This window comes from Protomyctophum parallelum (genome assembly GCF_964188405.1).
Source record: "Protomyctophum parallelum genome assembly, chromosome: 6".
In the NCBI taxonomy this organism is placed as follows: domain Eukaryota; kingdom Metazoa; phylum Chordata; class Actinopteri; order Myctophiformes; family Myctophidae; genus Protomyctophum; species Protomyctophum parallelum.
The window spans coordinates 44,530,979-44,603,067 of NC_139701.1; the positions used below are offsets into that span (position 1 = coordinate 44,530,979).

The 72,089-nt window shown below is 43.2% G+C and overlaps 2 protein-coding genes across 2 annotated transcripts in view; both read left to right on the forward strand.

The window, feature by feature from the left end:
- Nucleotides 1-4,341: 4,341 nt before the first annotated feature.
- vcam1b (vascular cell adhesion molecule 1b) lies at nt 4,342-33,740 on the forward strand. Its single transcript, XM_083766779.1, has 12 exons — nt 4,342-4,456; nt 5,709-6,020; nt 7,106-7,423; nt 10,733-11,002; nt 11,668-11,979; nt 23,124-23,326; nt 24,515-24,911; nt 28,170-28,478; nt 29,277-29,431; nt 30,186-30,312; nt 31,372-31,635; nt 33,517-33,740. The coding sequence occupies exons 1-12, from the start codon at nt 4,414-4,416 to the stop codon at nt 33,714-33,716; spliced, it is 2,910 nt and encodes a 969-aa protein (XP_083622905.1). The 5' UTR covers nt 4,342-4,413; the 3' UTR covers nt 33,717-33,740.
- A 19,905-nt stretch (nt 33,741-53,645) lies between these two features.
- stil (STIL centriolar assembly protein) overlaps nt 53,646-72,089 on the forward strand; it is a gene marked incomplete at its 3' end in the record, with an annotated part of 24,454 nt that continues 6,010 nt past the window's right edge. Inside the window, exons 1-15 of the mRNA XM_083766780.1 lie at nt 53,646-53,753; nt 54,938-55,016; nt 55,388-55,507; nt 57,304-57,419; nt 57,638-57,855; nt 59,610-59,869; nt 61,489-61,572; nt 62,408-62,494; nt 63,951-64,122; nt 64,433-64,527; nt 65,354-65,486; nt 65,910-66,643; nt 67,446-67,701; nt 70,817-70,949; nt 71,420-71,654. Coding sequence (XP_083622906.1) covers nt 55,012-55,016; nt 55,388-55,507; nt 57,304-57,419; nt 57,638-57,855; nt 59,610-59,869; nt 61,489-61,572; nt 62,408-62,494; nt 63,951-64,122; nt 64,433-64,527; nt 65,354-65,486; nt 65,910-66,643; nt 67,446-67,701; nt 70,817-70,949; nt 71,420-71,654 — 2,648 coding nt within the window. The 5' untranslated portion in view covers nt 53,646-53,753; nt 54,938-55,011. The remainder of the gene's footprint in view (nt 53,754-54,937; nt 55,017-55,387; nt 55,508-57,303; nt 57,420-57,637; nt 57,856-59,609; nt 59,870-61,488; nt 61,573-62,407; nt 62,495-63,950; nt 64,123-64,432; nt 64,528-65,353; nt 65,487-65,909; nt 66,644-67,445; nt 67,702-70,816; nt 70,950-71,419; nt 71,655-72,089) is intronic.

Here is a 72,089-nt window from a genome sequence, read left to right on the forward strand (position 1 = left end):
GCTCTTGGCTACACCCGGCAGACCGTCCGGCGGTGACGAGGAACACCTGCCCGTGCACCGCCGTCCCATCGCAGAGTGAGTTCCACCAACTGCTCAAATCACAATATTTATCTGATCCAAAACGGCTTTCAAGTTAAGAGTAGTGCTCATTCACAATGCATTTAATAAATACTTCAATCAGTCAATGAAAAGGGACGGGGTTGAGGAATTCAGGTGTGCTCTGTTCTGTGTGAGTGTGTCTCTAGAGCAGTGGTTTTCAACCCATTTCATATCGAGGCCCATTACTTTGCATTTGCGCCACCGACCACCATTTGACGACATTAAGCCTCTTTTGTGTTCTTTATTCCAGATTGAGATCAGTCATGTTTCTATGTCAGTCGTTCTTCTTCGATTTTTCAAAAATAGCTATAAAGCATAACATAATGCCAACACCAAAAGGGGTTCCTGCCCAAAATGGGTTAAGGTAATGATATTATGGAGATTTAAAAATAATAATAATGTCAGTCTTCAGGGATGTGTTTTTCATTCATGTAAAAGTAATTCCTCCTTCTGAGAAATGCTTCTTTTCCTAGACTTCACTGCTGTGTTTCATTCTTGTTTTATAACAGCCCTGTTACGCTCTATCATCAGTGTGTCTACTGTCTAGCATATTGGTAGTAGCCTACTCTAGAGAGTGGCAAGATCTTCACAGCTGCACGTTAGTTCTTGTCTAATGTTTCCTTATCTCAACCCTAGTTATGCTGCAGTTTGGAAGAGCATCTACGCAACCAGGAGAATCCACGGCAGTACCTCCTTGCTGTTGGGTGTCAGAAGAGCAAGATGGACAGCTTCTACATCGTCATGGATCAGCACCTCATCCCATGCCAGGCAAACCGTTCACTCGGGACATTTGAACTTTCAAAGCACATTTTGTGTTTAATGTGACTTCAGTGATTTAAATAGGTTTTCAATGTAATGGGTGCCGGGGCCCCGGGGTGGTCTTTTTCCCAGGGACATGTCATGTGTCCCTTTCTCAATTTAGTGAGTCTAGGAAGCAGGATACAGGCTATTTGTACTGGGTCTTACTATACTGTATTTGTGATCTTCTACACATTCCTGAAGATTGAAAAAATACCACATTTATTTTTGTCATGCAAGCTATTTACAGAGACGTTTGAGCATCATTCAAACATTACGAATGAAGTTATATAATGTACAAACCTTCATCTGAAACACTAGCTCTGAACATCAAACGGTGTAGAACATTTCAGCTCAGACAGTTTCATTATACACCTTGCTTCACTTCTTGATACTCTGAATGCATGATGCTCATCATTCTTCTCTGTAAATAGCTTGCATGACAAAAAATAGCGAGGCAGTCTTTTTTCCGACACCCTTTTAGCCGACGGGGACTATTGTCTGAAATACCGTCTTTTTACCCCAACAGTTCGACACGACATTAGACAGACAGAAGTTCCGGCAATAGTCCGACAAACCGTAGGTTAGACAGGTACCCCTTAGGTTAGACGGGACAATAGTCCGACAAACCGTAGGTTAGACAGGTACCCGGTTAGACACCCCTTAGGTTAGACGGGACAATAGTCCGACACGGGAGTGGAGTGGAGTGGGGTGGGGTGGGGTGCGTGCGTGCGTGCGTGCGTGCGTGCGTGGGTGGGTGGGTGGGTGGGTGGGTGGGTGAGTGAGTGAGTGAGTGAGTGAGTGAGTGAGTGAGTGAGTGCGTGCGGAGTGAGTGCGTGCGTGCGTATACAATGTGTGTGTGTGTGCGTGCGTGCGTGCATCATCGTATTTATTAATATATATTTTTGTATGTTTATTATTATTATTATTATTAATATATATTTTAATAATAATAATATTTTTTATTATTATTATAAATATTTATGTTATTATTAGAAACAAGACCAATTAAACAATACACTTTAGAAACAAGACCAAATAAACAACTACACTTTATTAACAAGACACGACAAATAAGACAAGACATTAAACTGTGGAACCAATTGGATAACGAGCTTAAATTGTTTAGGTCAATACAAACGTATAAGAAATTATTTAAAGCAAAGCTAATCCTTTGTTTTTCAACAGATTTTAATCATTTTTTGACAAATACATTTTTCATGTAATTATATACACTGCAATTCCCCGTTTTAATAATTAGACGTTATAATAATATGAATTGAACAATGTCGTGCAAATCAGTGACAAGACAAGACAAAACATTAACACCTCTCCCCCCCCATCGATCATGTCATCACTCTTTGAATAGGCTAGTTACAATGGCACCCACTTAAGCACCCCTGACCCCACATTATGCACCCCCCCCCCCCCCCCCCCCCCCCACCACCTGGATGTTCAGGGTGACCTATTGTGACCTAAGTGTAGTTGTTTATTTGGCCTTGTTTCTAAAGTGTAGTTGTTTATTTGGCCTTGTTTCTAAAGTGTAGTTGTTTATTTGGTCTTGTTTCTAAAGTGTAGTTGTTTATTTGGCCTTGTTTCTAAAGTGTAGTTGTTTATTTGGCCTTGTTTCTAAAGTGTACACACTAAACCCAAGCGTTTAGGTTATAAACTGTTTTAAACACATATTTGTAACACTTTTTAAACGTGTCACAGTGTTTAGATTATAAACAGAACAACATGTTTAATCGCCTGTAACACTTTTTAAACACATAAACGTGTTTAGTTTTTACAATCAAAGTCAGTCATATAGGTGTTTAGAATTTGAACACTAGGTGTTCTCGTGAGGTGTTTGAGTGAACTCGTGTTTGTTCAATGTTTATGACCATTAATAAACATTTGGTATTTTATTATTACACACATGGTGTTTAGGTTTAAATGCGTCACATGTTCCAGGGATTTACAGTGTATTTACTTAAAGACCAGTATTAAAATGTTATTGTCTTTTTGTGTCCAATGTAGTTATGTTAACAGTTCATAAAGTTAACATAACTATAACTAAATGCATTTCAAAGGTTACTTTTCAGGATTCGAATAAAAAAATAGCAAAAAAAGCAGGTTTTCGATTCAAATATAGCAAAAAAATAGCTGATCTACAAGCTCATTGTAATGCGTTTTGAGCTTGTAGATCGGCTATTTTGGAGTGGTGCAACCACTCCAAGGAACAGCAATGTCCGTGTCTATGTATCCGCCTATGTGAGGTTAACCCACCCATGCGCCTATGTGACTGTGAGCACCAGTATGACTATTAGTACCAGTAGGGGCGCTGTTGTGCCAGAAACGGAGAGAGATAGTGCTGCACTGTTGCCTGCTAATGAGAGAGATAGGGGGGGGGGGGGGGAGGGGAGTTGCACCACTCAGTTCACACAGGTGTGATTTTTTGCTACAACAGTAATATGCACTGTGGCCCTCTGGAGTGAGTGTGGAAATATAGCCTATTGGCCGTCGCCTAAGTTGCCCACCCCTGGTATACATGATGTGATCATATAATAATAATAATACATTTTATTTATAAGGCGCCTTTCAGGGCACTCAAGGTCGGGGAGTTAGGGAGGGGCGGAGGCGGTTGATGTTTCTGAGGTGGAAGTAGGCGGATCGGATGGTGGTGTTGATGTGGGTGTGGAATGATAGGGTACTGTCAAGGACGACACCCAGACTCTTTACCTGAGGGGAGGGGGAAACCGAGGAGTTGTCAATGGTGAGAGTGAAACTGGGTTGCTTGGTGAGTGTGGATTTGGAACCAATGAGGACTACCTCGGTCTTATCACTGTTGAGTTTGAGGAAATTGGAGGTGAACCAGGACTTGATTTCTTGCAAACGGGTACAGAGGGAGGAGGGTGGGAAGGTGGAAGAGGGTTTGGAGGAGACATAGAGCTGGGTGTCGTCCGCATAACAGTGGAAAAGGATGTTGTATTTGCGGAAAATCTGTCCAAGGTGGAGGAGATAAATGATAAATAGTAATAATATATAGTGACGATATATCCTTGAACTTCTTGTTCATGCCCCATAATAACTGGATATATACAGGTTTTGTAGCAATTTGTAGAAACATTAGGCCTTAAGTGTGCAATGTTTTTATTATTAAAATATCCACTCTTCCATTGAGGAGCTGCACACCTATATGTTGTTCCTCTTCTTGACCAGCAGAGGTCGCCGTTACCCTCTTAATTATAATACAAAGGCAGAGAGAGAGATAGAGGTTCAGATTGTTTTTGTTTGACCCTCTGGAGATGTTTCTGGGATTGTGTTCGCCGCCCCCGTCCCCCTCAGCCCCTCCTACTCCAGTCTTATTTAAAAACCCTCCACAGTTCACTGTGAAATAGAGACATAGAGAGAGAGAGACAGACACACAGAGAGAGAGAGAGAGTCAGAGACAGACAGACAGACAGAGAGAGAGAGACAGACTGAAGAAACTGTGCTCCATTGTGATCCGTTTTGTCAGCGTTTCTCAGAGACAACATGGAGCTGTTTGTTCTGCTGTGGATGTTTCACCTTCATACAGGTAATGTACATACTACTGTATAGCTGCTTTATACTGTTTATAATGTTTATGTTTAATTATAACCTCAATCTGTTTATTCACCTTCATAGTTCACACAGTAATGTTATGTTTTATTATAACCTCATTCAATCTGTTTATTCACCTTCATACAGGTAATGTAGCTCTGCTTTATGCTGTTTATATATTAATGTCTTCATACTGTATATATGTTTTATTATAACCTTATTAATCTGTTTATATATTTTATTATAAGATAGTTTATATGTTTAATTATAAACTCATTAATCCGTGTATGTTTAATTATAACCTCATTAATCTGTGTTTGTGTTTTAAGATTATATATCAGTTTATGTTTAATTATAATGTGTTGATATGTTTGATATGTTATAATAAACTCTTTTGACTAATCTAAATGTTTATTCACATTCATACAGGTAATGTTGCAACGTCACCATTGCAAATGTATAAGTCGACGATTAATTGTCTCACAAATAATTGTGCGTGTACAATACGTTTTTTTGCATTGAACATTGGAACGCATTTCTCTTTGCCTTTGTGGGCTTCGTAATCACAGATCGCACATCAGGGCAGATAATATTATGACAACAAATAACTTAATTACACAAAGAAATCACTGACACGTCTAATCCTTAAAGTTACCATTCTGTACGGTAACCCCTTTTGGTGTTTCAAGCAGATCTACAAGCTCGTAGCGCGGTGCTTGTAGATCTGCTATTTTTTTTATCATGAAAATGTGGCGCAAATCTTTTAATATAAATTCTTTCACAGCGAAGGTTTAAATCTTTGCTTCTGGGAGGTCACTGGAACTACATATTTTCAGATGGGGGTCGGTGGCCAAATACATATATTTTGGGGCTCCTTGCCGTGAAAATGTTTGAGAACGACTGATATAAAAACATGTTTTTTTTAGAACATTTGTAGGATCGTCCTCATGTCTAAATGGGTTAAGAAAGTGTACACAATAGCAGAAAATAGCTGTTGTAAGCATGCAGATCGGCTATTGCTGCTATTGTCTACATGTTTCTACATGGGAACAACTGAGGGAGGATTATGCAATAATTGTGAATATCTCAAATAACTGCGATAGATGATCATGGGATAATTGTGACACGCATAAATGGAGCTGCTTTACACCGTTATTCTGTTTTATCTTATTTTATTATAACCTTATTATTCATGTGCATCATTATACTTGTGTGTGTGTGTGTGTGTGTGTGTGTACGCTTCACAGGAGCATGTGCATGGAGCGTGCACGTGGACCAGAAGCAGGTGGTGCTCAGGTCAGGTGACCGTCACCAGGTGCGTTGCTGGGCAACGGGATGCGGTAAACATGACGATGGCGGTAACCAATTGAGCGACAGGGCGGCGGTCACGTGGTCCATCGTGGAGGACCGGCCCATGCCCGCCGACCTCAGGGTCACCGGAGGTCAAGAGGTCACGGCCCTGTTTGACCCCGTCACGATCCAACACGAAGCCACGTACATATGTAGAGGGCGCTGTGGAGCGCAGAGTAGACAGCTGGCCACCAAGATACATGTTTACTGTAAGATATTATTATTATTATTACTACTTGCGCAAGCAGAGCGTGCAAGTAGGCCTACTGTAATCGTGTGTGTGTGTGTGTGTGTGTGTGTGTGTGTGTGAAAGAGATGGTGTGTGTATGATGACAAGAGCGCCCCTCACTTTACATGGGTGTGCACATGTATTATTATTCAGTTTTTTGTTAAACTTTGGCAATATGGTAGATGGTTCTGCCAAACGGTGAGGACGCGAAGCCCACGACCATTGGCCAAAGGGTGGTGCAATAGCACTCAATTGAAAATGCTTTTAACAGGCATAGCTCATGAACCATTTGACCGTCGGCAATAAATCCTCGATACGTATCTCCTCATGCCGAATTACTTTCTTTCTCTGACCTTTAGTTCTCCCACGATTTGAATTGTATGAAAAACTGTTAAATTGTATCCTGGGATTGTTCAAAATGCAAGAAACATTCTACACGTGAACTTTGGACCAATATCTAAAACATTGTGTTTTATTTTAAGTTAAAAAAGTGAGGGGCGCTAATATATTAAAGTCAAAGTAAAACAAACGCTGCCAACACAAACATTAAATGCCATTAACAATAAAGAGACAATATGACGTCGTAAATGGCACATTATGACTGGCACATTTTCCCTTCATTGTCAATGCATTTACAAAGCAAACATTGAACTAAAGACAAACATTAAACAGGAGGGGCTGGCACCCCTCAAAAATAAGCTTTTGAACCTATGAATATTGCAATTTTATGAAAAATCTTTTTCTGCCCCTAATACATACATGCAGAGTCACATGTTTATGAAACTTTACAGTATGGTAGAAGCATGGTCATGCCAAATAGCACTGAAACCGATCTTACTCCAATTGGCCAAAGGGGGGCGCTATAGCAATCGTTTGAAAACAGCCATAAAAATCATGCCTCGTTTGGACAAAACTTGTTCACGCTCGACAAAGCCACCGAATGCACAGCAGTCGATTGGAACCCACAACCTCTTCCACCAGGAAGTGATGCAATCATGAGTGAACAGGAAGTGATGCAATCATGTGTGAACAGGAAGTGAAGTTTTGTGTGTGTTTTTTTTTCAGCGTTCCCCGATGACCCGGTGGTTCGGGGTCACGAGCTCTTGGAGGCGGGACAGGAAGCCACGCTGCGCTGCGCTGTCAATCACCTGTACCCCGGCGAGCTGGCCACGTTCCATTGGCTGAGGGGAGGAGGACACGCGCCGCTGCTCAGCCAATCGGGAGAGGCGGTGGGCGGGGACAACGCCGTGGGCTCCTCCTACACCTTCACGCCCGGCAGGGAGGACACAGGAAGTGACATCACGTGCCGCGTGACCCTTGACCTCGAGGGCGTTCCCGCCGCGGAGCGGACAAGGGAAACGACGGTTAACATGACAATCAAATGTACGTATGTTACCATGACGATCAAATGTACGTACGTGTTCTCAATGTGGGGTCCGGGTTACCCAACGGGCATTTGAATGTAAGCTTTCTAGGTCTGTAACTTTGGGAGTGATTGATTGATTACTTTATTAGACAGAAATGTAAACTGCTCAGATGTACAGTTTCTGTGAGCTTCAATAGAGGATATGCGACTATGCGCATGCATAAAGAGAGTGGCAAATTGAGTGGCAAAGTGAGTTTAACGTTGTTTAATGCAATTAATCAGATAGGACTTTTCTGTGTGGATGTATGGGCTGTCAATCAGATACGACCTTTCTGTTTGGATGTATGGGCTGTCAATTAGATAGGACCTTTCTGTGTGGATGTATGGGCTGTCAATCAGATAGGACCTTTCTGTGTGGATGTATGGGCTGTCAATCAGATAGGACCTTTCTGTTTGGATGTATGGGCTGTCAATCAGATAGGACCTTTCTGTTTGGATGTATGGACTGTTAAGACCAGAAAGTAGTTTTTTGCCACTCCTGCATAACTTCCCGGTATGATGATTATGTCACATGCATACCATCTATATATCTGCTAATAGCCAACGCTAACATCTAATATGGCACGGATGCTGTCCCAGTTTTCATGGCTTAAACATAGATTTGTTATCACCTAATCAGATGGCACAGAATTATCTCTTCCAATGTTGCCAGAATCCGATCATTTCTCTCTCAGGCTGACACAGAAAGGCTTGGTTTTATCACTAGAATACTTGATGACTGTAAAGCTCTCCTGTCAGCTCAAACAAGCAGAAGTGTTTGTTACAAATGATCCAGAACGCATAGTTCTTTTTTAAATAATATTTGTACATTTAAAAACTGTGTACATTGGTGACTATAATCTAGCATCTAAGTAGTCAACTACCAACAAGGTCAACTAGTGGATTTACTAGTCAACTAGTTGAATAGTCGACTAGTTGCTGAAAGCCCACGCATGCACGCACGCACGCACGCACGCACACAACACACACAACACACACACACACGCACGCGCGCGCACGCGCGCACACACACACACACACACACACACACACACACACACACACACACACACACACACACACACAGTGTCCCTGCAATTAGTTAGGGAAGATATGCGAAATGTGTGGCAAATCTGCAAAGAAAAAAAGCTTACCACTAGCTTTCTTCACAAATGTGTTCATAAAGGTGTCTACAATCACATATAGATTTGTTCCAACCCAACTCCCTTGGGAAACCTTGTGACAGCTGCTGAAAGGTGGGGTACCATTATTAACCAATATAAGGCAAAATTCCCAAAATGTCATTATGCTTTCAGTAGCATGTGACATGTCAAACTAGGGGGTTTTCATGACGCTGAATCCATTCCAAGCATTAGTTTTGGACGGAAATATTCCTTGAGCTAAATTTGGCCATAGCCACTTGCCCTAATGTGCCCAAATGTGCTGACCTCATCACATTTGTGATGACGGCTATGGGCATTTTTAGGCAAAGGAGCTTGCAATGGATTCATAATTATGAAAACTCCTCAGTTTGAAAGGTCACATGCTACTTATAGTATAATGAAATTTCGAAAATGTTTCCTTATATTGGTTAATAATAGTACCCTATCTTTCAGCAGCTTTCACAAGGTTTCCCAAGGGAATAGGCCTATCTCACAGCCCTTCCCGGCCCCCTTCTCTGAGCTAGTGGTGTTGACGTGACGTCACACCGTAGACATTACATGTTAAAATACCTACATTCAGAAGCCATAAACTACGCTTTTTCTGAAGGTCCATGTAGCTCTGGTCCATGATGGACCAGAGCTACATCCCTACCTGCTTTCTCTGCACCATTTAAGGCCGTTTCCAAATGTTAAAATGTAAAAGACCAATATTATTATGAAGAAAACAAGATGGTAAGACAGCTAAAACAAATAGAATAAAGTTTACCTTCAGAAAAAGTGTTGTTTATGGCTTCTGAATGTAGGTCTTTTAACATGTAATGTCATGGAGTGACGTCACGTCAACACCACTAGGTCTGGAAAGGGGGCGGGGAATGGCTGTGAGATAGGCCTATTGGGTTGGAACAAATCTATATGTGATTGTAGACACCTTTATGAACACATCTGTGAAGAAAGCTAGTGGTAAGCATTTTCTTCCAGCTTTGTGTGTTTGTGTGTACCACATTTGAGATGATTTGATTGGCTGAGCTCGGATGATGTATGACGATAAGAGCGCCGCTCACTTCACACACGTGTGATGTTCTAATGCCCCGTTCACAACAAGGAAGCTAGTAAAAAAAAAGCGAAGCTAAGATTTCAACGCAGCTTTTTTTTAAAGAAAGTGGGCGTGTACAAGGTAGCTGTCAGTCAAGCGGCCTGGACTGACAGCGCAGTGCACATGACCGAATGAGCGCGCTGGGGACTCGGGGAGGGGATGAGCCCTCCCCGAGTCCCCTATTCCCGGGGAGACTATCTATATCTGCAAGTTTTTGAACCGTGTGTGTGTTTAGTCCACGGTCAGCGTCAGCGACGGGGTTCAGTTGTTCACCTCTCCGGTCGGTGGGAACCGGGGGGGGGGGGTGACTGCATGGGCACTTCTCCCCAGCCATTGTGCCAGTCCACTGGGAGAGAACTGGCTCGCAAGTGACAGAACACAACCTGTTTTCCCCGCCTTGACTTCAACTTGTTGCTCATATAAACCTTTATTTCTTTCCATAAATATGCTATGGTCTTGCCAAATATTCATTCATATTACATAATACAGCCCTTATTTAAAAAGTAAATAATTTAATTCGGTCTTGGTGCGGTCAGCTTTTGCCGAGGGCTTCTGTTCTTGTCAAATGAGCTAAACTCCGCCTCCTCAAACCACGCTGTGCTCTGATTGGCTAGAAGCAGCTTCTAGAAGCTAAAGCCAGAACGCAGCTTTTAAAAGCTGCGTCAAATTTAAGTTTTGAGGAGAAAAAAAGCACGCTAAACAAAAAGAAGCTGTTCATTCCAAGCTTAGAGATAACATGGGACCACGAAGCAAGAAGCTGCTGCTTCTAGCTTGGTGTGAACGGGGCTTTAGATCCTTTTACTGTTTTTTGAGAGGTGATATCCCCTCCTATATTCAGCTGTTAAGTGTAAAAAATATTTTTTTTTAATTTCCTGAAAAATGAACATTTTGGAGTTATGAGGTTCCCTCCCGACAGCAGAGATATGCAACTTTTTGGTGTTACTCTATAAATAAAGTCGGGCCAATCAATGACACACTAATGGATGGATGAATGAATGAAGTTGTAATGAAGGTTCCGTTGTGTTTTTCAGATTCTCCAGAGATCGTGTCCATCTCAGACTCGGTCCGTGTCAGGGTCGGCTCTACGGTCACTCTGTCCTGTGAGGCTACGGGCGGTCCAGAACCACTGGTCCACTGGAGCTTCATAGACACCGCTGGTTGGACCGTACCGCTCGTACCGCCGGTTCGAACCCCCGACCTGACGCTGGGCGATGTGGGCGTGGCCGATGAAGGAGTCTACGTCTGCCACGCCTCCAACCTGGCAGGCAACCAATCGGCCAACGTCACCGTCACAGTGCTGGGTGATTATTATCAAAACATCGTCTCTCTCTCTGTGTGTGTGTGTGTGTGTGTGTGTGTGTGTGTGTGTGTGTGTGTGTGTGTGTGTGTGTGTGCGTGCGTGCGGTGGAATGTGGGATCATTAAAGCTGGGCTGTTGCCTGAGTCCAATGTATTTCTGCCTACTGGAATTGGTACATATATTCATCACGTCATATTCTCATATGTCTATATATGTGTATATGTCTATGTATATGTAATTTCTGAGTGATTAGTGGTATAATGTGGTTACTCGGGTGGTTTGATGCGTATGTCCCTGACACTGAAACATATCATCATTACGTCACCATCGTAAACCAATTATACCCTGCCATTGGTACATAATATTCATCACGTCATGGGACATCCGCGGAAAACATACCTGCACGGTCTGCTTCCGTATGTCCGGGGCCAGCATATGACGTCATATCATGGATTCTAAGGGACATTGGTACATATCTTCATCACGTCATGGGACATATGCTTCGTAGCATGACGGAAAACATACCTGCACGGTCAGCTTTGTGCCAGCATATGACGTCATATCATATGCTGGACCCGGACATACGCATCGTAGCACCTGACTGATAACATTACTTGCACACTCTGCTTGCGCAAGTAATAATAATAAAAAATAAATTATGTTTCAGCGCCCCCTGTGAACACATATCTGTTGGTGCATCCGGAGGAGGCGATAGAAGGTGACAGCGTCACCTTCACCTGTCAATCATCAGGAAGCTCCTCCCCTGAAGGGCGGAGTCTGGTGCTGAGCCGGCGAATGAGAGGGGAGGAGGAGGTGGAGGAGGAAGAGGAGTCCCGGCAGATCATGGAGGCGTCCGATTGGTCGTCCTCCGTGTCCGTCACCCTGTCAGCGGTCAGCATGGAGGACTCAGGAGTTTACCAGTGTGATGCTGAGAACCAGTATGGATCCCAACTGGTCACCAAGAAGCTCTATGTCAAAGGTAACGTTTCAAAACAAACACGGGTAGATTTCTCCTTCTACAGCACGGCCACCCAAGTGTGGAATGCCCTGACATCTTCCCTAAAAAAATTACATATTACGAACGTTTTTAACTCAAATCTTTGCTTCTGGGTGGACCCTGGAACAACATATTTTCAGATGGGGGTCGGCGGCCAATTACATAATAATCTTTGGCGGTCCTTGACATGATAGTTTGAGAACGACTGACATAGAAACATTTGTAGAATCCGAATCGTCCTCAGGTCGAAATGAGTTAAACAGGTTTGAAAATCCACCTTTCAGCAGGCCTAAGGGAGAGGAAATATATCTATCAATCAATCTATCAATCTATCTATCTATCTATCTATCTATCTATCTATCTATCTATCTATCTATCTATCTATCTATCTATCTATCTATCTATCTATCTATCTATCTATCTATCTATCTATCTATCTATCTATCTATCTATCTATCTATCTATCTATCTATCTATCTATCTATCTATCTATCTATCTATCTATCTATCTATCTATCTATCTATCTATCTATCTATCTATCTATCTATCTATCTATCTATCTATCTATCTATCTATCTATCTATCTATCTATCTATCTATCTATCTATCTATCTATCTATCTATCTATCTATCTATCTATCTATCTATCTATCTATCTATCTATCTATCTATCTATCTATCTATCTATCTATCTATCTATCTATCTATCTATCTATCTATCTATCTATCTATCTATCTATCTATCTATCTATCTATCTATCTATCTATCTATCTATCTATCTATCTATCTATCTATCTATCTATCTATCTATCTATCTATCTATCTATCTATCTATCTATCTATCTATCTATCTATCTATCTATCTATCTATCTATCTATCTATCTATCTATCTATCTATCTATCTATCTATCTATCTATCTATCTATCTATCTATCTATCTATCTATCTATCTATCTATCTATCTATCTATCTATCTATCTATCTATCTATCTATCTATCTATCTATCTATCTATCTATCTATCTATCTATCTATCTATCTATCTATCTATCTATCTATCTATCTATCTATCTATCTATCTATCTATCTATCTATCTATCTATCTATCTATCTATCTATCTATCTATCTATCTATCTATCTATCTATCTATCTATCTATCTATCTATCTATCTATCTATCTATCTATCTATCTATCTATCTATCTATCTATCTGCACCAGAATTCCCTTTTAGTTAGACATACCATTGGTCCGATATCTCAAACCCTCATCCTAACCCTAACCTCCCACGGGGCAGCACACCTAAACCTAACCTTAACCCTCTCCCAACCCTTAACGCACCCCTCACCAGCCTTAATCTGGTCGTTTTAACGCACGGCTCACCGGGGTGCATACTTAGTTTAGACTAGTCATTGGTTAGACATGCAATAAGGTTAGGTTTAGGTGTTGCCCCGTGGGAGGTTAGGTTTAGGGTGAGGGTTTGAGATGTTGTAGTTGTAGGACTAATGACTGGTCTAATCAATGACTAGTACTCTAAACCAAAAACTGTCTAAATAGGCCGTATTGTGAGGTCCCTTTTCGTTCAGTTCCGTTCCCACGGAAGTGGGACTACACAATTTTTTCTCTATAAAAGAGATTTATAGGTAGAAAGTCCAAATAAAAAAGTTCTACTCGTGCCACCCTGCTGTATTTTTATAATCCATGGTCGAAGACGGGACTATTTCTTACAAGGTGTAATAATATGTGCGTGTGTGGTGTGGTTTTGGTCACGTGGACCAATCGCGTAGCCGCTTTATTCCCTTGAGTATGCGCGTGACGTCATCGTATGTGGAAGAACTTTTTGTTGTCCATAGCAACCTAGCAACTCACTGTTGCGATGCTGTTTCCATTCACTCTAAACTGGGAAAATGGGAAAGAGCTGTTGTGCGATTGACTGTACAAACAGATTAAAAAAGAACTCGGAGCTATCCTTTTACAGACTGCTGAAATGTAAAGAAAAAAGAAGTAAATGGATCGCTGCACTTCGCCGATGTAGTCATGTTTCAAGGCTACTGGAATCCATGGATTTGCGGGTGCCACTTTCACTTTGTGTCAGGTATGTTGCTTTTTTTGTAAAACCATACGTTCAATGTAAAAGGGCCTTTTCACACAATGTCCCATTTTAAACGAACCTAACGGAGTTCTCTTCTTGTGGACCAAGAAGTGGATTAACATAGTCCGTTCCCCTGAAAGAGATCTGGTCAGGAGTAATTACTCATCAACATGTTACGTGAGTCCGTGGAAAGACTTGATGTTAATGTTCTTATTGATCAACACACCCTGCAGTTACTGAATGTTAAGTCTCCATGGTTTTCCTCAGAATATCGTATGACACTGATTTATATGACACATTAAGAGTCCACTGATAACCACTACAGTGGTTTAATATCAAACTTTTTTTTTTTTTTTTTCAAGAACCCACATAACTTGATTGTTATTGCACAAATGGATCCTTAAGGTCTGTAACTTACTCTGAGAGTGTACAAATGGAACCAAATGGACCCATAGTGTCAGAGTTACAGACCTGCATGTGTCCATTTGTACACTCAGGCTGTAAGGTCCATTTGGTTCCACCCTCACAGACCTGTAGGCTTAAGGCCTAAGAAGGGTCCATTTGGGGTCCATTGGTTCCATTTGTACACTCAGTTACAGACATGCAGGCTAATCCTCTCTCACTCTAATGCCAGACTGGCATTAGAGTGAGACACTGGCATTGCCAGTGTGTGCCAGTGGTCACCCTTGGCCCCGTGGTTAAAGCTGCCTACCCCTGCTCTACAATAAAACTTATTTGCCAAAATAGCCGGTCTACAAGCTCACAATGTTGTGAGCTTGTAGATCTGCTATTTTCTGCAAATGTTCCCTCCAGAATAGGGATGCTATTGTTCCAGTGGTTATTGTAAAAAAAAAAATCTCACAATGATTTGGCAGCCCCGTCCCGGATGAGTTTGTTTTGAGGCTGATGTCTGAAACAGGACATTATGTGAAAACACCCCATATATGTAAACAAATTAATATCATATTTCTAGTAAATGTTTTTGTTGTTTTTGTTTAAGGGGAAAAGAGTGATGATCCTCTACATCCTGACTACGTGCCAAGGTTATTTGGTTTCACCTTCATCACTGATCGAAGTACAGCAGAGGTACAGACTGTTGTTGAAGTCCCATTTGTGATGCATTTGTTTGCTATTTTGTATTTTCATATAATTCCTTGGGGGGGGGGGGGGGGGGGGTTGGATGTACAAATGACAGATGCTGTGACACTTTGCGGAACTTGTAAATAAATAAATGTTTCATACCATATGTTGTAATAATTCTGACCTCTAGTACTTTAATTTTTAGTCTTGTCCTTTTCTTTGCATTATTCCAAATTAGGGGGCGTGGTAACATTTGGATAGATTTTCTGCCATTTTGGTCCAAGGTGCCCTGATTTTCTTTTCTACCTTTCATTACACAGTAGGTTGAGACATTTTCTATGTATGAAACATAAGCTTTTGGCACAATTTACTGTGTAGGATTCATTGTACTGTGTGGCAAACACTTAAGTTGAAGCATATTCTTTAACAAATATGCTACATTTCATATTCTAAATTCACATATGAGTAAACTAAAGGCACCAATACTTGTTTCAGATGTTAAGTATATGCATTTGACATTTGAGAAAGACTTTGTGTTGCCAAAAACACATTTTACAAGCAAAAACAGCAGCCCAAGATATTATGAGTAGAACTTTTAACCCAAAGTCTAGAAGGGTATTATCTATGAAAAAATGCATTGAATGAGTAGTTCGCATGACATGGGAACGAAACTCATTTTCTAAGCACTTTTTCATGGGTCCCAACACGGCCTAAAACTAAGTACTGCATGCACCCCCCCTCACCAACCTTAATCCAGTCGGACCAATGCTATGTCTAACCAAGTATGCCTCCCCTCCAGTCGAACCAATGCCATGTCTAACCAAAGTATGCCTCCCCTCCCATCCGTCTCTATTATTTATATATCTATGCTCAAACTGAGTGGAAGTCGAGTGTCAAGGAGCAGGTTTCAAAAAGGGCCTGGGAGAGAGAGATATAATGGGAGACAGTGGGGGTTGAGAGACAGAAGGAGGCAGTGGGGTGGGGGGGGGGGGGAGAGAGAGAGAGAGAGAGAGACACACACACACACACACAGAAGAAGACAGTGGGTGAGAGAGAGAGTGAGAGGTGATCTGGTTGGCCTGTGTTGCACCACTTCCTGCAGATGTGTTGACTAAGACTTAGTTCTGACATGAATATGCGCTGACTGAAGAGAGAGAGATGGTGGTGCTGATATGGGCAGACGTACATGGACTAAAATGTATTCTGCGTGGGTTTTCAGATCAAAAGGGCCCGGCCGAGCAAGGCTCATTGTGCTTCTTAATTATTATATTCATTTTTTTTTATAAGGAACAAACACTAAGGGAGAAAACAAGCCCCAAAAAAAGTGCAATCAGCCATGACAGCAGTTAGAATTAGAATAGCCTCCTGTCTTAAAAAAAACACCAGTCGGGTCGGGTGGGCATCCTCCTTGCAGTAGCCTCGGAAACCCAGACGTTTTTATTTTCAGGGAGAAAAAAAAGTCCACTTCAATTTGGCATAGAGTAGCGCAAACATCGCTCACTCTCTGCTGATTTCTGATCGTCTGCACCTTTGTTAAATTGACGCACACATGTACACACACACACACTCCTCTCTCTCTCTGTCACTCTAAGTAATTAGTCTCATGTCGCGCAGCTGCGCATAGTTTCTCCCGGCGGATCCTGCCGGGAGCTGCCTATGCCATAAAAAGCATAGGTGAGTTCCAGGCTATCCTTGCAGTGACGTCCTGTAGTGTTGTTTTTTACAGCAAATTTTGATTTATTTTCTAGTTCATTTTCATCTATTTTTAGACACAATGTTTTAGTGTCTAGTTTCCAGTCTAGTTTTAGTCGACTAAATATCTACAGTTGATTTAGTCAGCTAAAATCTATTCTGGAATACATTTATGAGGGGCACGCCGCACGGTGGCACAGTTGGTAGTGCTGTTGCCTCACAGCTAGAAGGTCCTGGGTTCGATTCCCGCTGGGGACACTGTGATCGCTGGGGGCGTGCTCCCTCCTCCGCGTCATCAGTGCCCCTAGACTTGAACAGTTCGTAACACCATACCCGAGGCGGGGTTGGCAAAAGGGTCTTCTTGTGTGGACTTTGCATGTTCTCCCCGTGTCCCCTAGGGTAGGTACCCTCACATGTTCTCCCCGTGTCCCCTAGGGTAGGTACCCTCACATGTTCTCCCCGTGTCCCCTAGGGTAGGTACCCTCACATGTTCTCCCTGTGTCCCCTAGGGTAGGTACCCTCACATGTTCTCCCTGTGTCCCCTATAGGGTAGGTGCCCTCACATGTTCTCCCCGTGTCCCCTAGGGTATGTACCCTCACATGTTCTCCCTGTGTCCCCTAGGGGTAGTTACCCTCACATGTTCTCCCTGTGTCCCCTAGGGTAGGTACCCTCACATGTTCTCCCCGTGTCCCCTAGGGTAGGTACCCTCACATGTTCTCCCTGTGTCCCCTAGGGTAGGTACCCTCACATGTTCTCCCTGTGTCCCCTATAGGGTAGGTGCCCTCACATGTTCTCCCCGTGTCCCCTAGGGTATGTACCCTCACATGTTCTCCCCGTGTCCCCTAGGGTAGGTACCCTCACATGTTCTCCCTGTGTCCCCTAGGGGTAGGTACCCTCACATGTTCTCCCTGTGTCCCCTAGGGTAGGTGCCCTCACATGTTCTCCCCGTGTCCCCTAGGGTAGGTACCCTCACAAAAACATGCAGTAATCCTGTTCTCTAAACTATCTCCCCATGGCCAGCCGGGGCGCCTGATGGAGGGGAAAGGAACTGGTCGGAATAACGTGTTCCTTCCACGCGCTACGTCCTGCCGGGGAAATTCCCCCCTGTCAGGTGAAAAGAAGCAGCTTGGACTCCTTGCATAGAAGGAAGCATGAAGTTAGTCCGCTGCCCCCCCAGGTTGGCAGAGGAAGTGAAGCGCCCAGGATTACATCAGATAATTGACACTGGGTGAAGACAATGGGTTGCAAAATCGTGGGATAAAAATAATAAAGACAAAAATTAAATGTATTCTGGTGGGCCTTTATGTCGTCATAATGGCCAATTTTACATTGCTGAAAATAGCCGATCAACAAGCTTACAACATGGCACAGTGCGACGCGTTGTAAGCTTGTAAATCTGCTATTTTCAGCATGCATCCAAGCATGAAATTACTTATTTTTTACAGGATCTATTGACCACTATTCCCTCCCTGACATTTTTGTCTAGTTTTAATTCGTTGACGTAATTGTCAATCTATTTACTTGCGCAAGCAGAGCGCGCAAGTACTAGTTTCGCCCAGGACAACATTCGATGCGTATGCACCGTCCCAGCAAATGATGCATATGCACCGCCCCAGCATAATGACGTAATGACTACTTGTGCCTGATACGGCAGTCGTGCCAGATTACATATATGTATACATAGGAGGATTACTTTTAGTCCTCCCGACACTAAAACATATCGTCATTACGTCACCATCGAAAACCAATTACACTCTGGCATTGGGTCCTTTAATCCACATCTTTATTACGTCATCATTGAGAGCTAGTTATACCAGTTATACCCTGACGTCATATGCTGGGACGGTGCATACGCATCAAAATATGATGGGACGGTGCATACGCATCAAAAGTGGAGCAAAGTAACCACAGTATACCGCTAATCAACTTACAAATTACATATACATAGAGGCATTTCCTTTAATCCACTCGACACTGATTAGATCGACATATACATCACCATCGAAGGCATTGGGTCCTTTAATCCACATCTTTATTACGTCATCATTGAGAGCTAGTTATACCAGTTATACCCTGACGTCATATGCTGGGACGGTGCATAGGGGAGGATGGGGGAAGATGAACCGTCGGGTAAGTTGAACCACCCCCTGTATCTTTAAAACTACACACATGAGTTGTCATGTGACCTCAAAATCAGGACACACCCACCATTTCAACCTGACTGTGAAGATGAGAGACACATGGACAAAGTGGAAAGTACATTTATACACAAAAAAGTGTTTTTTGCTGGTCAAAGTAAAAAAATAAACTTTTCTGGAATAATCATTTTTATATTAAAGCAAAAGCACCCAGGTCTAAACTTATATATCATGCATGTTGGTGATATACCAATGTATAAAACCCATGTGAATCATTTAGCTAAACATTATCCTGGAGCATTAAGCTAGCCATGTTTTGTCAAAAAGTGGCCATGGGGCAAGTTGAACCAATTCCTTGGGGTAAATTGAGCCAATTTTCTTAATGTGAATCACCATTCATATTTTTGTATTAAGTATTAGCTACTCAAATTATACTGAATGACCTTTAATTTGGATGTTTGCAAATGTTTGCAAATTTGCTATATTGTATTAACAATATTGCAAATATTATAAGGTTCTGAATAACAAACTTTATTTAATTGTCTTTATATTGTTTAAATAATAAATAAACAGATAAATAAGACTATTTGCAAAAGGGAAAACTGTTATTAAATTATTTTCAATACGTGAATACATTATCTGTTCAAGTTTAAGCTCTTTACATTAAAATATCATGTGGTTAAATTTTGGATCAACTTACCCCTTACCTGGGGCAAATTGAGCCACTTTTTTTTTTTTTTTGAAAAGGTCATATTTTCATGGCCCTTTGTCATAGCTGCTTACTCATCATTTCAATTGATAGAGGACATCCTGAAATATGTGTAGATCATTAGATTTGACTGCCATCTCATTTTGCCTTGCTTCCAGGACAACTTAAGTAAAAAGTGGTTCATCTTCCCCCATCCTCCCCTACGCATCAAAAGTGGCACAAAGTAACCACAGTACCGCTAATCAACTTACAAATTACATATATACACAGAGGCATTTATTATTAATATCACTATAGTCCAAGATTAAGTAATTTAAAAGCAATTGACAATTTAAAATAAATAATGAAATAATTATGTTTATATACTTTTTTTTTTCATCGGATATCGATGATTTATTTTTAGATAGAAACTTGTACCATACTTCATAATACAAGTAAGACGCGCAAACGCGGGAAGCGAACGCAGCTCGTGTGTGTGTGGTTGTGTGTGTGTGTGTGTGTGTGTGTGTGTGCTACAGCTGCTCCTGTGTGTGTGTGTGTGTGTGTGTGTGTGTGTGTGTGTGTGTGTGTGTGTGTGTGTGTGCTACAGCTGCGCCCTCTGGTGGCGGGCGGGTGGTGTAACAGCGGGACACACACACACACACACACAGACATTCAGCCCTTGCTGTCATAGTAAGTGGCTCACTGCGTTCGCAACTACTTTTTTACATGCATAAAGTAGGTAGGCCTAGGTAGCAAATAGCAAAGCCTAATAATTCAACATTTCAACATGTCTGGGACCCCCAATCTATTTTACAATATTATTGTAAAATCAATATTAATTAAACTCTGAGAGTGTACAAATGGACCCTAAAGGGCCCCATTTGGTTCCATTTGTATACACTCTCAGAGTTACAGACCCATAAGGGACCATTTGGTTCAAAGATATCATTTGGAGCTGGGGTCCCCCTGGAACTCCCTCAAGGACCCGGACCCCACTTTGGGAACCAGTGCTCTATACGGCTTCGATGGAAGCAACAGCTGTAACTTTTTGAAATAGTCTCACACAGGACCCTGCAAGCTGCGCTGGTGGTTTCTATAAATTCCATCGTTAATCCAGGCAGATGACACACACACACACACACACACACACACACACACACACACACACACACACTAATGAACTGGAAATGCACTTGGTTACGTCATCCACATAAGTCTTTATGGGGGGGGGGGGGAGGCGGGGCTGCGGGGGGGGGGGGGGCCTTGAGGATTGATCAAACTCTTCGGCTCTGCACGCAACCAAAAACAGTACTTGCGCATGCACGCTCTGCTCGCGCAAGTACTGACAACTGACAACTGTTTAAGGAGAGGAGGAGGACATCACAGAACAGTACAAGACGCAACAGCGTCACAGTGAAACAAAACATTTACAGAAGGACCGAAGAAACTCAAGCGGGGTTAAAAGCCATATGGTATAAAGTTTGTTTCCATCATGTTTAAAAGTCACTGTGGTTTCACTTCTCTGCTGTTTATTTATACCCATCATGTGACAACAGACAGCGTGACATACTGTATACATGATGTACTGTATGAAGTGCAGATATGTGCTGTATGTTCATACAGCACATCAGCGTATGTGCTGTATGTAGGTCAGTGTGGAGTCATAATACTATGTGTCTACTAACTGTAAATGTGCATTATAATCTAATGTAAGGCTGGGTTCTCAATGTTTTTTGGCTGGGGACCCCCGGAAATGCTTTGGCCATGTCTCACGACACCCCCCCCCCCCCCCCCCCCCCAGCTCCCCTCCCCACCCAAAATACAAACTGACTGCAAAAATAACCTTAATAATAGAGAAAATATATCATATATGAATTGTGAATACTGAAACCAGATATAATCATTATTTATATAAGTGTAATAATGTAATTATATTTAAGAAAAGGCACAAGATGTTGCTTTTGGAGAAATATAGATGGATTTATGTGTGTATGGTCTGTGTGTGTGTGTATGCAAGCATGCATGCATGCATGTGTTATATTATATGTATAGGTAAATAATACTGTGCTTGGAGGTATAAGAATTAATCTTTGAAGGTAAATACTGAGTAATGTTGAGTTTTAGTTTTTAACGAACAATGGGTATGTTGGTGAATAAAATGACACATCCAAAGGATAGGCTTTAAGCTTCGGCGAATCGGGCCTATGCCTTTTCGACCAACCGTGAGAAATAGTGGATGTAATGTTTAGTGTGGTGATTGATGTTGCATTGTTACTTGATCAAATAAAATAAAATAAAATAAACTATGCGTATACACTTATAGAGTGCTATGTCTACATAAAATCCTATAAAAGTTACATACGTTGAGCCTATGCAATGCATACGCCTGTATGATCGTCGAGGCTAGGGCAAGTGCTACGGCAAGTGCTACAGGCTAAGATGGAGTCTGAAGAGGTGGGTTTTCAGACTGCGGTGGTTACATGGGGGAAGAATATAGTTTGCACTCCGTCCGTGCAACATTGGCTTCCAAAGTTTGAAGGATTTGGCCCGTTTTTAACAAAAAGCCTGAAATCGTGAACGCAGCGTGCAATTTACATGAAATGTTTCACGCACTTTCCTACTTGGCTGAGGATGAGGAATAAATCCCACCCTTTTCACATTGGCCTGTTATAGCGCCACCAGGATAGCCTACCTGACCTGGTGGAGACCTGTGCTCCTAGGATATCCTACCTGACCTGGTGGAGACCTGTGCTCCTAGGATATCCTACCTGACCTGGTGGAGACCTGTGCTCCTATAGGATATCCTACCTGGCCTGGTGGAGACTGTGCTCCTGGGGTGCATACTTAGTTTAGACTAGTCATTGGTCATTGGTTAGACATGGGTTAAGGTTAGGTTTAGATGTGCTGCCCCGTGGGAGGTTAGGTTTAGGGTGAAGGTTTGAGATAAGTTGTAGTTGCAGGACTAATGACTGGTCTAACCAATGACTAGTCTAAACCAAAAACTGTCTAAACTAAGTAGTGCACCCGTGCTCCTAGGATAACCTACCTGGCCTGGTGGAGACCTGTGCTCCTAGGATAACCTACCTGGCCTGGTGGAGACCCGTGCTCCTAGGATAACCTACCTGGCCTGGTGGAGACCTGTGCTCCTAGGATAACCTACCTGGCCTGGTGGAGACCTGTGCTCCTAGGATAACCTTAACCTACCTGGCCTGGTGGAGACCTGTGCTCCTAGGATAACCTACCTGGCCTGGTGGAGACCCGTGCTCCTAGGATAACCTACCTGGCCTGGTGGAGACCTGTGCTCCTAGGATAACCTACCTGGCCTGGTGGAGACCTGTGCTCCTAGGATAACCTACCTGGCCTGGTGGAGACCTGTGCTCAGAGGAGAACCTTTTTTCTAGTTATTTATCTGTTTATTTGTTTACTTCCAGTTCATCCCCTGAAGGTGGTGGTGTTGCCGGCGACGACCGCGTCAGAGATGGGATCGGACGTGTTCCTGTCCTGCCGGGCTATGGGATGTCCCCACAGTGCTACCATGTCCTGGAGCAGAGTGTCCCGCGATGGACAGACAGATAGCAGGACAGAGGGACAGGTGCTGGCGCCCGACCCCAGCCAGAGACCAGAGGACTCGTTGGTAAGGCTGTCACCAATCATGATTAATTATGCCAAAGACTTGTGAATATCTATCTCAGATAAATGTGATTACGTCTTTTACCGCCGAGATCGCCCTCCGCGCCGAGATCGCCTTTTGACGCATTTTCGAGGGGCGCTAGCCCCTCCTATCCACAGGTTTAATGTTTGTCTTTAGTTCAGTGTTTGTTTTGTAAACACCATTGACAATGAAGGGAAAATGTACGCCATAATGTTTGTTTTACATCACCATTACATCACCATATCAAGTTAGACTTTAATATATTAGCGCCCCTCACTTCACACGGGTGTGAACGCTTTACAACTGTCTCCTGTACGCACTCATTAGTGGTAGCACTAGCGGTAGCTAGTGTGGTAGCGGTGCGATGAAAAGAATCAGAATTGAAAATTCTGCTGGCCTTATGCTGTCTATAGAGCGTCGCAGTCCCGCCCCCTACCAGGGCCCAGGAAATGATTCTCCGTTCATTTTCCTCATAGACATTTCAAAAAGTATTTATTTAAAGACGTTTACGCCACGGACAAAGCCAACTCTTGTCGTGACAAATCATGGCAACAAACACAATGTTTTGGGCCGAACAAATAATTAGAAAGAAGAAAAAAACGGCAGGTTACAACACTTTTTTTGTTGTTTTTCTTCTTTGTAATTATTTGTTTGCTCCAAAGTATTGTGTTTGTTGTCATGAGTTGTCACGACTCGAGTTGGCTTTGTCTGCAGCGTAACCGTCTTTAAATAAATACCTTTTGAAATGTCTATGGGAAAAATGCATTGGGAATCATTTCCTGGGCCTGGCGTCGTCATGAAAGGGGGCGGGACTGCGGCGCTCTATTGGAACGCAAGTATTAGAATCACAGATCCCTCTTCTTGGAACAAAACAAGCTTGATTTGCGCCTTATTTCTCTAAACGATATGATCCCCGGTTACAAAAAATGTGTGTTTTGGGTGAATTAAATATCATTCGTGGGGCCCTTTATATAGCGAATTTTCTCTTGCTGACTCTCGGTTTCCGAGTGAAACGGCTTTCAGAATAAGATGGTTCTCCAAATGACTGGCTGGCGGTCAATTCAGACACCGGTTAGGGGGTGTTGGCGGTAAAAAAAAAAGAATTGAGTGAATTATAACGTAATCATCGTCAGAACATGCATTCAAGTAGTTCTGATGTGATTGTGACAGGCCTCCTCACTGGCACCAGAAGATCCAGTGTCTCTCAGTCTAGGACCAGTGGATCCAGCAGAGACCACACAGGGACCACGAGATCCAGTGTCTCTCAGTCTAGGACCAGTGGATCCAGCAGAGACCACACAGGGACCACGAGATCCAGTGTCTCTCAGTCTAGGACCAGTGGATCCAGCAGAGACCACACAGGGACCACGAGATCCAGTGTCTCTCAGTCTAGGACCAGTGGATCCAGCAGAGACCACACAGGGACCACGAGATCCAGTGTCTCTCAGTCTAGGACCAGTGGATCTCCGACTGGGACCGGTGGATCTGTCAGACGGCGGTATCTACGTCTGTCAGGCTCAGTGTGGCTCCGTCATCAGAACCAACACAACCACCGTCCAGGTGTTCTGTGAGTTATAGAACCAACACCACACCCTCAGCGGTATAACCACCTGCCCCAGAGGTCTCCGTCCTTTTAATGAATGACGTGCGATGCCCTAATCAAATCTTTGAATATATATTCTTTCAGCGCGTTTTTAACTCAAATCTTTGCTTCTGGGGGGGCGTCCCTGGAACAATATATTTTCAGATGGGGGTCCGCGGCCAAATACAGATAATTCTGGGGGTCCTTGACATGAAAAAGGTTGAGCACCACTGACATAGAAACATGGGTTTTTCAGAAAACTGTCAGGATTTAGAAGACATTTGTATAGTCCTCAGGTCTAAATGGCTTAAGTAAATGTACTTAGTTACTTCCCACCACTGTCTGCACACCAGCGTAGTCACTCATCAGTGATATCTCACACCAGGGGTGCCCAAAATGCATTGACTGATCACCAAGGCTGTGCAGGTAGACCACACGACAACATGGCCCAAACAACAATATAGGCCTATAATATTTAAATATATCTTTTTTCAAATGCATTTTTGGCATCTGCCGCACTTGAATTAAGGTGACTTGATTGATTAACATCAAATGGGGCCTTTCAGCTCAAACCCACAATGCAATACTTTGTTTTGAAGTTATACAAACAATAAAAATAGCTGTATCAATTCCATCCCCCCCTCGCCTCTCTGTTTCCTATTCCAAGGGAGTTTGTAATGCCAGAGCCACTATTCCAAAGCCCCCGTCAGTCACTAAATCTACAGTTGATTTAGTCGACTAAAATGTATTTTGACGGGCCTTGATGCCGTTGTAATGACTGATTTTACACTTGCTGAAAATTGCCGAAAATTGCCGATCTACAAGCTCACGTTGTGAGGCTATGTTCAGCATGCAACCAAGTGTAAAATGACTTATACTGGATCTCTTGTCCACTATAGTCCCTTCCTAACATTTTAGTCTAGTTTTGTATTTGTTGACGGAATTGTCAATAGCCTATATTGAGTCTTAGTTTTAGTCATCATAGTTTAGTTTTCATTTAGTTTCCATTTAGTTTTTGTCAGTTGAAAAAGGTGGAAAAAGGTAGTCAACAAACATTTTTCGTCTTAGTTTTAGTCAACAAAAACAACACTTACACACAGGGACAGCTATGGTGTCCCTCTCCTCTGTGTAGGATTGATTCCACTACTATTAAGCTAGCTAGATGGTAGAGCAACCCTCTCCCGACCCGCAGCGCACCTCGGGGCTGAGGGAACATAGGGCTGAGGGAACATAGGTATGACCCCGGTAGATTTACCCATTTATTTGCACAACAATAGAAACGGCAGATAAAAGATCACGTGCAGATGAAAGATCACGTGCTTGAAGATGGTTATCTTCAAGCAGTGAGTCTTTGAGATGCAAGGAGGAAGAGAGAGAGAGAGAGAGAGTTTCATGTAGTTCATTTCAATAAGTTCATTTCATCTGATAAATATTTTCGTCACATGTAGCCTAAGAAACTCCAGAATCCACAGCTTCCTATCTGTCAAATCAAAATATCACATAAAAATATCAATATTGAATATAATTATATGTATTATGCGTTAAAAATGTTTGCGTTAGAAATATATATTATATAACTATAAAATATTTTATTCTGGAGGTCCCTGGAAACAGATACTTTTAGATGGGGGTCCGCAGCTAAATATGTATCATTTTGGTGCATGTCTCCTGTAGCATGATACTCAAACTCCGTCCCCGCGGACCACATCCCGCCCGCGATGCAATTCTGCCTCAAAGTCACGCATCCAGCAAAGTTTTAAACTGAGCAGATAATTGGACCTTCCATTTCAGAGATACATTGCCAAAACATGTTATAAAACGGCCATTACAATTGGTGATTTTCGTTTACTACATGTTATGTCAGTGGTTTGAGAACCACTGACATAGCAACTATGTCAAAGATATTTGTAGAATTGTCCTCTTATTTGAGAACTGCAGTGTAATGTGGGCCCAGTCAGACAGGAATAAATGACTGACATTTGTAATGCAACTGAAAGAGAGATGTACTGTAGCTCTAGCCTCTACTAAATGTATCAAATTACTCTGCTTATGTAACATCACAGGCTCAGCTATTTGCGTAGCCCTTGCATGTCTCCTAAAAGAGAGTAGAGAGAGACATGTCCACAGGCTCCGCTATTTGAGTATCCCTAGCATGTCTCCTAAAAGAGAGTAGAGAGACATGTCCACAGGCTCAGCTATTTGAGTAGCCCTAGCATGTCTCCTAAAAGAGAGTAGAGAGACATGTCCACAGTCTCAGCTATTTGAGTAGCCCTAGCATGTCTCCTAAGAGAGAGTAGAGAGACATGTCCACAGGCTCAGCTATTTGAGTATCCCTAGCGTGTCTCCTAAAAGAGAGTAGAGAGACATGTCCACAGTCTCAGCTATTTGAGTAGCCCTAGCATGTCTCCTAAGAGAGAGTAGAGAGACATGTCCACAGTCTCAGCTATTTGAGTATCCCTAGCGTGTCTCCTAGCAGAGTCTCATGGAAACCAGAACATTTCACTCCTGTGTCAAAGTGTCCTCTGAGCTGTAAAACAGACTGGGTTTCTGGGTTTCTCCCACTCATTGTTTGGACACTCTGTTGATCATTGGCTAGGACTGCAAAAGGTCAAGGGTCAACAGAGAGTCAGCAAAGCTTTGAGTCTGACACAGAACAGGCAGGGGTGCGCGCGCACACACACACACACACAGACACACACACACCGTCAGCACTTACTGTGTTTGAGTGATGTTGTGTCTTCCATCACATCGCATCTTTATATTATATCTGTATATTATGACAACCTCTTTCCTCACATCTTTCAAATGACTGTAATGTTTGTCAAGGTTTTTAATCTGCTAATACAGCCTGTTTAGGACAGATAAAATAATATATTTCTTATATTTCACCCTAAACATAACATTTTGTAACCAACAGGGCTTCACTTATGAGCCGTGGAAAAAGCTTGTTTTGATCAAAAACTCAATCTGGGGAAAACAATCTGAGATAAAAGGGTTGTAAGAATTCAGTTAACATTGAAGTGGACGGAGGGGAACTTTTTTCACTGACGGACCATTTCCTTTTTATCGATTGCCTAGCCGGAGAGCTACCCAGACGGTAGTAAAAGTCATCCATTGGGGTGGGGTGGGGGGGGGGGATCACACTTGTGTGAAGTGAGGGGTGTTCTTATCATCATACATTATATATCATTTTAAATTAATGTAATTAAAAAGTCTAATTCATATTTAATGTTTCTGCTCCAGCGTTCCCATCAGATCCCGTCGTCACGGAGACGCAGGGGGCGGTCCTCCGCTGTGCCGTCAATCACGTCTACGCGGCCAATCAGCTGCTGAGGTTCCAGTGGCTGTCCGGGAGCAGGGAGCTGGGGTCAGAGGTCAAACGGCTGACCAATCAGAACGTCTCCTATGAGCCGACCAATCACAACGTCTCCTCTGAGCTGACCTACAGTCCGGACGAACGTCCGGAGGTCGTGACCTGTAGGGTCAGTCTGCTGACCGCTGGAGAAGAAGTCTGGAGAGCCCGCGAGACCAACGTCACCCTGAGTGTTCACTGTGAGTCGTTCTGCTACCAAACTGTTCCTGTCAGAGTCTAGGGTGTTTCAGAGAAGGGAGAAGAGTCTGGGACATGTGGAGCGTTCTCCAGGGTGTTTTAGGGAAGGGAGAAGAGTCTGGGACGTATGGAGCGTTGTCCAGGGTGTTTTAGAGAAGGGAGAAGAGTCTGGGACTAGTGGAGCGTTGTCCAGGGTGTTTTAGAGAAGGGAGAAGAGTCTGGGACTAGTGGAGCGTTGTCCAGGGTGTTTTAGAGAAGGGAGAAGAGTCTGGGACATGTGGAGCGTTCTCCAGGGTGTTTTAGGGAAGGGAGAAGAGTCTGGGACATGTGGAGCACTGTCCAGGGTGTTTTAAAGAAGGGAAAAGAGTCTGGGACGTGTGGAGCGTTGTCCAGGGTGTTTTAGGGAAGGGAGAAGAGTCTGGGACGTGTGGAGCATTGTCCAGGGTGTTTTAGAGGAGGGAAAAGAGTCTGGGACGTGTGGAGCGTTGTCCAGGGTGTTTTAGAGAAGGGAGAAGAGTCTGGGACGTGTGGAGCGTTGTCCAGGGTGTTTTAGGGAAGGGAAAAGAGTCTGGGACGTGTGGAGCGTTGTCCAGGGTGTTTTAGAGAACGGAGAAGAGTCTACAATGTGTTTTAGAGAAGGGAGAAGAGTCTACAATGTGTTTTAGAGAAGGGAGAAGAGTCTACAATGTGTTTTAGAGAAGGGACAAGAGTCGAGGATGTGTGGAGTGATGTCCAGGGTGTTTTAGAGAAGGGATAATAATAATAATAATAATAATAATAATACTAATGATATGTTACAGCGCCCCCTGTGGACACGTCTCTGACGGTGCACCCAGAGGAGGTGATGGAAGGTCACAGCGTCACCTTCACCTGTCACTCATCGGGAAGCTCCTCCCCTGAAGAGCGGAGTCTGGTGCTGAGGAGAGTCAGAGGGAAAGAGTCCAAGCAGATGAAGGTGATTGATTGATGGATTGATGGATTGATGGATGGATTGATTGATTGATTGATTGATCATCGTACATTATCTCATTCCGGCCAATCAGAATCTGCGTCCTCACCTTCGTCTTCAATGTTTGTGTGTTACGCAATGTTTGTGTTTAAACGAACACTCAAAATTGTCCATTCATTGTCAATGCCATTTAATATTTGTTTTGGTAGTTTGTGCCCATACACCAAAGCTGGACATAGGAGGGGCTATCGGACCTGAATTATCATTTGGTTTCACTTCATTATTCAGACTGAAAGCCGTTTCTGGGGATGGGCATTGCCAAAGCGGCAGTCTTCGGCGATTGGTTCACACCGACCAATCAAAATGGTGGGAAAGCAGATGACGTCGTTGTCAATCGTTGTGGCTAACCCGGGTGCTAACCAAACAAACACAGGCAACGAGCGGTACTAGCATGTAAACAAATAAAACTATATATTATATATGTATATGTCGTATGATGATGTTTCTAAAACCTGCCGTTTCTGTAAAGAAACTATTGATGATAGGGCGATTTCATAGCCAGATTGATACAGTCGAGTTGAAATGACGAATCAGACGCTGACATCGTCGTAGCAGAGTCACCAGAGCTGAATCACCAGAATTGTTGTTTCTTTAAGGTCGTGGATAACGATTCAGGGCTGGAGCCAGGCTAAAGTCTAAAGTCTAAATATACCTTATCAGTCGGTAATAAATTAGTTGTTGTTCCCCTCCCATCCTGCAGGTGTCCTCTTCGTCCTCTGTGTCCGTCACCCTGTCAGTGGTCAGCATGGAGGACTCAGGAGTTTACCAGTGTGAGGCTGAGAACCTCTATGGATCCACACTGGTCACCAAAACCCTCTATGTCAAAGGTTAGACCATTACCACGCTTGTTTTCTAGTTGCTTATTTGGATGGGGGTCTACAGCCAAGTTCAGTTCAGAAAACAGTTTTTTTTTACATTTTAAAACTGTTTAGAAGACATTTAAAAAACTGTTATGTTGTAGCTCCTCCTTTTATGGTCATGTGGGTGTGGTTATGTTGTAGCTCCTCTTATGGTCATGTGGGTGTGGTTGGGTTGTAGCTCCTCTTATGGTCATGTGGGTGTGGTTATGTTGTAGCTCCTCCTTTTATGGTCATGTGGGTGTGGTTTTGTTGTAGCTCGTCTTATGGTCATGTGGGTGTGGTTGTGTTGTAGCTCCTCCTTTTATGATAATGTGGGTGTGGTTATGTTGTAGCTCCTCTTATGGTCATGTGGGTGTGGTTATGTTGTAGCTCCTCTTGTGGTTATGTGGGTGTGGTTTATGCTTTAACCCAGGGGTGGGAAACTTTGACAATGGAGAGGGCCACTATATTTCCACACTCACTCCAGAGGGCCACATTGAAATCTTGAATAATTTTTTGCTATTTTTGAGTGGTGCAATGTTTGAGGAACAGCAATGTCCGTGTCTATGTGTTGTTCACCTATGTGTCCGCCTATGTGACGTTACTGAGCACCAGTATGACTATTAGTACCAGTAGGGGCGCTGTTGTGCCAGAAACAGAGAGAGAGAGTGCTGCACTGTTGCCTGCTAATGAGAGAAAGAGAGGGGGGGGGGGGGTGATTTTTTAAATTGGAATCCTGAAAAAATTACATTTTTATGTCATTTAATTAGGCTATACTCGTGTTGAAGCAATGAGCTACTAATTTAGACTGACGTAAAGTGGGTCATGTTTGCATGTTGTGGAATTGTAACAGCTGAAACCAATATTATATCATTATTCTGACATTAACCTGAGGGCCACATTAAGTGACGGTGGGGGCCACATGTGGCCCCCGAGGCCGCCAGTTGCCCATGTATGCTCTAGCCCCTCCTCTTGTTGGTCATGTGGGTGTGGTTTATGCTCTAGCCCCTCCTCTTGTTGGTCATGTGGGTGTGGTTTATGCTCTAGCCCCTCCCAGAAACACAACGGTGGAGGTGCTTCCCTCTACGGTGGTCCAGGAGGGTCAGAACGTGACGGTGTGCTGTCGCAGCGTCAGCTTCCCGCCTCCCGCCATGGTGCTGCTGAGGAAACTAACCAATGGCACGGAGCTCCGCTCTGCCGACGGGACCTTCCTATTGGTCAACGTGACGGCCAATGACACAGGGCTGTACCAGGTCAACGTGACCAATGAGCTGGGCTTTGAGACCGAGGTGTTCACCATCAGCGTCATGGGTCAGTTTATAATCATATTTAGTATTAATATTGTTATTACTAGTCCAGCCAATCACAGCGTAGAATGGCGCACCTTCCAGCCAATCACAGCGGCCAAGCACAGTGCCAATTTTGGCACCATTCATGGGCATTTTTCGGCATTCGATGCCTCAAATTTGGCGCCTCAAATTTGGTGGCAATTCCGTCTTCAAATTTTGAGGACATTACTAAAATGGCCCCTCCCTTTATTCTGTGGTCCTCAGAATGGTAGATATCCCATTTACTTACAACGGCCCTTCCCTTTATACTAGCATCCTCACTTTTACGGTCACTATACTAAAATGATTAGTTACGATTGTTATTATTATTGTCTTGTTATTATTATTGTCTCCGCAGCGCAGACCAAAGGAAAGAAGTTTTTCAGGAGTGCTTGAGTTTCGATCCAAATACCTCAAATCATGAACACAGCGATTTGATTGCAATACGTGTATAATGCTCAGTGTTGGGCAATATTACTTAGAATGTGTTACTTATTACTCCTTAGAAAAATAATCATATTTCATTACTTATTACTTGGAATTAAGAGCAATAATATTACATATTACTTATATATTACAATCTGTTTAGTCAGCTTCTTTTAGAACTGAAAAAGGCTATAAAATGAAGCGGCAATCTCTCTCGATCTTTTAAATTAAATGTTTTCAAGCCAACAGCCAACAAAAAAAGTTATATACATGTAATATGTGCTAATTCTTACAAAGTAAATAGTAATAATATTAGTAATACCTTACACTACTCGTTACTGGGAAAAGTAATATTACAGTAATGTATTACTAGTAACTAACTATACTACCCAACACTCAAAGCTGCTATAAGCAATAATATGTCAACATTTTAATGACCTTTTTTAGTTTTAGTTTTTTGGTTTGGACAGCCAGCAATGGGTAGAACGCTCCCAAAAAATGTAGTCTCTGTGACACATCTATAGGGGCCGTAATCTGCATTCAAGGATTTTCCTAGAAGCTTTGTCATTGGTTGATTGGTCTGCTGATTGGTTAGTCATTGCGACCGGGTTTTTTCGACTAATGACAAAGCTTCTAGGAACATCTTTGAATGCAGATTGTGGCCCCTAGATGTGTCACAGTGATCTTTGGGACTGAATACCAAAAAAAATAAGGTCATTAACATTTTGACATATTTGTAGAATCGGCCTCAGGTCTTAAAGTGCTCATGTGGCCTAGTCGCAACACATGTGGGTGTGGTTATGTTGTAGCTCCTCCTCTTATGGTTATGTGGGTGTGGTTACGTTGTAGCTCTTCTTATGGTCATGTGGGTGTGGTTATGTTGTTGCTCCTCCTCTTATGGTCATGTGGGTGTGGTTATGTTGTAGCTCCTCCTTTTATGGTCATGTGGGTGTGGTTATGTTGTAGCTCCTCCTTTTATGGTCATGTGGGTGTGGTTATGCTGTAGCTCCTCTTATGGTCATGTGGGTGTGGCTGTGTTGTAGCTCCTCCTTTTATGGTCATGTGGGTGTGGTTATGTTGGAGCTCCTCCTTTTATGGTCATGTGGGTGTGGTTATGTTGTAGCTCCTCTTATGGACATGTGGGTGTGGTTATGTTGTAGCTCCTCTTACTAACCTGATTGGTTAGTCATTGCGACCGGGTTTTTTCGACTAATGACAAAGATTCTAGGAACATCTTTGAATGCAGATTGTGGCCCCTATAGTGTCACAGTGACACATTTTTGGGATTGAATACCAAAAAGAAAAAAAGGGTCATTAACATTTTGACATATTATTGCTTATAGCAGCTTTAAGTGTTGGGCAGTAACTAGTTAGTTACTAGTAATATATTACTGTAATAGTCATTCAAATGTTGACATATCATTTGTCTTGTCTGCAGAGAGGACCACCTCCAGACCTCCAGGGGGCAGTCTGGCCAGCGTCCTCATCCCCAGTGTGAGTGTGTTTGTGGGGCTGCTCTGCTCCGCTGCCGTCCTGGAGCACATGAGGAGAGCCAAGAAGAAAGGCTTCTATCAGCTAGCTAAACCCGCTAGCACTGCTGCTAGCACCGATGCTAGCTGTGATGCTAGCTCTGCATAGACTGAGTGAGTGAGTGAGTGAGTGAGTGAGCGGTGTGTCTGTGGCAAAGACTTGATCTTGTCCGTGAGTCCGTGACACATTTTAGATTTTGCCTTTTCACACACCTTTATAATGTTCTTATTTTGATCATAATATGACCCAATTCACCTTTAGCAAACCCCCGCCCTCTCCCACTTGGACACTTAGCCAGGCTAATTCATTCCAATGTAAATATCATGGATTTTACACATTACATACTGGTTCATTTTTGGAACCAGACCTTCAAAATCTCTTCCAATTCCGTCAACAAGGACTGCCATATGCACTGGAAAATTATGTGCGGGACATTTCTTTTTTAAAACAATGTTTTATCATAACGGGAAACTATTGGTGGAAAGGTTTGTCTAACAAACCCATGTTATGCTTAGCTGTGATTGGACCATATAGCAGTTTGTGAAGGGGCTTATAGCTATAGGTCAGTATACTGAATGACAAGTCTGAGTGTGTGTGTTAGCCCGTTTGGAACCTCAGTCACCCTCTGCTATTAGCTTATGAAGTCAGCCAGTAGGCGACCGTGTTTTCCCACTGCAATCTTACAGAAGCAGTACTGTGCATGTGAACGGGGGTTGACTGGCCAGCCACAGGCTGACTAAATAAGTTTAATTAATCCTGATATAAGTGGTTGTTTCACCCCGTGCCAACTGTTTTTCTTTCCACTCCTAATTGTATCATCTGTAGCTGTCAGGAAATAGTAAATACCTTAAGTATTTGGATACAATAGTGCAAAAAGGGTTTTCTCCAGTCACAGTTGGACGGGCTCTACCCATTTCTATACCTATGTAGGGATATCCTGACTCGGAGCTAATAGCGGAGGGTGAGGTTCTCCAAGCGGGGGGGGGTGTGTGTGTGTGTGTGTGTGTGTGTGTGTGTGTGGGGGAGAGAGAGGGTAGGATGGTGGATGGATGAATGAGTGAGTGAATGAATGAGATATACCGTAATTTCCGGACTATATGCCGCACCTGAATATAAGCCGCACCAGCCACATTTAGGGAAAATCCCATATACAAGCCGCACCGGACTATAAGCCGCACCGGACTATAAGCCGCAGCTACGTTAGCTCAGAGCCTGAGATGGCTCTGCGTTAGCTGTAAAAATCCATAGATTAGCCGCACCGTTGTATAAGCCACAGGGTTCAAATCATGGGTAAAAAGCCGCGGCTTATAGTCCGGAAATTACGGTAATGGTAGATGTACAGGTCTGTTCTCTGACATGTTAAACCCTTTTTTGAACAGTGGTGGTGAATGTACTGTACAGTACAGTATATTACAGTATGTGCAGATTGTCCACTGCACTGCACTAATGTAGTTGTGAATGTACAGCATAATGTGTTTATATATACGTTGGACTAACGTCTCACGAGCCAGGCTGATTTGACTGTTCAGCACTGTTCGGAAGCATTTAGAAAAGGGTGTGATCAAAACACAACTGGCCCGTGTTTCCGGGGAGGGAAGCCGGGGGCGGGGAGGAGGGTGGTGTGTGTACTCCTATGGGATGGGAGGGGGGTGGAGCCTGTCAGCAAGGGAGTGTTGGGCGGGAGGAGTAGGACTAAAGGGCCTTCCAAACGGGAAGCGAGGAACACACGCGTTGTCGCCTGAATCAACGACAGGTCTTCTCAAGAGGGGCGCGACAACGCAAGCGTTAAAAAAAAGCTAAACAGAATCCAGGTCTGGTGAGTCGCGGGCATGTACACAAAACGAGCAACGCACGCAAAAAAAAATCACGGGGGCCGCAGTCTCGTAAATACATTTGCGTTGTCCCACCGCGACTGCTCCAAGCAAAAACGCATTGAAAATGAACTATAGGCGCGTTAAATCACTTCACGTTTGAAAGGCCCTTAAGGCTCTACGTCCTCCCGGTGTGGTGAGTCAGTAGGATACAACGGTATACGTCCTCTCGGTGAGGGCTCCTCATCGGCAGGGGAGTCAGTAGGATACAACAGTATACAGTACATCCTCTCGGTGAGGGCTCCTCATCGGCAGGGGGGTCGGTAGGATACAACGGTATACGTCCTCTCGGTGAGGGCTCCTCATCGGCAGGGGGGTCGGTAGGATACAACGGTATACGTCCTCTCGGTGAGGGCTCCTCATCGGCAGGGGGGTCGGTAGGATACAACGGTATACGTCCTCTCGGTGAGGGCTCCTCATCGGCAGGGGGGTCGGTAGGATACAACGGTATACGTCCTCCCGTTGAGGGCTCCTCACTGGCGGGGTAAAACCAAAAGCACTCAAGTGATTAAAGAAAAAACTGTAAAGTGTCACTTTGTCATGGTAGGATAGAAACACACTGGTCCCTTTTCCCTCGGGATAGAACCGATTTGGTAATCTTTCCCCTGCCTAATATTGAAGCAGTTCAGAGTGAAATGAACTGAAAATGAACTGGTTCAGAACCCTAAAAGTTGTTCCGGAACTGGAACCGAACAAAATGGCCGCTGGTTTCCGTGAAAGCACCAATAAGGTTCCAAGAATCTAGAACGGAACCAGTCCTAGAATCAAAGTCAGTGGCGTGCACAGATAGACACTAGGGGGTGCTAGAGCCCCTTTCCCTCTGGACAAATGTGCCCTTTTGTTTTTTTTGTACAGTGTACACTGTACAACAATAAGGGGACCATGGTGACATTGATCAATTCTTGATGAAAAGCTTCTAATATATTATTTAGGCCCCAACATCTATAAATCTCACACTATAAAGGCAACCGGCCAGTTCCACGTGCTGCACAAGCCACAAGGTGCCCTTTCTTTCACTTGAGCACCTGCCCCTCTAAATGTCTGTGCACGGAAGTTAACTTTGGTGGAAAAGGGGCCCCCTGGTTTCTCTCTGATTGGTTCCTTGTTGTTTTTATTGCAATTTTTTGATTCAACCTTTTACATTGTTTAGTATGAATGTTACATATACAGTAACTGTCAATTCATTAATCAACCTCATCTTTCTTCAATTGTGATAATGAAATGTGTAAGTGTTTGTACAGTAAATCTTATTGCATAGATTTCATCTTGTATAGATTTGTACAGTAAACCTTGTAAAGTATGTTTTATATTTTTTATTATTAAAGAGATTTATTTGTAACATTGTTTGTGTCGTTTGGATTGGATAACTAACAGATATGTTGGTTTTAATCGTCTTATAAGGATGATGTGCTAAAGATAATCACACTACACAAATTGTTAAATATTTTGCACAGCTACAAACATTGGATGCATCTTTACATCTATATGTCTTCCATTGACAATGAATGGTAGACTGGTGTCTTTGCATCTGCCTGTGTGAACACACCGAATGAGACTATGAGAGAGCATTAAGTCTAGTTGTTAGCAGTGGAAAGAAGCCATAAAGTGAACGTTTCCAGAACCACAGAGCCAGAGGATAGATAGTGTTCTGGAGGTCGAGGTGGCAGAGCCGGATCAGAGCCATCCATTCATTTATTTATTTATTTATATGAGAGTAGAGCCAGAGGTCCAGAGGCCACAACACACTGTGACAAACTTAATGCAGAGTCAGCTGAATGTAGGACGAGTGGCAGAGAGGAAGAGATTAATCTGCGCCCCTACGTTTCAGCTGCTGCTGCTGCTATAGCTCCTCTGCCGACCTCTGGATGTGACCTCACATCTCCTCGGGAGGTTCTCGTAGCCGTCTGTTAGAAACCTCTTAAGTCCAGGAATGATTTTTCTTTTTTTTCAGGAATCCAATGATAGTTATTATTTACTCACAAGCTCTTGTCTTTAAAGTATTTACCAGACACTCTTATTCACGGTGACTTTTCAATACTAATACAATTCATACAGAGCTTTTCTACTAACTCAAATATAAACTGATTATTAGAACATTACATATAGAAAGTGTGTAATGTAAATAAACACACACACATGGGGTGCATATCTTTTGGTACGATGTGCTAATCCGACACGCAATAGTCCGACACCCTGGCTACCCCAAACCCTAACCCAACTTTGACGATGGCGAGGGCCAATATATTTCCACACTCACTCCAGAGAGCCACAATGCATATTACTGTCGTAGCAAAAAATCTACAAGCTCAAAACACGTCGCATTGCGACGCGTTTTGAGCTTGTAGATCAGCTATTTTTGCTATATTTTAATTGAAAACCTTGGATCATTTTTTTGCTATTTTTGAATTGGAATAGTTATGTTAACTTTATGAACTGTTAACATAATTACATTGGACACAAAAAGACAATAACATTTTAATACTAGTCATTAAGTACTAGTCATTTAATACTAGTCGTGAAGTAATTCAAGCGGGTTTGGAATTGTAACAGCGCCTGAAATCAATATGTGGCCCCCGGGCCGCCAGTTGCCCACCCTTGCAAACCCTAAATGCACAGGGAAGCCATGGGCGTGTCTTAACCAGCCACGCATGTCGGGAGCCACGACTGCTATAAGCAATAATATGTGACATTTTTAATTACCTTTATTTTTTTGGTATTCAAAAGGTAGAAGGTAGAACGCTCCCGAGTCCCAAAAACGTTTTATTCTCTGTGACACATATAGGGGCTGCAATCTGCATTCAAAGATGCTCCTATAAGCTTTGTCATTGGTCGAAGAAAAAAAAACCTGGTCGCAATGACTAACCAATCAGGAAGTAGACAGGCAAATCGACCAATGACATAGCTTCTAGGAAAATCTTATATATTTATATATATTTCTTTTTTATATAATATCTTTTGGGAGCGTTCTACCCATTGCTGGCTGTAAAAACTGTAACTGGCCACGTATGTCGGACTATTGGCACGTCGGAGTAACGTATGCCCCCCCATAATGACAGTGAACTATGACAGAACGTAGCAGCATCAGACTCTAAACAGTAAACAAAATTATTCAGTACTATCAAAAGTTGAACTTTAAAGTGGTTTGATCACTATTAAGTTTAACACAATCGCGAGAACAGAAAGACCAAGACTTCATGATACGAGATTTGTTCCTGACAGTAATGCAGTGATACGAGGTTTATTGGTGACAGTAATGCATATATGTGAGGTTTATTGGTTCATATATATGAGGTTTATTGGTGACAAGTATTGATATGATATTTATTGGTGACATTAATGTCATGTTAATCCCACTGCTAAAACAATGTTGCTATGGAGATACGAGGTTTCTTCGTGACATTAAATACGCCGGAGGTAGGCTATTGTGATTCCACGTCTCCGTCACCTTAATCACACTATAGCTTACTGTTTTATTAGGTTTATTAGGTGACATTAATCACACTGCTAGAACACTGTTAATATTAAGGAGATACGAGGTTTAGTGTAGTGTAAAAAGCGGAGGTATTGGAATGTCATCATGGCTCTGCGCTCCGACACATTATTCACCATGCTAACACAGTGTGTGTGTGTGTGTGTGTGTGTGTGTGTGTGTGTGTGTGTGTGTGTGCTCGCGCGTGTGCACGTGCACGTGTGCGCGTGTGCGTCTGTGCGTGCGTGCGGTTCTTGGTGACATTAAAAAGCTGAGGTATTGAGATTCCACTGTGTCTCTGCGTTCCGTCACGTTAATCGCAACGCTAGCACCACTTCCTTGTTTGTTTTTAGACAAACAGGAAGTGTTGGCACGGCGATGGACGGAGCGAGGTGAAGGTTTGTGTCGAGGGGGCAGAGCGACTGCATGGTCAAAGATATGTGGTGTGAAAACAGGAGGGCTATAGTACAGAGCCCTGAGGACCTATGGGGACAGCCCGTTATAGTCCAACCTGGCCGGTTGGCAGTTAAGACTCACTCACGCTTATTAAGTATCAATATAAGCTTTGAGCTTATCAAGCCTGTTATCGAGCAGAGAGGCCCATGACACCAAGACGAGAGGCGATCAAGAAATAAATGTTATCATCCATGCTGCCACAAACTGTCGGTCTAAAAGTGTATTGATACCTGCCAAACAGCGCTGTCCGGGTAAACAAAATTACGCTTTAAAGTGACGGTACACATATTAACCAGTTAACAGTTTCTTTAACATTATTTTATAGGTAGAAAGGTGAATTGCCTTCCGTCTGTTAGAAATGTACTGTATTTGAAGGCCCTATAGTAAAATATACTGGTTCTGTTCAGAATTTATTGTCTCCTTCCACAAAATAATAGAAAATGCTCGATAGTGGGCTCGATAAGAACCCGGCTCGACAAGCCTGATCGATGAGGTGCTCGTTATCAATAAACATGAACAAGCTCCATCCCTATAGTTAGTAATGGTTATGGTTCGCGTTAAAGGACCACTTCACAACTTTTCAACTTATCTTCACATAACTAGTCCTCACTAATAATCATGATGAAATGCCACAATTTTTTTCCTGTGTCCACCAGTGACATCATCGTTAGGCAGATAACCTATTTCCTTAGAAATTGAGAACGATGGCTTCCATTAACGCATTGCGACTTTTCAGGACTAGAAAGCCTGCAGTTTCTATTAGCTTGGATTCCCCATCGATGATGTCACTGGTGGACGGGTTTCTGAACCGCCCTCCTCTGAGACACAGACCAAGTAGAAAACAAATTGTGCCATTGTATCATGATTATTAGTGAGGACCTATTATATGAAAATAGGTAGAAAAGTGGTGAAGTGGTCCTTTAAGGTTTGCGACAGGGTTAGTAACGGTCGGAACGGTGACACGTTACTGAGGAGCTCCAGGCGGCAGGTGAACAGGGTTCAAGGGTTTCAACTCTTTATTCTTCAGTGTATTTATAGATCATGCGGCGCTGTTGACATGTAGTGAAGACATATGGACGCTTATAGCGTTGTGGCCGTGGGTGTCACTCACTGTTGGCAAATCGCTCTGTATGATGAGGGCACTGATCCTCTGACTATACCATCGCCGTCCGTGCATTCCGTGCGTAACATGCACTGTGCAGTTAGTTGTAAAGTGCTTTAATTATAACGTGAATTCATATAGCACCTTTCAAAAACTCTCCTCTTTTTAACCCAATAAGGACGCTTTACAATTTAAACAGCAGTTAGGGGGTTAAGTGTATTGTTTCACAGACACTTCAACACATGGACGTGTGTGTGTGTGTGTGTGTGTGTGTGTGTGTGTGTGTGTGTGTGTGTGTGTGTGTGTGTGTGTGTGTGTGTGCGTGCGTGCGTGCGTGCGTGCGTGCGTGCGTGCGTGCGTGCGTGCGTGCGTGCGTGCGTGCGTGCGTGCGTGCGTGCGTGCGTGAGAATGTTATCAGAACTGAGCTGAGTGGGTAAAGAGACTGTCTGCACTCACAATGTCACCACCACATGACGCACGCACGCATGCACGCACACATGCGCACACACACACACACACAAACACACACACACACACACACACACACACACACACACACACACACACTGCCAGGTCAACCGGTTCACACAAAGTTTGTGTTTTTAGACCTAATGTTTAATGTATTTAATTATGTATCTGTTGTACATTTGGTTTTTTGCAGTGATGTAAAGTAACTATAAAGAATTTATTTTACTATTTCCAATTTTCTGTACTTTTACTATATCATTTAACATAATTATTTATTATAATTATTCAATGTAGACGATGAGATGAGATGAGATTAAATGTATTGTCAATGTACAGTACAAGTACAGCACAGCGAAAAGTATTTTCGCATCTCACCAATGGTGCAAACATGTCAGTAAGGAGGATACATTATTTACAGTAGTACAGTATTAACAGTAGCATGAGCTGAGCAGTAGTCATTTAAATTCTCCCAGAGGGGAGGAGGGCAAACAGACTGTGGTTGGGGTGAGAGGGGTCCTTTATGATTTTATGAGCCTTCCTCAGGCACCGACTGTCATAGATGGCCTTAATGAGAGGGAGAGATGTTCCGGTGATGCGTTGGGCAGTTTTCACCACCCTTTGCAGTGCCTTCCAGTCAGAAACTGTACAGTTTCCGTACCAGACCGTGGTGCAGTATGTGAGGATGCTCTCGATGGCGCAGCGGTAGAAATTCCCCGGGATCTGAGGAGATAGATTTACTTTCCTCAGTCTCCTCAGAAAGAAGAGACGCTTGTGGGCCTTCTTGACCAGAGACGCGGTGTTGAGGGTCCAGGAGAGGTCCTCAGAGATGTGGACCCCCAGGAATTGAGGAAAAGCACTAGAATTGCATTTTATGTAGTCATAGCACTTTATAGTACATATACATGTAGTATAGTACAGAAGTTGCATTTTAGTTGCATTTTATGACTGTAGTCATAGCACTTTATAATATAGTACAGAAGAGAATACAGAGTATGGAAATGAGATGCTAAGACTCATGGGTATCTCCTACACCCAACATGTCACAAACGAGGAAGTACGGCAAAGGATCATCCAAGCCATCGGCCCATATGATGACCTTCTGACCACTGTCATAAAGCGCAAAGGTGGTATGGACACATCACCAGATCCTCAGGCCTTGCAAAGACCATCCTGCAAGGCACCGTACGAGGTGGCAGGAGAAGAGGGAGACAAAAGAAAAGATGGGAAGATAACATCTGAGAATGGACAAATTTGAAACTCAGCGAGGCAATGAGAGCTGCCGAGGACAGAGAGGGATGGAGAGAGCTGGTCAACAGATCGTCTGTGGTGTCCCAAGGGGTTACGGGATAGGTGAGGAGGTATAGTATAATATACTAGTATAGTATGTATAGTTTATATATAGTTTCATTACATAGATATTCCACTGTTACGTTCTTAGCTTACGCATGTTTTATGATAACTACTTTTATATAACTACTTCTAAAAACGCCGGGCCAACGCTCCACACGTCCCAAACTCTTCTCCCTTCTGGCTCCAAAACTGTGGAATGCACTTCCCATTGCAGTCAGAACTGCAGCATCACTCCCAATCTTCCGCCGTAGCCTGAAAACCCACCTTTTCAGACTCCATCATGGCCCATAGCACTTACCCTAACCCCTTAGATAGCATTTCTGTTGGCTTAGATAGCATTTGACACAGACTTATAGCATGTTATGTAGACAGCACTATAATTGTATTGTATATAGTTATAGCACGCCATAGTACATATGTATAGCATAGTAGTAAATATGTATAGTTTATATGTATAGTGTATGTATAGTTTCATTATATAGATATTCCACTGTTACTTTCTTAGCTTACGCATGTTTCATGATATTGATAAATGCTTTTATGTGATGTATTCCCATGCTTTTGTTCTTGCTTAAATGTAAGTCGCTCTGGATTAAGAGCGTCTGCTAAATGCCTAAATTGTAAATTGTAAATTGTATATAATGTATGCCTTGCTTTATGTTATTGCTTCTTGTCACTCTGCATTAAGAGCGTCTGCTAAATGCCTAAATTGTAAATTGTAATTTAATTGTAATTAAATTTATTGAATTGAAAAATAGCAGATCTACAGATCTACACATTGTGGTGCGGCGTGTACTTTTGGTACTGGTTGCCAGTTCGAACCGGGGCTCCCCCAGAGTTAGTGTCCAAGTGTCCTTGAGCAAGACACTGAACCCCTAATTGCTCCCGATGTGCAGGTTGGTGCCTTGCATGGTTTCCCTCTATGTAAAGCGCCTTTGATAAAGGCGCTATATAAATGCACCTTTTACCATTTTTGTAATATTATCAGTTGTGCTGATTGGTGATTAGACAGAGTTTTGTGAGAGCAGCAGCATTACTGGCTTAGGAATGGAACAAAAAGGGCAGGTATATATACGCTCCTGTATTTTATTTTATGTATCAGTTATTAAGGTGGTAGGCTACTTGGAGAGCCAAATATTTTCTGAGGTGGTACTTCAGTATAAAAAGTCAGTATGAAAACCAATGTTATAAGGAGTGTAGCAGCAGCATTCTGACTTCTGTTCTCTTCTGTTTCTGAACCGAGTGAGTCAAAGACATTAACCCCTCCACTTCCTGTTGGCCTGCACTGACCTCTGACCTTTACTGTCTCTACGGAGACAAGCACCACATGTTGAAACTAAACCACACACACACACACACACACACACACACACACACACACACAACACCACATATTGAAACAACCGCGAGCGCGCACACACACACACACACACACACACACACACACACACACACACACACACACACACACACACACACACACACACACACTGAACTCTCTGCACATATGGCTTTTATCACAGAGGTCAAGTTCTATATATATATATATATATGTATGTAGGGAGGGCACTAGGGGAGGCAGTGGTGGGGGGTTTCCTGTTCGATCCCCGGGCTCTCCCAGAGTTAGTGTCAAAGTGACTGTGTGTGTGTGTGTGTGTGTGTGTGTGTGTGTGTGTGTGCAACCCACATTGTAAAGCACCTTTGGATTATGTCATCTCTGTCCAAAACTCGTATACTTTTCAGCGCACGCATGCACGCACGCACAGCACAGCACGCAGCACAATTCCCAGGAAGTATGTCCCCATGGTGCTCCTGCTCCGGGCCCTGAGCCAATCAGATCCACCGATTCCAGCTTGGCCCCGGTCGTCCACATGAATACTAATGAGCTGGTTGCCATGGCGTTCTGTTGTTCTGCGTAACCGGTGTGCGTGCGTGCGTGCGTGCGTGCGTGCGTGCGTGCGTGCAGCCTGGAGACTTTGTCCTCATCTAGGTCAACAAACACACTGCTGTTACCATGGTAACAAGAACCTGTGAAACCTGACACTGCAGTCCTGTCAATAAAGGAAGAAAATGCCCCAAAAAAATATCTTTAAAAAAAGAAAGAACCTGAAACCCCCAAACTGACTGGGTATCTAGCAGTGGTTTTCAACCCCATAGAGGGGGTTCCAGGTGATCCCCACAAGGGACGTGCATGCAGGGGCTGAAATCCCGTAAGAGCTGCATGGGCACTTTTGGACAAAAATAGCGAAGAATGCAGATCTACAAGCTCACAACACATCGCACTGCGACGCGTTGAGAGCTTGTAGATCAGCTATTTTCGGGGCGCAACCCAGCACTCTTTATAGCTAGTGGAGATGTGGTGTACGACATGGATTTCTAAACAAATTACTGTGTTCAAGTTCAGGAGACTTCGGGGGGGAAGAAATCAATTCTCCTGAATGCTGCTTTCCAGCATGGCATGGAAAGGAAAATGCTGCATTCATGGTCTGGTTAAGGGCAGTTGTATTACAGATGGGTTAAAGGGCAGGGGCTGAAGCCCCCTTTGATGTCTATGTGTGCATGTCCCTGGTCCCCTAGTCTCGCATTACCAGACTGTTGCCTCCGCGATTTCCAAGCGCTTCATCATACAGTATATGGGCCAACGGAAGAGCTGTCATGAGTAAACTATAAAGCGGAAGTGGAGCCTCCTCGCCACTCCCGTTTCGTCTTTACAGTTGCGCGCATTTATCCTAATATAAATAGAAAACATCTAAGAATATATAGCTTGTTGCTTAGCAGAAAAGGAAATAAAAAGCTCTAAAGATTTTAAAATATATTTTCGTGAACGGAAATGGCATGCTTCCGTTACTCAGCTCATGGGGGCTACAGATCCAGACTCTATTATAGCATTCGGAGATTGTGGAATACCGGTAGTTGTCTGGCTACGCGAGACTACTGGTCCCTAGCTAAATGATGGAGGGTTCCTATGTAACCAAATGGACCTTTAACTCTTGAGTGTGTGACATGAAACATGAAACAGATGAAAGTGGAACCGTACGGATCCATTTGGTTTTATTTGCACGCTCTCAGTAAAATTATTGTTAACCCATTTAGGCCTGACGTCAAAATGTAAAAAATGTCTGACAGTTTTCTGAAATACCTCATGTTTCTGTATCAGTGGTGCTCAATATTTCATGTCGAGGACCCCAAAAATGATATGTAATAATTGGCCGCCAACCCCCACCTGAAAATGTGTTGTTCCAGGGACCCCCCCCCCCCCCCCAGAAGCAAAGATTTGAGTTAAAAACGTTCGCTCTGAAAGAATATATATTCAAAGATTTGTGCCATATTTTCACGACTTTAAAAAAATAGCAGACCTACAAGCTCGTAGCGCGCCACTCGGTGGCGCGCTATGAGCTTGTAGATCTGATATTTTTCAATAGCTAAATTATAACGTAATGTTTAAAACACGAAAAGGGGTTCCCGCCCAAAATGGGTTGAACATATACTTAACCCATTCTGGGCGGGCACCCATTTTGGGGTTCTGCACAGCTGCGCTATATAAATATTTGAAGTTTTTCAGAAAATGTAGGTCAGTGTTTAGAAGGCGTTTTTAGAATCGGCCTCAGTCCTAATTTGCAAGAAGTCGATACAATTAGAGCATGGAGAAGAATTGTTATTTCGATCGCCTGTTATCTCTATGGTCTCCACATCAATATACAACATGGAATTGTGGACAACATCTTATCCAATGCACAATATTCAAAGTTTGGGGTCTGAGAGGCTCGACGTCATCAAATGGTGGTCCGTGGCTCAAATGTTGAATAATAATGGGCCTTGATATGAAAAGGGTTGAATGAAAACCACTGATTTGGAGTGATTTGTACAATATAGAGTCTATGCGCGTGACATCATCATACCCGGAAGTCTTACTTGCTACCTCCTGTAGTGTATCTTCAGGACCAATAGCAGCATATTTCCTCAATACTATTTAAATAGTATACAAAAAAGCCTCAGATTTAACCCGTTCTGGGTGGGAACATCTGTTGGTGTTTTAAGCATTTATCTATTGAAAACTAGCAGATCAACAAGCTCGAGCTTGTTGATCTGCTATTCTTTTTTTAATCGTGAAAATGTGGCATTTTAAACTCAAATCTTTGCTTCTGGGGGGAGGTCCCTGCATGGAACAACATATTTTCAGATGGGGGTCCTTGACATGAAAAACATTGAGCACCACTGACATAGAAACATAGGTTTTTCTGAAAACTGTCAGGATTTAGAAGACATTTGTAGACTCGTCCTCAGGTCGAAATGGGTTTTAAAGTGTGTTTAAATGTATAGCAGCTCTGTTTACATGTGCAGTATAGGTCTAGCTATGTTACTTGGTATAGTATAGTGGTGTAGTGGTGGTTTATTGGCTATAGCCTTCTTTTGTCGCAAAAGTTCACAAATCTTATTGCTGCTGTGTGCAATACAATAGAGGCCACATGCGCGTGACATCGTCATACCAGGAAGTTATGCGGGAACTTCTACTACTGAGTGGCAAAAACAACTACTTTCTGGCAGGGGCCGGTCCTGAACAAGCTGGCACCCCAAGCAGGATTTATCGCGCGTGTATGGGCTGTCTATCAGAGAGGACATCTGATTGACAGCCCATACATCCAAGGCATTTATTTACAGACGTCATGGTACGCCATGACACTTTCATGGCAGTGCCAGTGAATGGAGCCTGCTGGACCGGCCAGCTCATGAACAGACACTATTTATGAACAATTGAGACCTTTGTCATTGTATGTAGTCATAGCACGTCATAGTACATATGTATAGCATAGTAGTATATATGTATAGTTTATATGTATAGTTTCATTATATAGATATTCCACTGTTACTTTCTTAGCTTACGCTTGTTTCATGATAAATGTTTTTATGTGATGTATTCCCATGCTTTTTTGTTCTTGCTTAATGTAAATCGCTCTGGATTAAGAGCGTCTGCTAAATGCCTAAATGCGGAGTTCGTCTTCATCAATTGCGCAGAACGATAATATAGGCTCCCCCTGGAGAGATCTACTCTGGGACCATTAGCTGCTGTTTGAAGGTTTGCGCTAGCAGCAGCACCATTCATAATATCAGCTCTAATGTTAGAAATGTTGTTATCAAAAAAGCATGCAAACTCATTACACTTATAGCTTTAGAGGCCGGGAATGACTGCTTGTAGGACTGGGGGGGGGGGGTTTAAAAGTCGTTCAATGGTAGAGAATAGGACTCTTTTCTTGTTCTCATTAATAATGCCAGAGAAATATGCCTGCCTTGCTAGACGCAAGGCTTTGTTATAGAGGACTGTTGACTTTTTAAGAATCTCTAGGTGGATGGTGAGTTTGTTTTTCCTCCAAGCTCGCTCAGCTCTACGACATTCTTGCTTCAGTGAGCGTGTATGCTCATTTATCCAGGGTGTTACTCTGGTGTTATGTTTCTTTTTTGTTTTCAAAGGAGCTAATAATTACAAAGAAGAAAAACAACAAAAAAGGTGTTGTAACCTGCTGTTTTTTTCTTCTTTCTAATTCTTTGTTCGGCCCCCAAAATATGTGTTGTCATGATTTGTCACGACAAGAGTCGGACGCTTAAAAGGTCTTTAAATAAATACTTTTTGAAAATTCTATGAGGAAAATGAACGGAGAATAATTTCCTGGGCCCTGGTAGGGGGCGGGCCTGCGGCGCTCTATAGAGCCTCGCAGTCCTGCCCCCGACCGACGACGGAATTCCCCGTTCATTTTCCCCATAGACATTTCAAAAAGTATTTATTTAATGACGTTTACACTGTGGACTCTTCTTGTCCAGGGTACAATACTTTTTGTTTAGTTTTTCTTCTTACCAATTATTTAATCGGCCCAAAACATTGTCAGGATTTGTCACAACAAGAGTTGGCTTTGTCTCTTCTGGGACTGCGACGCTTAACGGACCGCTGGCTAATCAAAGCCTCAGAGCACCTGCTGGGTGAATTATCTCCCTACAATGACCACCTAGGCAGAACGAAAATACATCGCTTGGATGCACCTGGGACGTATCCTCAGTGATGTATCCCAAGGTCATCTGGGTTTCGGGTCTCGCGAACATCATACCCCTCACTCGGGTGACCCAGCCAGGGTTATCAAGTCCCGACTTAGGTCCCAGTAGCTACCCTCGATCAGACCCACTAGGGAAAGACCAGGGCCACACAATCCGTTGGAACCACTCCGGAACTACTCTGCCGGGACTGGGAGGTACAATTCTGGCATGTGGAGGGACTAGGCTCTGTGGTTTGACTCCTGTACGTGTCCCTCCTACGTCTCACCAGGTCCACTCCTGCTCTCACCAGGAGGAGCGCCAGGACCTGTGCGTTGCACCAGACTCCCAGCACCAGACAATTCATTCAGGAGTGGTGGATTCTTGAGCCGCAATGGTCCTGCAGGCTCCACCTGGGCAACGGTGGTACTGCAGGCTCCGCTTGCGGCTCAAATGGGCCTCACCCGGGGTGCCGTCTACATTCCGGCTGTCACCCGTCTCTCCGTTGCATGGTCACCAGACTATACCTGGTTGTCACATAGTCTATTACTATAAATAGAATACCCCAGAACGAAAATACATCGCTTGGATGCACCTGGGTAGTATCCTCAGTGATGTATCCCAAGGTCAGACATTAGGCTATCCCTTACGTATTAAACAACATTAAACTCTCCAACCTTGCAGCTTTTTTTGTGTTTCTGTTTGATCTCCTTTGTTTGATGTCCTTCTGGTTCTGAGCTAAGCTTGAATTATCCTCTTTCTATCTGCAAAGTGTTTGTTTCATAAATGTCATGTTATGACTACTTTCTGTCAAGACATTCTGTGCCAAAGTGTCAGAGTTTGGAAGCGCTCATTTTCAATAACTCAACGTGCTGCTGCCTCCTGCATTATGTGACATTTAGAAACAGGTGGTACACGGGGCCGTCCAAACTCCATGCTGCTCATGCCATCTGGACAAAGAAATACAGAACCTTGAAGTGGGAAAAGGTTCATTTTAGCAGGAGTTCCCTTAATCAAACAGCCCTGTTGATAGAATACGAATCGTACCGGGGAAAACATGGGGGTCTGGCTCCCTGGGCATGTGTGTGTGTTTAAGCGTGCGTGCGTGCGTGCGTGCGTGCGTGCGTGCGTGCAGACGTCCATGTCTCTGTGGGAAGTGCGTGGGTATTCTGCTAGTGCTATACAGATAGTGGGAGAACTGTGGGAAATGTGTTTTTTTTATAGCAGTCTGCAGTAAATTAACAAGAAACAGCCTTTCTCTGCTCTCATATGCAAAGGCCTAAAATGTAATTTAGATAGAAACATAACCGCAAGCGCATGAGCGCAGTGCATGTTCACCAACATTAATGCATGTTCGCCAAACTTAATGCATGTTCGCCAACCTTAATGCATGTTCGCCAACCTTAATGCATGGTCGTACTAACAGGACTTCGGAACTATGGGCAGTCTCAGATTTGTTGTTCTTGCTTACTGTAAATCACTCTGGATTAAGATTATCTGCTAAATGCCTAAATTGTATTGCATTTGTATTGCATCGTGTTTCTTATTGTACGTCTCTCTGGGTTAAGAGCGTAGTTTACACATGTCTGATAGATGCCTAAATTGTAGGCCTACGTGTTCTGCTGTTTGGTGATGATAGGCTACTTCCAGTGTTATGCATCAGATTGTTACTGTTCTAATGGTGTTACCTCAGTGTTATGCATCAGATTGTTACTGTTCTAATGGAGTTACCTCAGTGTTATGCATCAGATTGTTACTGTTCTAATGGTGTTACCTCAGTGTTATGCGTCAGATTGTTACTGTTCTAATGGTGTTACCTCAGTGTTATGCATCAGATTGTTACTGTTCTAATGGTGTTACCTCAGTGTTATGCATCAGATTGTTACTGTTCTAATGGTGTTACCTCAGTGTTATGCATCAGATTGTTACTGTTCTAATGGTGTTACCTCAGTGTTATGCATCAGATTGTTACTGTTCTAATGGTGTTACCTCAGTGTTATGAGTCAGATTGTTACTGTTCTAATGGTGTTACCTCAGTGTTATGAATGAGATTGTTACTGTTCTAATGGTGTTACCCTCAGAGGGTAACACCATTAGAACAGTAACAATATAATGCATAACACTGAGGGCCTCAGTGTTATCCATCAGATTGTGCCTGTTCAGATTGGCTCACATCTCCGAGCATAACTCCATCCAGAACGGACACACAGCTGGAGGCAAAACACTGATGGTGGAAGAATCTCATTGTCCCACTCTCACTTATTTATTTATCCAGAGAGAGAGAGAGAGAGAGAGAGAGAGAGAGAGAGAGAGAGAGAGAGAGAGAGAGACTCGTCTTAATCTGCCAGTTTTAATCTGCCTTTGCAATGCAAATGGTCCCATAATATATTCACGATATAGGGCTAGTACATGTGTGTGTGCGTGCGTGTGTGTGTGTGTGTGTGTGTGTGTGTGTGTGTGTGTGTGTGTGTGTGTGTGTGTGTGGATGTATGTTTTCTCATGCCAATAAAGCTCTTTGAATTGAATTGAGTGTGTGTGTGTGTGTGTGTGTGTGTGTGTGTGTGTGTGTGTGTGTGTGTGTGTGTGTGTGTGTGTGTGTGTGTGTGTGTGTGTGTGTGTGTGTGTGTGTGTGTGTGTGTGTATATTCTCATGCCAATAAAGCCCTTTGAATTGAATTAGACATTAGTGTTGGTCACAGTGCGACAGTGTTTTTCCATGTAGTAATTTAAATACAAACCTTAAGAATTTTAAGTTATTAAGAATAAGTTGGCAGGTGAGGTTAACTGCTGCCTTGCTCATTGAGCCCTCTATATAACATGGTTGTTGGATTGGAACCAGAGACCATGTCCTGTTAGATCCATTCAATTCAAAGGAGCTCTATCGGCATGATAAAATATAGCCTACGTTTACATTGCCAAAGCAAGTGTCCAAATATAATAAAAGAGTTGCAAATGGGGAAAGCACACAGTTGGAGTGGGCACAGCAGTTTGTAAATCACTGGATCACTGCTCACTATCAATGGTGACTCTTTTTAAATACAGAGACAGTCATGGCAGCAAGACTAACTGCAAAACCTTTTTTCACTTTTCACCCTTTTTTTTAAGATTTGTTTTTGGCTTTTCTGCCTTTATTGATAGTATCACGTGAAGACTTACAGGAAAGAGGGTTGTCATGAACGGGACTCGAACACACGACGCGCTGTCAGGCCAAAGCCCATAGGCCTATGTGGCATGCATACGCCTTCATGGACCACTTGGCCAGTTAATAGCATAGACTCTTCAAGAGCATGTCTGAAATAAATGCTGAAATCGACACGTAAATATGAAATCATGTAGCCTATAGCTAGGTGTAATGTTAGAATCCACAGAAGTGAAACTTTCTTTCTCAACTTGACATTAGGCTACTCTGGGCCTAAGCCATATCTGGTGGGTCAAACTGAACCAATATGTCAATTACAAGCTATGACTCCTTGCTTTCACATGAAACATTAATTAATTTAGTTCATTTTTGTTTCGTTTCATGTGATATGACATGAAACGAAACGAAAATTAAAAAAGTTCAATGGCTTAGCCTCGGTCAGAAATGAAACAGAATGAAACAGATCAACAAGGACACCTAGTGGTGAACACCAGTCATCACTACACATATATTACATTATGGAAACAACATATTGTTTTAGGCCTACAACCAACAGTGCTGGGAAAGGTAGACCTACTCATGTTTCACTTTAAGTAAAAGTATCAATACTGCAATGTAGAAATAGCCTACTCTGTTATAAGTAAGTGTCTGTAATTCTAAAACTAGGCCTACTTTTAAGTAAAAGTAGGCCTACAAAAGTATTGGCATCAACATAGGCTACCCCCCCATACATGTTTTATTTATTTAATGTATATGTTAATGCATGTTTGTAATCAAAATAAAAATCTACAAAGTAACTAGTAACTAAAGTTCTCAAATACTTGTAGTGCAGTTCAAAGTAGGCCTACAATAGCCTATTGAGATGTAGTGGAGTAGAAGTAAAAAGTAGGCTACTGAAAATCAGAAATACTCCAGTACTCCATACATACAGTTTCACTAGTTTGGGTCATCACGGACGAACGTCTAATTTTGTCTTTCTTGAGCCATTAAAAAAAGTTTGTGTTTCCAAAACGTATTCATATCAAGGCCCATTTATTCGGCATTTGAGCCAGTGACCCTGCACCTCTCAGACTTAGATTATAATATATAATTGGAGAAGATTTTGTCCACAATTCCATCCACGCTGTGTTGATGTTGGTTGGTACCATTATTACGAGAGACAACAGGCATGCAAACATTGATCAAAACAACTATTATTTTATTCTACTTTCTCTAATTGTGTAAACATCTTGTAAATTAATAATGCAGATGTTTAACAATAAATGAACTGTATAGAGCGTAAAATGCATGGTTTCATTTGACACTCTCAGTCTCAAGAGTTAAAGATCTAATAAGGGTCAATTTGGTTACCAACTCTTCCATCATTTAGCTGGGGACCACCTGGAACCCCCTCAAGGACCACTGCTGATCCACGGACCACTGGTTGACCACTGGCCATAGTGCTATATGAAGTGCCATTTAATTGTTTCTTTTGTTTTTTGTGTGAAAATGTTACTTTTTTTTTTTATTTTATTATTATTTTAAGTTAACTGACAAAAGGGTAGACGTAATAAGCCTAGGCTTCAGTCTATACCTTTTTGTTCAGAATAAGATAAACAAACTGATGAACTAAGGATTTTTTTTTTATGGAAACACTGATGGTGGAAGAATCTCATTGTCCCTCTCTCACTTATTTATTCATCCAATCATCCAGAGAGAGAGAGAGAGAGTGAGAGAGCCTCGTCTTTTTTATGAATAAAAAAAAACTAATAAACTAAAACCAGTGTGGTTTTTCATCAACCTTTGCTACTTGCTTTCTCTCGCAAAATCTGGCAACACCGAAGCCCTTCACTGGTAATGACGTCATTGGTATGCGTTCACTCCGCCAGCCCGCTGGTTCCGGATCTGGTCTAGAGCGGAACAGAACACCGGATGCAGTCAGTAGGCGGGGCTTTAAACCTTGAACCAGAGCAACTAACTTTGCTCCTATTGGCTGAGCGCTCCGCCCGTCGGTTCCGCTGATTGGCTGAACGTTCTGCCGCCGGTAAACAGCGCCATAATCAATGTCTCTCGCGCGGTGTTGTTTATATATGAGTTTATATGTATTGTTATGATTCGTTTGTAGTTTTAATACTTTAATCATTTGCAACTTTATGATCGAACGGTTAATGTCGTTCTGAAGCGTGACACGCCGTGTGGAAGCTCCCATATTGGTCCTCAGCTGTTAAACCTTTCTATAGCAGTAATTATGGTTACTTTATTATTATACACGATGCTAAGCTAAGAGGCTAACGGTAAGACTTTACTTTATGCTGCTAAACTAACGTTCTGTCTTCTGTTCTGTGTTTATACGAGACGGGGCGTTATATGTCTGCTTCATGTCATATTCGACCTATCATTTTTGTTATTAAACCCCTCAGGGGTGAGTCTCACGTTTTGTTTTAAAATGGGTGGTATGATGGCCGACTGTAGCCTAGAAGCCAGAAGGGTATCTTTCTCCTCTTATTGAGTGGTGCAACCACTGCAATAGTCTATAGACTATTGGTCCCTGCGTGTCCCTGGGTGACTGGGTCTGTCCCTGGCTGGGTCCCTGGGTCTGTCTCTAGCTGGGTGACTGGGTCTGTCTCTAGCTGGGTGACTGGGTCTGTCCCTGGCTGGGTCCCTGGGTCTGTCTCTAGCTGGGTGACTGGGTCTGTCTCTAACTGGGTGACTGGGTCTGTCTCTAGCTGGGTGACTGGGTCTGTCCCTGGCTGGGTCCCTGGGTCTGTCTCTAGCTGGGTGACTGGGTCTGTCTCTAGCTGGGTGACTGGGTCTGTCCCTGGCTGGGTCAATGGGTCTGTCTCTAGCTGGGTCCCTGGGTCTGTCCCTGGCTGGGTGACTGGTGACACACACACACACACACACACACACACACACACACACACACACACACACACACACACACACACACACACACATTAACTGTATATTATGATGATTTGGTGTGGTGCAGTACAGTGTCAGTAGAGCAGGGGTGCCCACACTTTTTTGAATTGAGAGCCACTTTCAAAATGACATAGAAACATAGGGTTTTTTCAGAATTTAGAAGGCATTTGTAGAATCGGCCTAAATGGGTTAAAGGAAGTAAAAAAAAGCTTGTACAGTAAGGGAAAAAAAGGGGAGGGGGGGACCAGATTTCCCTCTTTGCGTGGGACAGTCCCTCATTTCGCTTTGCATTTCCAAGACATTCCAGGCGTCCCACACATTGAGACCCTGTCCCACAATGTGACGGACAGGCATCAGTGTTCAAATGCCCTAATAGCTAGTCCCCTAATAGTTGGCTTTCTGTTGTCTTTTAATAGCTACTTAAGTAGGTGAATAAGTTGCCCTGTGCCGTCCCACACAAACGACACTTCTGTCCCTCAAATGAACAGTTTGGATCTGGTCAACCAAGAGCTTTCAGGATGTTAATATTGTTTAATATTGTTTAATTCATCAGATATGAGCTGTCGGGTGAATCTTCAGGATTTGCCGTCTCATGTGCTGGAAACTGTTTTAACTACAAACACTATCATGAGGTGAGTGTAATAGCAATAATAATATATAATAATAATACGAGGTGAGTGTTTTATAATTATAAGAGGGTGCATTATTATTTGAGTGTGCTGGGCGGTGTAACGCATGGAGAAGTCAAGGGGTGACAATGCAAGCGTGCTCGTTTCGTGCTGACTAGACCTTGATTGTGTTGAGCTTTTTGTTACGCTTGCGTTGTCGCACCTCTCATGGGCAGACCTGGCATTGAACCCGGCGTCGAACTGGGAACCTTGCGGTTCCCATCCGGTCACTCTACCCCTGAGCCACCGCCGCATAGTGTGGTGGTTCTACAGTGTAATAGTGGGTTGTTGTACAGTGTATATAATGTAATAGTGTTGTGTATTGGTTTCTCCAGGAGTTCTCCTCCAGAGAGGCCTGGTGGCGGTTCCACACTGACGTTCCCCCAGAGCAGGACCTCTCTGTGGGATCCCAGTCCCACCGGAGACTCCCTGTCTGTCCACCTGTCTTACTACAGGTAAACTATACCATACACAACCTGTCTGTCTGTCTGTCTGTCCCAGTGTGGATTTCGTCGACTAATACTGACATTTTTTCACTGACAAAAACTACATACAAAACTAAATAAAAACTAGGCCATGATGACTATGACTAAATATACTGTCGATTTCGTCAACAAATAAAAACTAGACTAAAATGTTAGGAAGGGACTAGTGGACAAGAGAAGTCATTTGACACTAGGTTGGTTGCATCATTGCATGTGTAGTGCACATGCAGAATCGGCATCAAGTGCCCGCCAAAACACATTTTATTTGACAAAATCAACTAGATTTAGTTGACTAAAATCATTAAACACTAAAACATTCCATTTCCAGGTGACTAAAATGTGAACTTTGTTCACTGGTTCAGGTGTCCCAAGTCACACACTGTGATATTATATGGAGTATCAGATCAAACTTTATTTATACAGCACATTTACAAAGACCAAAGGTCAACCAAAGTGCTGTACAAGGCAGTGTTGATTTCGTCGACTAAAACTAAGACGAAAAATGTTTGTCGACTACCTTTTTCACTGACGAAAACTAAATGGAAACTAAGCTATGGTGACTAAGACTAAATATATTGACAATTTCGTCAACAAATAAAAACTAGACTAAAATGTTAGGAAGGGACTAGTGGACATGAAGAGATCCAGTATAACTCACTTTACACTTGGTTGCATGCTGAAAATAGCAGATCTACAAGCTCTGCTATTTTCAGCAAGTATAAAATCATCAAGGCCCGCCAAAATACATTTTAGTCGACTAAATCAACTGTAGATGTAGCAATGAAATGAAGCAAACATAATGTGGCGGGTGAGGAGCTGAACACAGTTGGAGACGGAGAAGGCATATTTTACGCAGCGCAAAGATGTCCCATTACTGTGGATAGACGTGGTCGAATAAGGAGACTGAAGCCCTGATCGAAATGAGGACGTGTACATTAATCAATTGCTTAAGAAAACACATACAAACACTGCAGTGTAGACTATTATAGCCTACAGAATATTCTGTCTGTCTGTCTGTGCGTGCCGTAAACATGGAGTGCTATGGAGTGCTGTCACTGTGTGGGGACTGGGGAGTTATATCAGTGCGCTCATGCAGCGCTGTGCCTCCATGCCCAAAAGAACAGTGTGTGGCGGCTGCGTGCGTAGAGAGAGAGAGAGGGGGGGGGGGGGTCCCAGACGGCACGACACATGCACGTTATGAGTGTAATTTTATCACCATAGATTTCACTGCGTAGGCTAGTTTATGAATGGAACACATTGATAAAGGTCCCCCCTGCTGCGTTTCCAATTGCTGCGAATGACAGTGTGAAGGCAAACCGCACCAATTAAATATGCAAGAACCTCAAATTCCCCGCCCATACGGATCTGAGTCTACCGAAGTATTAGGTGAGAATGTGACCTTAGTCGACTAACACTAAAACATTCCAGGTGACTAAAACTAAATGAACTTTCAGTCCAAAGACTATGACTAAAACTAAAATATAAATTTGCTGCCAAAAAGGACACTGGTACAAGGTCAGATGGGAGAAGTGCCGTCCATGCCTGCGCTTTGTGGCCGTGATGATACATTTACTGACTTCACCTCAACACCTTCACCTCAATGTGCACAACAAATTCCAATCTGGCTTTAGGAAAAGGACACAGCAACTTCTGTCTGTCTGTCTGTCTGCCTGCCTGCCTGCCTGACAGTCTGCCTGCCTGCCTGACAGTCTGCCTGCCTGCCTCACAGTCTGTCTGTCTGTCTGTGTACTGTATCTCTCTAACAGAAACCCCAGAGTCATCGTATCAGAGAAAACATTACGTCTGGCTCATCGTCACGCCCGGAAGAGCAAGGAGTCACGCTTCAGCTGCTTCCTGTTGGGAACCGTTTCTGTGGACCTGGGTGAGAATTGTATACATATTATTATTATACCTACCTACCGTACCTACATAATGTGTCAGTGATTTTATTTGAACCCATTTAGACCTGAGAGGACGATTCTACAAATGCTTTCTAAATCCTGACAGTTTACTGGGTCCCGTCAGACTTTGAAGATATGTGGGTCTCATTGAATTGACGTGACTGTTTTTCTTGTTGTTTTTTTGCCGTTTGGGTTCAAGATGAGGAAGGAGTGGCGGTGACTCTGGACCGATTTGACCCAGGGAGATATCCGTCCGGAGTGAAGGGAACTGCTGGAGAGCCGAGCAGAGAGAGGGTTCCGACTGCGCTGGCACCGGGGGACGTGTGCGTTCCGTGTGTGTTTGTTACGGATGCGCCCACGGAACCGCACACAGACGCCATCATCCAATCGGAGGCACAGTTCCATGACGCCTTCAAGGTACCCACGATTTTATCTATTTAACCCTAACCAGTAAGGTTGGGCAGTTTACAGACGGCTATGTGTGTCCCTGGGTCTGTCCCTGGCTGGCTGGCTCTGTCCGAGCACAAAAATAGCTTTTGGTTGGTTTTCATAACCAAGTGTTACCGTTGCGTGGGGCGGCTCACGCAACGGTAACACTTGGTTTCGGACGTGGGGCGGCTCACCGGAACCGGCCCGGCCCCCTGGGCGCGTTCCTGTGGGTCTGGAACTTCCGGGGACCCCCACACAGAGTTGCACCACTCACTAAATACGGGTGTGATTTTTTTCTTTATGTCGCCCTGTGGCCACATTATTGGTTGTTGACAGCTGTGACATTTTGTAATCAGACTGCTATTACAGTCGATTGTTTGATTGATTGATTTGATTGAAGTATTTATTAACAGTTTGCAGAATTACAGTACATTTCAAGCTCAATACAAAAACTGCTAACTGTGGACGACACCATACATTACAGTTGTTTACAATGGGTTCCACCATTTTCAATTCATCATAACATTTAGAGACGTACAAATATACACTTCTATGTAGCCCAAAACAGGAAATCTTCATAAAGGAGGTAATCGCCACAAGATGGCCCCTTTCCCGTATTGGGCTTCCGTAGCCACTGTCTAGAATCAAGACTGTCCCTCTGTGCCTGCCGTAGTGGTATTCTGCTCCACTAGTAGCAGTGTTGATTTCGTTGACTAAAACTATGACGAAATGTTTTTTTTCACTGACGAAAACTAAATGAAAACTAAGCTATTGATGACAGGACTAAACTAAAACTAAATAATGGAAAATGTCATCAACAAATACAAATTAGACTACAGTAAATTGTTAGGAAGGGACTAGTGGACAAGAGATCCAGTATTAGCGCGACACGTTGTGAGCTTGTAGAGTGTAAAAGTGTCAAATCAGTCCTTACGACTGCATCAAGGCCCGCCAAAATACATTTTAGTCGACTAAATCAACTGTACATTTAGTCGACTAAAATCGCATGACACTTAGTCGACTAAAACTAGACTAACACGAAAACATTCCAGATGACTAAAATATGACTAAAACTAAATTAAGTTTCAGTCCAAAGACTATGACTAAACTAAAATAGAAATGTGCTGCCAAAAACAACACTGAATCTATTAGTAGTCTAGTCAGACGTCTGATATGTTGGTTGGATCTCAGTGATTTCACACATTATATCTTACATGGTGTCAGAAACATCCAGAACAAACCTAAAATTAATGCCTAAAACAATGAACGACACTATTGACTGGGATGTCGGTCAAGAGCACGGCAGCAGAAAAACTCGCGTCATCTCGCCTGTTCATGTTATAACTCCTCGCCCTCGGGACAGTCACGCAGTCACCCTCACTCGCACTATACTGCCAAATGTACTATATGTTGTCGTAGGGCGGGGGCGTGCGACGGAAATCGCAGATCTGCTTGTAGATCTGCTATTGTCGGCTGTACGTCGAGGTATAACATTAACGGCCAGCTTGGGAGCGAAACTGTTGTTCCATCACATTATTTCAGTGTGATCGCTGCGTTTGCGTCTGACAGCCAGTGGCTGAATACTTTGGCATATCACACAACCTTAATCCAGCGTGTTCCCATAGTGGAGGGTGTCACATTAGGCTACTTGGTTTGAGACCAGCCTCTTCAGCTGTTATTTTGATTCTAGTTTGAGACCAGCCTCTCCAGCTGTGTTTTTGATTCTGTCTATCTGTCTCTAGGCGTTGCATCACAGTCTCAGCAGCAGAGAGACGGGCGCGGCGGACCTGTCTCAGGTGATGCGTCTCCGCTCGGAGGTGAGCTGCCGACAGACGGGCGACCGTCTGTCTTTCTGCCTGCGCTGGACGTGCGTCCTCCCGGGGACCACGCTGGACCTGCTGCCCGTCGGCCCGCTCCCTCTCATCCCCACGGCCCTGGTCCGAAACCTGACGTCCCTGAGCCGCCTGGCCACGCCGGGACACACCACCGCACGCTCCCAGGGGTAACTAACTAACCCATTTAGTCTCATCCTGAGACGTAAAAAAAAAAAAAGTCTTCCAATCCTGACAGTTTTCTGATATTCCTCATGTTTCTATATCAGTAGGTGCTCAATATTTCATGTCAAGGACCGCACAAATAATAATATTAGCCCCCGACGTGTCGTCCCCCCCACCCCCCCGGAAGCAAAGACATGTGTTAAAAACGTTCACTGTGACAGAATATATATTGAAAGATTTGCGCCACATTTTCACGATAAAAAAAAAATAGCAGACCTAAAAACTCATAGCACAGCCGCGCTACGAGTTTGTAGATCTGCTATTTTTCAATAGCTAAAGTATAATTAAGCAATAAGCCACGAGAGGTCTCAGCCGAGGGTCTTCTACCCCCCAGCCAGTGTAAAATACCCGGTAAGCTGGGGCCTCGAGTGGCTTATTGTTTTTCTAAAACGGTTGCAAACATATAGCAATATTAACCTAATAAAACTGGTCACCGGTCACGTGACGGTAACCAGCCAATCAGAATCAAGTATTGGGACTACCCGTTTTAGAACATAATGCTTAAAACACAAGAACCTAATGTCGTGACACCCTAAACTCTATAGTATACTCTAGTACCGGTAGTAATAGTTTAATTGTACAGATACTCTACTGTTAGACGGATGTTAGGTTCTTAGCTTGCTCAGAGATTGAAATAGTGTGCATTTTGCATCCCAAAACGCAGTTTATAGTTAACCCATTCTGGGTGGGGATGCCGGGAACCCCTTTTGGTGTTTTAAGCGTTATACTTTAGCTATTGAAAAATAGCAGATCTACAAACTCATACAGTAGCACGGCACCGCCGCCGTGCTATGAGTTTGTAGATCTTGTCAAGGACCCTGGAACTACATATTTTCAGATGGGGGTCGGCAGCCACTTACATATAATCTTGGGGGTCCTTGACATGGAAATGTTTGAAAACCACTGACATAGAAACATGCACTACTGTACTACTGTACTGTTTTTATTCTAGTTTATTTTTGCTAGCTTTGGTTATAATAATAATTTCTTCTTCGGTTTTCTACATGAATGTCACCACATTATAACCATATAAAATGAAATGGGAGCAATTTGAGCTGCAATTTGTAAAAAAATAGTAAAAAATCCCGGGACTCATTACATTGAAAACCTATTCACATCAGTTGCTCATGATTCTTGATGACTATTTCTATGTATTTGTGGTGTTCTTGCTTACTGTAAAGGCTCATTCATAGTCTGGATTGTCGGTGGTGAGGTGACTACCGAACTACAACATGACACGAGCCGCGGTGAAGAGCAAACCACCGCCAACGCCCCAGCCCTTCTCTCTGTTTTTACTCACCACCGCTCAACGTTATTTCAGCTCCGGTGGTCACCTCACCACCGGAGTGGTGGTCACCTCACCACCGAAAGTCCAGACTATGAATGAGCCTTTAGTCACTGTGATAAAAAATTGTAAAATTGTAAATTGTGCACTTCCGCAATCCGCTTACTCTGTCCGCATACGTCTATGACTTGTCCATCTGAACATTCCTGGCCATGGACCAGGACCGTAAACTGTTGTATTGTTATTGTATTGTATTAATATTGTATTGTATTGTTTCAGGTTCCTGACCATGGACCAGCACCGTAAACTGTTGTTGATGTTGGAGATGGACCCTAAAGCCTGCAGTCTGCCTCTGGTGGGAGTGTGAGTTCATTACATTTCATTCTAGTTAAATTATCGTAGGCATTTAGTTCTGAAATGGGTGATTTTATATATAATTTATGGGTTCTATATGTGATATGTTTGGTATTTATCTCTGTGGTATATATGGCATAAAACTGAAGTTATTTTGTCTTTATTTTGTGCTCTGCTCTGGTGGGTTATATAATGCAATCATTTTGACAATAATTGGTTAATGGTCAATCCTGAGCTGAAGAGTCTTAGGCCCAAGCCACACTACTCTGGATCTTTTGCAAAACTGATATTTTCGTCCTCCGTTTAAAAAAAAATCCCTGGCCATACGACAGATATCTATGTCCACACAGAAACACAGAAACGCATTGAACACAGGATAAAATCACTGCAGTAGCATGTTTCAATTGTAGGCTATATTATATTTGATTTTATATTTACACTGCCAATGCACAGAAATGAATAGCATAGTCAGACCTATAGAAGTGTCCACAACCAGTTGTGGAGTGGCTATATTTTCGAGCTGTATAATAAATGTCATGTTATAATGTAGGCTAATACAAGTTCACGCGCGCACATTGTCACTCTCTCTCTCTCTGCCCCCTGACATCATCGTTTCTCAAAAGATCTGGATATTTTCGAAAATCTTCACTTATTTATCCATTTCCAAAAACCTCTGTTTGAGTGGCCGAAAACGCCGTTTGCGTGTGGCTGAAAGGCCCAAACGCACAGAGAAATATGCGTTTTGCAAAAGATCCAGATACGTGTAGCCTGGGCCTTAATGAACAGCTGTTCAGTTACTCTCTCCTCGTTATCAGCTGTGTTTAATTACACTCCTCGTTAACAGCTGGCTGAGTGGCGTCACCCACGTCTGGAGTCCTCGGGTGTGGCTCTTCTGCCTCAGGTTTCTGTTCAACACCGCCCTGCAGGACAGGTGAGTTCACTGCGCCTAAGTCTGGTTCCTCATGTCCTACACTCGCTCGGGGCATTTCGAGAATATTTAAGGGCGTGCTATTTAAATGGCGGTCGGTTTCAGTGGTGAGATGTATCAAACCTCGGAGCATTTGTATGGTTGGATTGGCTGTATATAAGATTGCTTGATTTTCCATTGATATATGTATACAATTAAGCTAATGTATGTTCAATTGATAATGCAATGAAGCTGATTTATGTTCTATTGATGAATGAATTGAAGCTGATTTATGTTCTATTGATAAATGAATTGAAGCTGATTTCTGTTCTATTGATAAATGAATTGAAGCTGATTTCTGTTCTATTGATAAATGAATTGAAGCTGATTTATGTTCTATTGATAAATTAATTGAAGCCGATTTCTGTTCTATTGATAAATTAATTGAAGCTGATTTCTATGTTCTATTGATAAATGAATTGAAGCTGATTTCTGTTCTATTGATAAATTAATTTAAGCTGATTTATGAATTGAAGCTGATTTCTATGTTCTATTGATAAATGAATTGAAGCTGATTTATGTTATATTTATAAAGGGATTGAAGCTGACTTCTATGTTCTATTGATAAATTAATTGAAGCTGATTGCTGTTCTATTGATAAATGAATTGAAGCTGATTGCTGTTCTATTGATAAATGAATTGAAGCTGATTTCTGTTCTATTGATAAATGAATTGAAGCTGATTTGTTCTATTGATAAATGAATTGAAGCTGATTTCTGTTCTATTGATGAATGAATTGAAGCTGATTTCTATGTTCTATTGATAAATTAATTGAAGCTGATTTATTTTCTATTGATAAATGAATTGAAGCTGATTTCTATGTTCTATTGATAAATGAATTGAAGCTGATTTCTGTTCTATTGATAAATGAATTGAAGCTGATTTCTGTTCTATTGATAAATGAATTGAAGCTGATTGCTGTTCTATTGATAAATGAATTGAAGCTGATTTATGTTCTATTGATAAATTAATTGAAGCTGATTGCTGTTCTATTGATAAATGAATTGAAGCTGATTGCTGTTCTATTGATAAATTAATTGAAGCTGATTGATGTTCTATTGATAAATGAATTGAAGCTGATTTATGTTCTATTGATAAATGAATTGAAGCTGATTTATGTTCTATTGATAAATGAATTGAAGCTGATTTATGTTCTATTGATAAATGAATTGAAGCTGATTGCTGTTCTATTGATAAATTAATTGAAGCTGATTTATGTTCTATTGATAAATTAATTGAAGCTGATTGCTGTTCTATTGATAAATTAATTGAAGCTGATTGATGTTCTATTGATAAATGAATTGAAGCTGATTTCTATGTTCTATTGATAAATGAATTGAAGCTGATTTCTATGTTCTATTGATAAATGAATTGAAGCTGATTTCTATGTTCTATTGACGTGCGTTTGCCTGTGTTTCAGGGTGCTGTCACAAGACGGGTGTTTCCTAGTGGTTCTGTTCTCTCAGCTCCAGAGACGGGCTCAGTTCTACCAGTGTCAGCCATCCTCATCCTCATCCTCTGCATCCACTGGAACTCAGCAGAAGATGGAGTACCAGCTTCTGAGCAGCACGCACACATTCTCACTGTTCCAGGTACGCACACGCGCACAGACATTTAACACTGTTACTGAACAAACGCTCAAAGCGGAATCAAAGAATATCACTAATGGCCGAGCTCCACCGAGCGTGTGTGTGTGCGTGTGACGTATGAGCAGTCCGAAAAGAATGCGAGTGAACGCTCCTGGCTACACCCGATCTGTGGGCGTACAAAACGAAACCCCTGAATGTTCAAAGTAGTTCATGTAAAACGAATTGCTGACCACGGCAGCAGTGTGTTAATAATGAATGTATTTAACGTCATTATTTGTAATTAATGTAACTAATTAATGTAATTACTGTCCAGCATGTGGAGGTGTCCGACGGCAGCAGTGTGCAGTGTGAGTTGACCTCTGACCTTCACAACCAGCAAACTGCACTGTTTGAACACACAGTGACCAGGTACACACACACAGAGTTGTTTTTAGGATTGATTGTAAGTCCATTACGCCTCGTGACATCACACCTCGTGACACGTCACACCACCATATATGGCCATTAGTCCATCACACCTCATGACACGCTCCATATATGGCCGTCTCCACTCTCCATATATGAAGATCACACTGACCTCAACAAACCCTGGATACATGGAGAATACTGCATCATCACCTAGATCTGCATATATGGAGCCGGCCAGCAACTCTACATCTGACCTCAAACCCTTAGATATCCATATATGGAGCTGACAAGACATTCCATATGTTGATCCTTCCCCATCCATCCTTCCTTTTTGATGTCTTACTTTTGACTGATACCTGTCCATTCAAACTCTAGACGGGCCGGGCCCATAGCCGTGCCCGGCATCCGACGAAACCTAGAGTTCTCAACAGGCCCGAACATTAAGGCCCGGCCGTACCTGGGCCCTCATCAAACCCTGTACACTCAAGACACTGTCCCCGCTGCCACCCTTAGATCTCCATATATGGATCTGACCTGTTCTGACATTCTATATGTTGATATATGTTGATGACCTCATCAAACCCTGTAAACGTATTGACAATGAAGGGAAAACTTACGTCATAATGTGTCATTTACGTCAAATTGTCTCTTTATTGTTAATGGCGTTTTTTATGTTTGTGTTGGCACCATTTGTTAATAATTAGCTCCCCTCACTTCACACGGGTGTTATTTTTTATTATTATAAAGAGCGTCTGGTTTCATTATAAATTGTCCTTCATGATCGATGCTGTGATTGGTTGACAGCTTGTGTCTTTGTGTTCCTCAGTGCCCCGTCCCCAGGCCTGCCAATCAGCAGTGTCCCGCCTCCAGGCCTGTCAATCAGCGACCAGGACTCGGGAGTGGAGGACGGAGACCTGTCGCCTCGCCCCTCTCCTAAACCACACCCCTCCACGCAGCAGGTACCTCCCGCTGCACCACACCTTATTTCCATTGTGGTCTCTTTTGGGCTGAGACGAAGAGCGTTGCAACAAAATACATACAGTCAACCAGTACAGCAATAAATAAAACAATCTACAACGATCTACACCGCGGGGCGGCTGTGGCTCAGGACGTAGAGCAATTCTGTCTACATGTCAAAGTGTCCTTGGGCAAGACACTGAACCCCATGTTGCCTCCACTGGTCACCGCCGTTGGTGTGTGAATGTGGGAAGTGAGGCGTTGACTGTTTGCCGCTTTGAATTGACCATTGTAAAGCGCTTTGAAAAGCGATATAAAAATGCCATTCATTATTATTAAATGCCATTCATTGCCTACAGCATAAATACATACAGGCAAACAGTACGATCGATAAACAAAATAATTGTGTTCTTTGTGTCTCTCAGACTCCAAGAGTCCAACCTTTGGTTCCAGAACTCTCACTGCTTTTGGACGGCAGCTTCGTCGGCCCCTCCCACACACCCGCGGAGTGGCGGGAGGCCACGCCCCCCACCCTCAGGAAGTCGCCAACGCCTGCGTTTGGACAGACGACGACGGCCGCCAAATATGGGCCTCCTTCTGCTAGCTCCTCCCCCGGCAGTCGGCTCCTCCCCAAACAGCCCACCCTGACCAATCCGCTCCCTAGCAGCGCCCTCCACCTCAAACAAAGACCTTCTCTGCACCCACACCCTACCCAGACACCCACCCATCACCCCCACCTTACCCAAGCACCCACCAATCGCCCACAAGCGGCCCAGACACCCACCCATCACACCCACCCTACCCAGACACCCACCTATCACCCACAAGCGGCCCAGACACCCACCCATCACACCCACCCTACCCAAGCACCCACCTATCACCCACAAGCGGCCCAGATGCCCACCCATCACACCCACCCTACCCAGAGACCCGCCTATCACCCACAAGCGGCCCAGACGCCCACCCATCACCCACACCCTACCCAGACACCCACCCATCACCCCCACCCGGCCCAGACGCCCGCACAGCTCTCTCCGCCCTGCCCAGACTGTAGGAGCAGAGTGGCCACGCCTTGCAGAAGCAACCTCACCCAAACCAAACACCTCCACAGCAGCAGCACCCCGGCCTCCACCCTAGCCCAGCCCAAACACCTCCACAGGTACTTAACGTGTAATTATGTTGGGGGTTTTTTTCCTTGTAAAAAAACCCTAAACTTTTAGTTGTACAGTCTTGTAGCAAATAAAGGCTTGTCAATATCTGATAACACACGAGCACTCGTACAGGGGAGAAAATAAAAAAAAACTCCACCAAAAGGGTCGGGACGAGACAGGTTTTTAAAGTCAACCACACCAATGCAACTCACTGAGTTGCATCAGTGTGGTTGACCTTAACCCATTCAGAACGGGAATTCCTTTTGGTGTTTTAAGCATTATGTTATATTTAACTATTGAAAAATAGCAGATCTACAGGCTCATAGCACGGCACCAAGTGCTGCGCTACGAGCTTGCTATTTTTTGAACAATCTTGAAAATGTGGCGCAATTCTTTGAATACATATTCTTTCAGAGTGAACGTTTGTAACTCAAATATTTGCTTCTGGGGGGGGGTCCCTGGAACAACATATTTTCAGATGTGATTCGGCGGCCGATTACATATATATTTTGGGGGTCCATTTGCATTTGTAGAAACGTCCTCAGGTCTAAATGGGTTAAAATGGTTTTGTCCCAAGAAGTCCCTAAAGCTGTATTCTGACACATAAAGGAAACCCTTTATCTGGACTTGTTGTGGTACAACCGCTCAGACGTTCTTATCTGATCTCATTACACACCCCCCCCCCCCCCCCCCCTCTTCTAACCTTTCTTAATTTTTCTTGGAAAAAACTGACTTCAAAATGATTTCACCCACGATTTTACCTGTCAAAACTGTGACGTGACAATAAATGTGATTGTGATGATCCCACAGCACCCCGGCCTTCTCCAATCAGATCCACAGCACCCCGGCCTTCTCCTCCAATCAGAAGCTATCCTGTGAGTGTTGCGCCGCCCAGATTGGCTGTGACTTCACTCCCATCGTGCACCACTGCAGTCCTCCTCCTCCTGTTCTGCTCCACCCACCTCCTGGCCACACCCACCACTCATCAGGAGACGCCCACCTGACCCCTGACCCCTATCGCCTCCTAGTGGAGCAGGACAGACAGCTGAAGATACTGCAGGCTCAGGTATGACCATGAATTAATTTGACATTACATACACAGGGCTCGAAATTAACTTTTTTACTTGGTAGCGCTTGTGCTACCAATTTCAAAATGAAGGAGCACCAGAAAACAATTAGGAGCACCCACCAAAATCTAAGGAGCACCAATATGTAATCGATTTTTTACATTCATAAAAACAATATTATAACGTGTGGTTTACAAATAACATAAAATGACTAAAGTATAAAAATGCATGCCAGAATTTAAAATGTAGTGTCCAGACTTTCTGTCCCTCATCCATCCATCTTTTCAAAGAGACAGAGGCATCTCCAGATGAGAGCCCTCTAGTCTACACTGATTCCGGCCAGTCACATCACCTGTTTTCTTTTTCTTTGTTTTGTGCTATTCACCTTCATAGCCCATTTAGTTCATATAATTAGAATTTATAATAATTTCGATATAAAACATGGTATTTATAGCTAAATGCCAATTACTCTAATGTTTTACTTATGTAAAAGTATCAATACGGCTGCTATGCTATGTAGAAACACTTACAAGTCTGCTATTCTCTCTCCCTCCCTCTCTCTCATTCCCTCTCTCTCTTGCATGCGTGTACGCACGCACGCACACACACACTGCCGGTCCGCCTCCTCTTTTACATTCGCTCCGGTCTTTTCTGAATCTGAACGCTTGAAATAATGTATTTTCTGACACATGGTGAAGTTGCGAGCCGAGGCGCTCTGGAATGTGAGCGATGCAGCGCTCAACGTTGTCCCGTACCATTGTGTCAAAGAGTAGAACACTAGACACTTCACACGTTGGTTTGTTAGCATGAAGTGCTAGTGCAGCTAGCAGACAGGAGCAGGTGCTCCCAAATATATTTTTAGGTCGCAAAGATTAAAATTCAGGCGCATTTACGACCAAAATGGTCGCTATTTCGAGCCCTGATACATTACATTACTAGGATAATATATTACCATTAAAGGACCACTTCACCACTTATCTTCATATCATCGGTCCTCACTAATAATCATGATAAAATCGTATATCCATCTGTGTCTCATAGGAGGGCTGTGGGCAGTTCAGAAACCCGTCCACCAGTGACTTCATCGATAGGGAATTCAAGCTAATGGAATCTGCAGGCTTTCTAGTCTGACTGAAATGTTGCAATGTGAAAATGGAAGCCATCGTTCTCACGATAATACACGGAAGTTATGTATATAACTAAGGTTCTATGAATACCGGGTGACCGCCAGAGGGCGGTGTTTTCAACACCTTGATATACATTGCGTGCATGCGCATAGGTCGAATATTAATATCAACAATGTCACTCGTGACCCCCTGTGGGCGTGAGCCACTGATATAGGTGCCCAGTTCACAGGGATCATCCTCATGAAATATTTTCGTCGGGATTCCGAGTGACAATGAACAATGACAATGAACAAATAACTTTAGTTTTCTATTTCTTTCTATTTCCTACCTACTGACCGCCAGAGGGCGATGTTTTCAACACCTGGATGACTCATACCAACATGGTCACGAGGAATCTGCGCTTACCGATGTCGGTTTGCAGATCTAATGGACAGACCAACAGCCGTCATCACAGGATGAGGGAGAATCAGGTTGGCTGCACTGCAGCATAGATGTCCACCCCCTGGTCTGGCATGTCAAAATGCCTCTGGGGAGGCCTACTGAAAAAATTTACCTCAACGCAACAATCAAAGTACCTCTAAGTGTTGCGTTAGTCTCTGTTGAATCAAGGCACAGCCCTTCCTGTGCCCTTCATCACAGACAAAGAACAACAAAACAGCCATCACAGCTATGCCGTGCCACGGAGCCGGGACAGGGCACAATAGGCAGGTACTAGAATGCTCCATGCCTGGCTGTGGAGCAAACTAAAAGTGATAGGCTAGCCAACGTGAAAGGCAGAAAGTCCTTGAAGACATAAGAGGGATTGGCGAATGGTAAACCCAGACCCATCGGCATCACAGTCTCAGGCACCGGGCAGGGCATGAAGACAACCTACTCACTTCCGTAGGGTCGCAGTGAGGGCAAATAGTACTAGCAGAACATAAGCCCAGTGATACGAAACATCGGATACAAGTATTACCCGAACAGCAGCTGAGCGGATCACACTCAAGCTATGAGATACAAGCACTATGCTCAGATAGCAGTATACACTTAAGTTGAGCTGTGACGTTAAGCACGCTGCACACAGTGACAACATTGTCATATTCCTGCTTGATATAACGGGCAAAACAAACTAGCAAGTCAGCACTGAGCTGCGTTTACAACTTGACATGCATTTTGAAAAAGATTGTTCACTAACCAGAAATTATCTGGAGAGGAGCGCGCATTAACGTCACGACCACAAAAACCTCCTGGCAGACATCGTCGCAACCAAGCGCCACATTGTGGTTGATTGCACGTCTGCAACAGCAAAAAGCACTCTTCTTGCAGAAAACACGTGGAGAGGAGTGGTCATTCAACATGACTAGCGTCGCGGCAGTCGCTCTATCGAGGGGAAGCACACCTCTATGAGCCCATAGTTACCGACGCCATAAAACATTGCTGTTGCTCATTTAGCATCGTGCGGCCATTCAACATGAGTATTGATTAATTGTCAAATAAGTGGTCGCTATTGATGAGAAGCACAACTCTGCGAGCCACACCAACAGCATACCTTCACCACGAAACATTAAATACAAAGTTAGCTCTTAGTTAGTGAACACACAACCGCTAACCCTTAATGCATTGGTCAGGAGGATGGACGGCCACTGCCGCCACCGACAATTCAACAAATCATACAAGTTGGATTTCAGCGAGCAAACGCTGTCACCATCCCAATGTAACGCCACACAGCAAAGCGAAGATAACGCAAGGCTGTAGCAGGCACGCCCGCCGGGCAAGTAAAGTAACACACAACTTACCTGTAGAAAATAACGTGCAATGTATATCCAGGTCAGTAGGTATGAAATAGGCCGATTTTCTTTACAAAAATGTTTAGTTCTAACGATGATGTTACTGGTGGACGGGTTTCTGAACTACCCACAGCCCTCCTAGGTTCCTAGTTTGCTTATGATTCTTGATGACTATTCACTTACCCTACCTTTGAAACTAGTATGTTTTGTGTGTGTAGATCCAGATGCTGCTTGAAGCACAGAGCAAACCCACCAATCACATGTCTAGCAGCGCTCAGCAGACAGCCAATGAAAACAGTCAACCATCAGACCAGCCAATCAGAAGCACTGTCAGCGTTGCCGTGGGAACGGGTATGTGGTTAAAGTTAGAAGTGTTAATGATGTGTCCTTATCATAGTTTTGGATTTTTCATTGTAGTTTATTTTATGTTAGTTTTGACTTTGTTTTTCTAATTCAGTTAGTTTTAATTAGTTTTCTAGTTTTAATTAGTTATCTACTTTATAAGTTTTAGTTTAGTTTTTATTAGTTTAAAAGGCCTATTGTTTAATAAAAACTCAACAAAAGATACCATTTTAACATATATTACTCGTTACTTACTGTAACGAGAAAAACTAAAACTGTGATTTAGTCTACTTTCAGTTTGTTTTAGCTATTTTTGTAAAAACAATACAGTTTCCATTATCGTATTTTATTTTATTTCTTTTTTTATTGTAGTTTTTATTTAGTTCAGTTAACGACACTGTTTCTTTATTTATTTTAGTTGTCGTTATATTTATAATAACCTTGGTGACCTTTGGCCTTATGACCTCTGCTGCGTTCAGGAGCCAGTCTGTTCTGGGGAGATCCTGTCCACGCTCCCTCGGCCAATGAGCAGAGGGGGGAGGCGGGTCCTAGCGGCGGCTCCTCCTCCATTGGCAGCAAGGCCTCGTCATCTATCCCCGCCTGCTCTAACAACTCACACCCCGTCTCCTCCAATGGGTGGTCGGGGGGCGGAGCGGAGGAGAGTGACAGCCGAGCCAACCAACCAGGCTTCTGTTCCCCCTCCCCCCATCCCAGGTAAGCGCTGTGCTTTGTCTGTCTCTAGAACATATAGATGGAATAATTAATAAACAGATTTATCTCTAGGATTATTAAAATTCATTGCCTGCCAAAGACTTATATTAATGCATGGCTTAAAGTTCTCAGTCGAGCTTTCAGCGCCTCCTGCTGGCCATTTGAAATGACCGCAGGGAGCCAGGTATATAGGCGCCATTCTATTACCGTCAATACAGCCCAATACAACACGTAGAGGCCTTCACAGTACAAGCATCAGCTGTCACAAGTTGAAAAGAGATGTGGCATCATTATTTTTCACATGGCCCATATGACGAGACAGAATCAAAATGAAAAAGGATTAGGTCTACAGATTCAGTGGCATTTCACATTGCAAAAGGGTGCAGGAAGAGTGGGCACCTAAACATTAAATTGGCTATTTTTTAAGAATTAATTTGG

Coding starts and splice junctions, on each gene's coding strand:
- vcam1b (XM_083766779.1), top strand. CDS start 4,414: ATGGAGCTGTTTGTTCTGCTGTGGATGTTTCACCTTCATACAG. Junction 7,424..10,732: donor GGTTAACATGACAATCAAAT/GTACGTATGTTA, acceptor TGTGTTTTTCAG/ATTCTCCAGAGATCGTGTCC. Junction 29,432..30,185: donor AAGAGTCCAAGCAGATGAAG/GTGATTGATTGA, acceptor CCCATCCTGCAG/GTGTCCTCTTCGTCCTCTGT.